At 35.5% G+C, this 72089-nt stretch overlaps 2 protein-coding genes and 1 pseudogene across 2 annotated transcripts; all 3 read right to left on the bottom strand.

Moving 5' to 3' along the window:
* Nucleotides 1-1709, bottom strand: part of LOC126959212 (olfactory receptor 4K1-like) — a 2140-nt pseudogene extending 431 nt beyond the window's left edge.
* Nucleotides 1710-16429: 14720 nt separating this feature from the next.
* Nucleotides 16430-50826, bottom strand: LOC126958215 (olfactory receptor 4K1). Its single transcript, XM_050796393.1, has 4 exons — nt 50618-50826; nt 22597-22679; nt 22043-22145; nt 16430-17539 (listed from the first exon to the last, which is right to left on the bottom strand). Exon 4 carries the CDS (start codon nt 17518-17520, stop codon nt 16585-16587), a length of 936 nt encoding a protein of 311 aa, XP_050652350.1. The 5' UTR covers nt 17521-17539; nt 22043-22145; nt 22597-22679; nt 50618-50826; the 3' UTR covers nt 16430-16584.
* Nucleotides 31502-32567, bottom strand: LOC126958213 (olfactory receptor 4K5). Its single transcript, XM_050796392.1, has one exon. It carries the CDS (start codon nt 32546-32548, stop codon nt 31577-31579), a length of 972 nt encoding a protein of 323 aa, XP_050652349.1. The 5' UTR covers nt 32549-32567; the 3' UTR covers nt 31502-31576.
* Nucleotides 50827-72089: the final 21263 nt, after the last annotated feature.

The following is a 72089-nucleotide window of genomic DNA, read 5'->3' as shown; positions in this document are numbered from 1 at the left end:
AGGCAGATTGACTGTGAATGCCAGGTGGCTGGCTGAGTGTGAGATGCCAATGGCCCAGGAAAACCCCACCAGAACAGTGCACACCCTCGGTTCATTATGGTCATGTAGTGCAGAGGTTTGCATATAGCAATGTATCTATCATAGGTCATGGCAACAAGAAGCACCATCTCACTACCCCCAAAAACATGCAAGAAAAAGATCTGTGACATGCATCCCTGGAAAGTGATGGTCTTGTGTTCATTGAGGAAGTCTGCAATCATCTTGGGAGTGGCAAATGTAGCCTGACACACATCAATGAAAGAGAGATTGCTAAGAAGAAAGTACATTGGGGAATGTAAATGAGAGTCTATAATTACTGTGATGATGATAAGGATGTTTCCCAACACAGCAGCTCCATAAAACACAGAGAAGATAAGGAAAAGGAAGACTTGGAGTCGCCAAGAGCTAGACAGTCCCAACAAAATGAATTCAGTAACCACTGACTTATTACTCCATCCATTAACTGAATCTGGGCTGCTGAAGTTATCTAGAGGGAAAAAAAGATAATTGAGATAGATTAAGAATAAGCTTTTTACCATTTTGCAAATCAAATAGATGCTTTGATTCTAATCAATATAAAAATGAAAAGGTGAGGCTATAAGACAATGAGTATTCACATGATTGTTAATAATTAATATTTTCCCTGGGCTCACTTAGATAATTATCTGAATTATTATTTACTTTTGCCTTTATGCTTTGCCAAGATAGATAGATGGATACAGAGAGAGAGAAATTTATCTAACAGATAAACCTATATAGAAAGAGAGAAGTCGAGAGATAGAAAGAGAGAAGTCGAGAGATAGAGAGAAGTCGAGAGACTTGCCATTGTATTCTAAAATGTTTTTGTAGAAATATGCAATACCTTAATAGAACTTTGAGAATCATACATACTGTACTTACACATTCAGATTATTAATAGTTGAAAATGAGGAGTCTAGCACCATTTACAGAATCTTGAAGGGACAGGCAATTTGGCCAGGTGTAAAGATATGGAAATCAGCCCAGTTACTTTGATAAATGACATCAAATAAAGGAATGGCATGAGGCCATATATTTGAGGTATCTGCAGCAATAAGAATAGATTGAAATTAATTTGTAACAAACTAGTGTGAGCAAGATACTGCATTTGCTTATCTGTATCAAAAAAATGTAAAGTATACAACAGTGAGTTAAATAATTATCAATGACAGATGTATCTTCCTAGAATCTCAGAAACATGCATCCTTTTTAATCAAAAGTGATTCTTTTAGTATCACAGTTGTACTCTTTACCTTTTCAATATGATTCCTCTTTTACAGAAGTTAAGTTTAATATTATTTAAAATGATTGGCTACCTTCTCTTCAAAGACGGGACTAAATACAATTTCAGATAGCCTAGTAGATTTTCTAATTAAATTTATATTTGAACTACTTACCTTCGCTGATGATTTTACAGCCCCTTCTTACTGTATTTGAGCTAATATCACAATAACAGAAGAGTTTTCCAAAGCCTATTGAATAGCATCTCTGATGTAATTAATTCGTTCAACAACTAATTACAGATTGTCTTTTCTGTACCACTCACTTTTATAGACTCTGGGGGCAAAGCAATGGGAGAAAAAAATAATAAAAACTGTCCCATCCTCATGTAACTTACATCCTAAAGGTGTGGGGGTGGGTGATGTTGGCATAGGCAATTAAAAATAAACAAGCAAAATATGTAGTTAATGACATCTGACATGATATACATATTTATGAATTAAGAGGGGAGAAGTTGAGAGACAGCAAAAAGAGAAAAAAAGATAGTTTGATAATGAAGATAACCACCTTTGTCAAAGGAATATATTTATTGAATAGTGCCATGGAGCAAATAAAGCAGAACAAAGGAATATGGACTATAACCAGGTGATCAGTAAAAGTCTCACTAGGCATGTTACATTTCAGAAAGACTAAAGAAAAATGAGGAGCAAGCCTTGAGGAAATCCACTTCAGACCAAGAAAATAGCAAGTATATGCAATACTTATTTGTGAAAAATAAGCATTCCCTTGGGAAACATCAGTGTAATTTTGCAAGTTTATTAGAAATTAATTAAATGAAAATTTAGTTTTTAACCTTATTATGGACTTGACATGCAAAATTGACTTTTTTGAATAATATTCTCCTCATAGGCTTAAGCATGTTTATAATTTTAGGGAACTATAAGTTTAGTCTTAAAATATAGATACACACTAACAACTAGCCTTTTTATTTTCTAGAATAATTATGGATATAAAATTGTTTTTGAAATTATCTATTGACATATGTATGCATATGTATATATGTCCATGTACAGAATTTGAAAATGATTTTATAATTTTGATATAAGTGCATGATGGTAATTTTATCTAATTTTATTCAAAATAAAATGGAAACAATCTGTTTTCTCAAAGAAGAGCCTAGCCAGATCCCAGAAGCTATGTGGAGTTCCCTGTGTGTCTACAATAATAGTCAATAGTTGAGACAGACACTCATGGCACGACTTTCAAATATTGAGGTCATTAAAAACATAAAAATTAGTAATTGATTTTTTGGCATTACTTCACAGAATCAGATGCCTTTTGAAGTATCTGATACTGTAGCTATATGTATACAAAGCCTGACAAAAATGTGGAAACTGGTAAGTATAGTTAGTCAAAATTGTCTAGTCTAAAACCATTTCAGTTTGTCTGCAACTTGGTTCTACAAGTACAGGCAGAATTTCTCTAAAATCATTCTAAAAATATTTTTCCGTAGTAAGAGATGATCATATTCCATATTAACAGTTGTGTGACTCGTCAGTCTTCTTGGAAAGGCAGAGTGTGAATTTCCTCAAGATGCCTTAATATAAGGACACACAGTTTGAGATCAGATGTGGGTTTAATTTCTGGCTTCACTACTAGTAAGTAGTGATAGCGTAGAACAAACACTGTGATAATGTTTGTTCATTCATTCCAACTTCTTGAGTACCTTTGGTGATTATGTACCAAAAACTCTGCAGGCCCAGAGAGATAATGATGATCCAAACAGATAGGATTAATGTCCTTGTGCAATTTACTGGAATTCTCTAGACTTTTGAGTACTTATTCGTGATAGTGTACGTTTCAAAGAGCTGTGTAAACTATAAAGTGATATTCTAATTGAAAATTATATAATATAGTTTTACTTTCTTACAAGTAAAGCCAATCTGAATGGAAAAATATTTGCTTCTGAGAATATTAACAATCTAAGAGACTTTTAAAGACCAAATAAGATTAAAATGAAATATTAGAATTAAGTCATTATTTTCTAGAATAAACCTATAATTTATTAAAACATTGGAATATAAATCTGACGAAAAGGAAAGTAAACACTGAAGAAAAACCACATAGAGTTCTTTACAATTCTCTATTCACCCATAGCTACTTCTAACCTTTAGCATTCTTCACCTCTAACTTATTTTTTTAAAAAAAGGAATTCAGTAAAGTAGAACTAGAATTATGTTACAAATGGATACCATTGTGAAATAGGGGAAGACATTCTTTGATGTTTCATTACTAACTCTACTTCAGATTTGAAATACAAAGTTAAATAATGCCCTGTCTTGGGCATCAGTTTATACTGGAAATAATCTTCTCTACTGGGGTTAACACCCCATTCTGAGTACCTGATTTGGAAATTAATTGCAGGTCTCTGCCTAAGGTAATGATAAATCAAACGTGAAATAAAACTTCCATTTAAAGGAGAAATGTGAAATTTGTGTGAATTACTTTCTGGACTCAGAAATTAATTTGACTGAGCAAGGAACTTTAACTAAAAGCATTCTGGTCAAACAGGAAGGAAGAAGCAAAGATTATAAGGCAAGAGATCAAACTGTAGAATCTTCTGTGGCTCAAACTCTAGATTGCACAGCTCAGATTAACAAATAGATACATTTAAAGGTCTTAGTGAGAGTGGTACAGATGTCAGACATGAAAAGAGCCAATCAAAGTTATAGAAGAGAAAAGATAGTTTGGTAATGAAGATAACCATATTTATGGGAAGAAATTGCCTTCTTACTATGTAGATAATTAAGTTGGATAAAGGCTTTTGGGTATGACGAGATTGATTTAGTTATCTTGCAGTGATATGTGACCAATAATTACTTTATTATCCTTACAAAGCTATAAAGTAGATACTATTACAATCCTCACTTTGTGTTAGAAGCAGCTACCTTTTAGTGCTAAAGTTAGCATCACAGGACACACTGGTAGTCTGAAGGTTTGAATACGCAAAGAACATATGCTTAACTGCTATATATTGCTTAATTAAGGATCTTATTACTGAAAACCTCTATCTAAGGATGTCTACCTGGTCATTAAAATAACTTATTATTATTTTAAGAGACAGAGTCTTGCTCTATCACTCAGGCTGTAGGGCAACTATGTGATCATGGCTCACTGCAGCCTGGACCCCAAGTGATCCTCCCAACTCTAAAATAACAAAGTTGTGCCCAATTATATTCTCTGCTCTTTCTGAACTATACATCAACATGCTCACTTTTATCTTGCTACTTCAGTCCCATGCTTGTGTTAGCAGTGCCAATAATAGCAATAATTCACTATTTTGTTTTATATTAGGCTTTCACACCCAAACCCCAAGTCCTCATGCTCAAAAACCCAGGTTGCCTTGACTGTAGGAATAACTGTAGCCCAGAATCCCTTTATCTCTCTGAATGGCAACATGTAGAGTTGCTCTTAAGCTTGATGTGATTAAATTCCACATACCAATTTTGAGATAAATCTCAGGAAAGTAACAACAGGGTGAAGAAGAGAAGCTTCCAAGACTTTTTAAAAAATAATTTTAAAAAGGGGATGACAGGAGCCTATCAGGAACTATTTAAAGATCATGACACTCCCCAAAGTCTCAGATAGCCAATCCCATGAATTGCGAAAGCCAATTAAAAAACGAACTTTGTTAAATGAATTCATCTTTTGGCTATGGGAGTTATTAACACTATTTTGGTTGCTTCTCCCCATATCAAGATGGTAAGAACTTTTAAATTGTTTGCCCATAATTGCAAATGAGAACATATGTCATTGAGAGAGAAATGTAGTGACCTCAAAGTTTGCAACAACTACATTTGCCCTCATTTAACGTTCTGCCTCTATCCATGTGCTTTCTTTGTCCTTGTGTAAAGTGACTGTGCCAGTACGCACTAGTACACATGCACAGGGCCTGAAGAAAATTAGATCCAAAGAAATATAAATCCAGCAATGGGTCTAAGAAAATTAGAATTTTGTTTTCTCTAATCTTGTACTTCTTCCTTCTCTTGAAAATTTTTATGCCAAACGTTTTCAAATTCCATACAACACAATATTTTGCCAAGATTATCCAATATTGTAATTGTCACTACACAGTACTTGACCATACAAGAGAATCAGAAAAGAATCTTAGACATAAGTGGGTAAAAATGCCCAGATATAAAAATAGCTTGCTTTGGGATATTGTGGAAACATATCCCATCAGAGCTGTAGAAGGACTTAGGAAATCTACAGAGAGGAGCAAGCGACAAAGACTAAAGTAAATGTTGTGACACAGAGTGAGTGCCCAGGAAATTTGATCAGCCTAATGGAGGAGAGGAGCCCAGTCATCAGCCCAGATGGATAGACCACGTTTCTTCTTCACATCTTCTCTTTAATTTTCACAGGCATTTCAATTCTTCTGTTTCCAAATCTAATCCTCCTTTAGTCTCCCTTTTCCCAGGTAATGGCATTTCTATTGCCCCACTGGTTTCAGCCAGAAACTTCACTCCTTCTGTTTTCTCACTCCCACATCCAGTCCTGTTGTGCCTTTCTCTAAAATATTCCCAATCCATCAAAGCTTTCTATTAAAATTTCCCTTGTTTAAACCTTCCCTATCTTTATGCTTCAATGTTTCAAAGGCCTTCTAATAATCTCCAACTCTCTACACTGATTTTTTTCCAGTCAATTTCTCCTGAATGCTCAGAGCAGTCTTTAAAAATAAGATAAATCTTTAAAAATAAGATAAATAAGTCAAACAACTTTAAAATGATAAACATGCAGTCATTCCTCTGTATACATGGGTTCTGTGTCTATGGATTCAATCAATCACGGATCAAAAGTATTCAGAAAAAAACAATTCCACAGATCTTCAAAATCACAACTGAAATTTGCAACACACCAAGTACTACATTGAATTCACTTAAATTAAGTGATATGTAGACATTGTATTAGATATTATAAGTAATTTAGAGATGATTTAAAAGTATACAGGAGAATGTACATAGGTTATATGCAAATGCTACACCACTTTATACCGGGGACTGAAGCATCCATGGGTTTTGGTATCTGCAGGGGTCTTGGAACCAATTCCCCGTAGACACCAAGGGACCATCATAGTCCCCATTGCTCTAGGAATGTAATCCAATCTCCATAATGAGCCCTTGCTATCCTGTATTTTACATATTAACCTTCAGCTTCATCTCTTCTCACTCATTGGTCATTCACTAAATTCCTGCTTTCATTTTCTGGAACACACATCCCTTTCCACTTCAGGGAGTTTCCATTTCTCTTTTGTCTGCCTGAATATTGTTTCCTTTGGCTCTTCTCATGTATATCCTTCTCACAGGAACTAAACAAAAGGTTATTCATCACACAGAGCACAGAGGGGCTTTTTCTAAGCGCCATTCCCCGCTCTTCACTCCTATTTCTTTTTTCATCTCACAACATTATTTACCACCTTCCTAACGCTCATTAAACTTTTAATTTGTTCTTTTGATTTTCTTACATGTTTTTGTTTCTCTCTCCTTCCTGCATCTCCACTCCAAGACTGTAGGGCCCGTGTGGGGAAAAACTGAGTCTCTTAGGATCACTATCGTCTCCCCAACACCTGGCCCAGAACCTAGCAAATAGTAGATGCCCACAGAATATTATTGATTCACTGAATAAATGAATGTACAAGTGGCCTTGAGGTGGTTACTTTTTACCTTTCAAATATACCATAAAACTCTTTTTTAAAAAAATGAGAATGTTATAATGGGGTCATACGTATGTTTTTATTGACACCGGCTTGTTTTACTCAACATAATGCCTTTGAGAGTCACCCAAGTTACTCTGTGAATCAATAGTTGGTTCCTTTATATTGATGAGTGGTATTCTGCACTGACTCTGGACTTGGCCATGTGTCTTGTTCTACCAAAAGGAATAATAGCGCAAGAGAGTTTTACATTGGGACTGCCATCTAGTGTTACTATTGGAATACTGAGGCCACCATGTAATTGAGCCTAAGCCAGTCTTCTGGAAGATAAGAAGCGATGATGTCCTGGTAAATGTTTAAGAGCTGGTTCTTGGGGTAAAGTGGGCAGAGAAGGCTCTGATTTGTAGTATTTTCCTGTGTCTGTGGTACAAATACTCCCACTATGGCAGATTTCAAGCCACTAAGTATATAATAACTACCTCACAAAACCCCTGATAATATAAAATAAGCTCTCATTCAGGTATAAGTCAGCTCCAGCTGATGACAGATGAGATGCCACGTGGAGAGAATTTGGGGGCCTGGCTGACAGTAAACTAGCTCATGTTGCTAACCTGGCAACTACCAGACATATGAGTGTGGTCAGGATAGATTGTCCAGCTCACCCAGACTCACCAGACATCCTAGTAGAGATCAGACATATTGGCCCAGACCAGAAAAGGTACTCAACCTGGTTTGTGAACAAATATAAAATGGTTCCTAGTTTAATTCAATAAATTTTGAGGTGGCTTAATATGGAGCAAAATCGAATGAATACAATTGGCTATCATGTCATTCCATATCACCTATAGGTATCTTGAATATTATAAATAAACAAATGATAAGCAGTTTCTGAAAAAAAATGAGTCTGCAAGACACCATGAAAAGTAGTAAAATTTTTGTTTTACTGAGATAAGTGGCTATGTTGTTGTCATATTGCTAGTGTACTTCTAGGTTCATGTGGAACTTGAATTATTTTTTTTTAAACAGTGAAAATACGGGTTGTAATACCAGGAGTAAAAATGAGCTGTTGACGCTAGCATCCCATCCTAGTTGATGTTACATTTTTTTTCTTTTCATTATACGTTGTTGTGACAATTGTTATAGAAGTTGAATTTACACACAAGTTGATCCTGTTAAAAACATTTACACATGTTTCCGTTAAACTGTAAAAAAAAAAAAAAAAAAAAAAAAAAAAAAAAAAAATAAAATAAAAAAAAAAAAAAAAAAAAAAAAAAAAAAAAAAAAAAAAAAAAAAAAAAAAAAAAAAAAATAAAAAAAAAAAAAAAAAAAAAAAAAAAAAAAAAAAAATAAAAAAAAAAAAAAGTTATGTTACATTTTTTTTTTCTTTTCATTATACGTATGTTACATTTTTCTTCTCTTTTCATTATAATTGTTATCAGAAATTGTTACATAGAACATTTTCACAGGGAAAGTTTCCTGTAAAAAAAACTGTGAAAAAAAAAAAAAAAAAAAAAAAAAAAAAAAAAAAAAAAAAAAAAAAACAAAAAAAACCGTGTGTTACATTTTTTTTCTTTTCATTATACGTTGTTTTTGGTGAAAATGTTATAGTTGGTTAGTTGTAGTAACAAACGACGGGACTGTCCACAGTTTTTACTTTTAGATTAACGTTGTTGTGACAATTGTTATAGAACATTTCACACAAGTTTCCTGTAATAAACTGTACGTTAATACTAGTGGTCAATGTCGAGAACCAGACCCAAAGCTGAAACCAAATATTTGAAACACAAAGATTTAGAGATGTTCTGCTCCTCTTCTTTTAAGAAAAGACAGAATTCATATCATCCTGGTGGTACAATAGGAACTGAGCTAATATTTTAAATTGAATTTTAATGCCAGATAATTTGCATAGAAATGAACCAAAATAAACCACTCAGAATTAGGTCCCTTCTTGTACAGTTGGACAGTAAAGAGATTTAACCATTATGGACCTATGTAACAATAAGGGGAAGAAAGCACAGAAAACAGCCTTGATCGTCATTCTCATGCCCTAAAACAAGATATTTGGATTTTCTTCTTTACATGGACTCTTAGGATATGTATATATGTACTGTATAAACTCATTTCCTACTTTGTAAAACCAAACCCATTACCATAAGTCTGAATTCCCTCAACTTTCTCTCTTAAGTATCTAACTTTCTCTCTTAAGTGTCTAACTTAAGAGATACAATATTCAACTTTATATAACTTTCTTAACACATCATTAAGAAAGTTATGTGTTAAGAAAATTATATAAACGCATCTCTTCTCATTTATACCCTAAATTCTTGAGATCAATTATTACATCATGTCATTTGTCCCGAGGTCATCATCTCCCATTCATTTCTCTTGAAGTTTTGTTTCGTTGTTTGTTTCATTCTCCACCCTTTTCCATTCTGGGCCCCTGTTGGCTCACTATCATGGCTGCATTATCTGGGCTTTTCTGCCTCTCGCCTTTACTGAGATTGGAGAATGAAAGGAACTGGCAGGAGATTAGAGGGAAGGAGAAAAAGGTCTAGATTTTACTTCTGTTTCTCCTCCCTGCCACTTCACTAGAATTCTTCTAGTAATCTACCCTTGAGTATTTATATCTTGTAGGTCCCTTTATGGCTCTAGCTCTCATCAGTTTCTAACCCTCTTCTTGTCTCTTCAGGCAAAGAGTAATGAAGTTTCCTGCTGGTTCTGGTGATAGGATGCCTCATTTAATCCTGCCAATATTTTTATAGATAGCTGATCCTCATATTATATTGAAAACCATTGCCAAATATGTTTGATGTTTCCTTCTGTGACCTTGACTAATACACTTCTTGACCCATTGTAATGGGTCCGCTTCCTGCTCAACACTTACAAAAATGTGACCCACCAAGCTATTTCACTAAATAAATGGCCTCTGGTTTTAGGGGAAATTTTGTCATTCTCCTGTGAGAAGGTGCTAAAAGTATTTTTTTTAATAACATGTTTTTTTCTTTATATTTTTCTATATATTCAATTACCTACTGAGTATCTCCACTTGTTTTTATATGCACACTTCAAATTCATTATGGGGAATATTCAACTTATCTTTCCCATATATGACAAATAATAAAGATATTTTTTTAAATGAATGAACTCCTGGAGTTGTGTATTGTCTTGCTAGCTCCTCAAGCAAGAAAATTTTGCACCAATTTTGTTTCTCCCTTACCTTCAAATGTAGTCAATTAACAGGAATTATCTATACAAACTTTAAATATTTCTGAGTCTGTTCAATTCTATTTTACTGTGATCCTCAACTAGCCCAACTTCATTACACACTGGATTGATGCAATAGGTGTCATCAACTTATCTCATTTTCTTTATGATTTTTTATTTCTAATACATTTTCTGTGATCAATCAAATTGCTTATTCTAAATAGATAACATTAAACCTCCTACAATACCTCAATCTTTCCATTGTACTTTTAGCAAAGTTGAGATTTCTTAGTAAGACTTACAACATCATTCTAAAATTAATTTCTCTACCCAGGCTTATTTCCCACTCTCTTTGTTATTAGTTTGAGTAATTCTAGCTAATGTAACAAAGTATCATAAAATTTTAGGTACTTAGCCACATGAAATGATATATCTGCTCATGTAACTGTGTTCAGTAGTGTTATGGTTGGTGACTGGTCACCTGTCAGTGATTGAGCAACCCAGGTTTCTTCCATCTCTATTTTTGAAAAGTTTTATTTTGGTTTTATTTGTCTCATAATAATTTTACATATTTATGGGGCACAGTGTGATGTTTCAATACAGGCATACATTCAGTAATGATAGAATCAGGGTATTTAGCATATTCATTATCTAAAACATTGATCATTCGTTTGTGGTACGGACTTTTAAAATCCTCTCCTCTTAATTATTTTGAAGTATGCAATATTAACTATAGTCACCCTGCAGCCAATAGAACCAATAAGCACTTGGGTGATGAAATAATTTGTGCAACCACTCCCATGATACAAGTTTACCTATGTAACAAACCTGCACATGTACCTCTGAACTTAAAATAAAAGTTTTAAGTAAAAGAAATGCTACTGGTTTTTTTAGGTTGATACTGTATCCTGCAACTTTACTGAATTTGTTTATCACTTCTTAGAGCTTTTTGGTTGAACTGTTATATAAAATCTATGTATAAAATCATGTCATCTGCAAATAGAAACAATTTGACTTCCTTCTTTCCAATTTAGATCCCTTTTATTTATTTCTCTTGCCTAATTTCTCTGGCTAGGACTTCAGTACTATGTTGAATAAAATTGATGAAAATTGACCTCTGTGTCTTGTTTCAGATCTTAGAGGAAAAGCTTTCAACTTTTCCCTGGTTAGCTGTGGTTTGTCATTTTTGGCCTTTATTGTGTTGAGGTACATTTTGTTGAGAGTTTTTATCAAAGAGCATTGTTGAATATTGTCAAATACTTTTTCTGTTTATCAAAGTGATAAATTAGTTTTTATCCTTGATCCTGGTTAATGTGATGTATCACATTTATTGCATTATGTAGGTTGTATTATCTAGAATGAATCTCATTTGATCATGGTGAATGATCTTTTTAATGTGCTGTTGAATTTGGTTTGCTAGTATTTTCTTAAGGATTTTTGCATCTATTTTTATCAGAGATATTGTCCTGTAGTTTCATTTTTTTGTTGTGTCTTTGACTGGTTTTTGTATCAGAGTTATGCCCGCATTGTAGAATGAGTTTGGATGAATTCTCTCATCTTCAATTATTTTGAAATAGTTTGAAAAGTATTGATAACGTCCTTTAAAATGTTTGGTAGATTTTCAGCAGTGAAGCCATCAGATCTGGAACTTTTCTTTGATGAGAGACTTTTTATTATAAATTCTATCTTGTTGCTCACTATTGGTTTCTTCAGAGTTTCTACTTTTTCATAATTCAATTTTGGCAGGTTGTATATGTATATGTTGGCATGTAGTTGTTCATAGTAGTCTCTTAGAATCCTTTGTATTGCTGTTACATCAGTTGTAATGTATACTTTTTTATCTCTGATTTTATTTGAACCTTCCCTCTATTTTTCTAAATTAATCTAACTAAAGGTTTGTTTCTGTTCAAAAGACTCACTATGGATTTCTGTATTGTTTTAGTAACTATTCCACTTATATCTGCTCTCATCTATTTCTTTTTTCTACTAATTTTGTGTTTGTTCTTTTTGTTCTAGTTCCTTGAGGTATGATGTTAGACTGTTTATTTGAGTTTTTTTGTCTCTTATGGTACAGGTGTTTATTGCTATAAACTTCCCTCTTGGAACTGCTTTTGCTGTATTCCATAGGTTTTCATATATTGTGTTTCCAATTTCATTTGTCTCATGAAGTGTTCGAATTTTCTTTTTAACTAATTCATCAATCCATTTGTTATACAGGAGTATGTCGTTAAATTTACATGTATTTAAATGGTTTCTAAAGGTTTTCCTGTTAGTGATTTCTAGTTTTATTCCATTGTGGTCAAAAGAGATACTTGATTTTGGTTTTTATAGATTTGCTGAGATTTGTTTTGTGGCCTAATATCTGATCTACCCTGAAGACACTTCCATGTGCTGATGAGAAGAATGCATACTCTTCAGCTGTTGAGTGGGATGTTCTGTGAATAGCTGTTATGTCCACATGATCTAGAGTGCGCTTTATATTTGTTGTTTTTTGCTGAATTTTTGTCTGGATGATTTGTCCTTTGCCAAAAGTGAGATGTTGAAGTCCTCTATTATTATTGCATTGGGGTCTATCTCTCTCTTTACATTTAATAATATTTGCTTTATACGTCTGGGTATTCTGGTTTGAGATTTATATATATTTGTAGTTGTTATATCCTCTTACTGAATCAACCCCTTCAACATTATTATATCATGACCATCTTTGTCTCTTTTTACAGTTTTTTAATTAAAGTCTATTTTATCTGATCTAAGTATAGCTACTCTTGCTCTCTTTTGATTTCCATTTGCACGGCATATAATTTTCTTTTCTTTATTTTTAGTCAATATGTGTCCTTACAGGTGAAGTGAGTCTCCTGTAAGCAATATATAGTTGTATGTTTTTAAAATGCATTTTGTCATCTTTTAATTACAGAATTTAATACATTTATATTGAAGGTTATTATTGATATGCACGGATTTACTATTGCCATTTTGTTCATTGTTTTCTAGTTATTTTATAGGTCTTTGTTTCTTTCTTCCTCTCTTGTGTTTACTCTTGTGGTTTCATGGTTTTATTCCATTCTCTTTTTCATTTGCATGTATGCTGTAACTTTTTATCTTTGTTGTTACGCTGGGTCTTTCATAACAAATCTTACAGTTCTAAAGATCTAAATTTCTTTGGATATTCTTGCCTCTTTGTATTTCCATATAAATTTTAGAATCAGCATGTCAATTTGCTCAAATGTATTATTAGAAATTTGATTGAGATTACATTAAATATATGGATCAATTTGGGAAAAATTAACCATTATCAAACAACATTGCTAAATGCACTAATTTTAATTGCTTAAAATATTTTCTACATATATACAGAAATGCATATATATATATATATATACACACACAGAGAGAAAAAGTTTTTCTAAAAATATATTTTTTCTAAGTGTATATTTTATTGCTATTTTGTCTCAAACTGTCTGGAATCTTCAGCACATTGACTAAAAATCGTGATAATAATATTTTCTGTCTCATTCTCAATCTTAAAGGAAATACATTTTAATTTTAATATGTAGTCTCCAGAATTGTGACATAATAAATTTCTTTTTGTTTAGCCACCCATGTTGTAGAAATTTGTTATGGTTGCCCTGGTAAACTAATACAATATCCAAACATTGAAATCCAAATCTATTCTTTCCATGTCTTTTTTACTTCAGGAGTAAGAAATCAGTTTTCTTTCTCATTTCTATAGGACATTTATCCACTATGACATTTTTCAAAACCTAGACTGTATTTTAATTATTTGTGTTTAATTTCTGCCATATTTGATACTAAGATTTTGATGGAAAGGATTAATTCATATTTGTATAATTCTGATAGTGTATTTTATACACAGTGTACATTTATTTCTTATTGAATATATTTAATTTGGTTTCTAAGTTGGTGCTAATAAATGATCACTGCTAAATTCTAAATTTAGAGTTGTACCTTTTAATAAGGGAAAACAGAGAGAGTGCTCCCATACATCATCAGTTTTGTTTACTTGGCAGGCAGAAGGAGCAAAAGGCTACCTGCACAGAATTCATACCCATCCAGGTGCCTGCAGAATTACCTTTTCAAAAGTAATAGCACTAAAGCTATTTGTATGTTTTATGCTTCACAAAGTGCCTTTATTTCTACTATATCCTCTTATGTCACATAGTTCCTGCAAAATAGCTATTTTTAACAACTTCTTTTTACATATAAGAATGAGAGCAGTGAAATGACCTCATTATTGAAGTATACAGTCAACACCTTTCACTTCCACTAGTGGCGAGGAGAAACTAATACTACCAAAAATATCATCACTGCTTTCATGTTTATTGTGTGTCCAAAATGTTTTTGGCACCATATTAAAAATATAACAAGTAGTCAAGTTTAGCAAGTCATTATGTTTGACAGTATACAAATAAGTTAACCAAAAATAATCTGAAGCTCAAAAAAGAAACAAAAACAGCTAAACAATATGATGATTTAACAGGTCTGTGTGTCTATATCTAAAATTTTGCTTCCACTAGGACTTAGCATGCAGAGTTAATATCTGTACACATAGCCACTAACATAACTCTTATAATTAAAATACGAATCTAGAGTGATGACAATCACAGGTTTGATATTTTCCATTAAGTAGTTCTTTTTTACATTGTTATTATAAAATACAATTAGTTTATCTATTACAAGGACTTTTCATAATGCAAATCTCAGGGAGAAGTACATAAGAAAACTTTTAGCTGGGAAATGAAACAATACTTAACAGATGCTTTTAATCACTAGTATTAGAGGTACATAAATTTTACTTTTCTCTCTTCTGTTTTCAAACAAATATGAAGGAATAGATTTCACTTTGGGTCTTCAGTAGCAAATGATTTGTGTCATTCTGTACATTTGTATGTTTTAGATACTTTTTCTTTGAACTTAAATATTCAACATCTGCCATATTTGCAAACAGTTTCAAAGATATTTGAAATTTTCTGTGAATAATGTGGAATTCATTATAGCCAATTTATGCTACTTTAAAAATAAGTAGGCTTGTGAAAAATGTATATATATACACATTTTATATATATACCCATATATATATATACACACACACACACATATATGTTGTTGATGGCACCAAATACCTAGAAAATTTTGTAGAAGCAAAAATTTATGTGAGATAATCTAAAAGAAAATAGAAAAAATATACGAATAAAATAGTAAATACGGAAAACTATAAATACTCAAATATATAATAACCAAATTATAAATTACTAAAATACTATATAAGATAAAGAAAAGCTAAAAATGTATAACAATAAGGTGAAATCCATGTTGTAAAATGTAATACTTTTTCTACTATGTCAATGTATGTTGTAATGTTGTGAATAAATTGGGTAAAGATATCAGAAATTCAATATGCCTATACATTTTGATTGTCAGATCTAAATACATCATGTATTCAATTGAAGAGAATCACAAGCTTAGTAACATGAATAACATTTTATGCACATTGGAATCTCTAAATTCCTTATAAAATATTTTAAAATATTACTAAATATTTTCAAGACAATTTGTACTTTAGAAGTATAAACAATGAAAAATAGTTAAACTAATTCAACAATTGTGGAAGACAGTGTGGCAATTCCTCAAGGATCTAGAACTAGAAATACCATTTGACCCAGCCATCCCATTACTGGATATATACCCAAAGGATTATAAATCATGCTGCTATAAAGACACATGCACAGGTATGTTTATTGTGGCACTATTCACAATAGCAAAGACTTGGAATCAACCCAAATGTCCATCAGTGACAGACTGGATTAAGAAAATGTGGCATATATACACCATGGAATACTATGCAGCCATAAAAAAGGATGAGTTCATGTCCTTTCTAGAGACATGGATGAAGCTGGAAACTATCATTCTCAGCAAACTATCACAAGGACAAAAAACCAAACACCGCATGTTCTCACTCACAGGTGGAAATCGAATAATCAGAACACTTGGACACAGGAAGGGGAACATCACACACTGGGGCCTGTTGTGGGGTGTGGGGAAGGGGGAGGGATTGCATTAGGAGATATACCTAATGTAAATGACTAGTTAATGGGTGCAGCACACCAACACGGCACATGTATACATATGTAACAAACCTGCACGTTGTGCATGTGTACCCTAGAACTTAAAGTAAAATTAAAAAAAGAAAAATAGTTAACATATTTAAATAGAAACAGAGACTGACTTGATGCAATTCTCTTGCATTTAAAACGAAAAGCCAATTCTGTAATTCAATAACCCATATCTCTGGCAAAGATGGTTGGCATGATACTGTGATACACTGAAGGGTCTTCATTCTAATTCAGGATTATGCTTCTTCATAGCAATCTCTAGTTTTTCCAGGAGTTCACATGACGGTTTCTCAGCCTCCACATGGCTGACTTAACATCTTCATTCCTCAGACAGTAGACAATGGGGTTCAACAAGGGAGTACAAACAGTGTAGAAGACAGAAAGAAATTTGTCCACAGAAAGTCTGCTAAAAGGCCATATATAGAAATAAATGCAAGGCCCAAAGAAAAGAATCACCACTGTGATGTGGGCAGTTAATGTAGAAAGAGCCTTGGATGACCCACTGGAGGACCTGCGTCGGACACTGATCAAAATGATCGTGTAGGAAATAATTAAAGCCAGAAAACAGCTCAATGATATCAGTCCACTATTTGTTAGGGTCATAATTTCCATTTCATATGTATCCATGCAAGCTAGCTCTATCACCAAGGGAAGGTCACAAAAGAAGCTATCCACCTCATTGGGACCACAGAATGGCAGGGCCACTGTAAAAGCCAAGTGGCTCACAGAATGAAGAATACCCACCGCCCAGGAAATAGACACAAAAATTATACATAGCCTCTGGTTCATAATTGTACCGTAGTGCAGGGGCTTACATATGGCTATAAATCTGTCATATGCCATAGCTACAAGCAACATCATCTCACTCCCAACAAAACTGTGAAGGAGGAATATCTGGGCCATGCAACCCTCAAAGGAGATAGTCTTGTGCTCAACAAAAAAGTCTACAAGCATCTTGGGGGTGGCAAAGTTAGACTGACAGATATCAATGAAAGAAAGGTTACTGAGCAAGAAGTACATAGGAGAGTTCAAACGGGAGTCAAAAGAAATAATGATAATAATTAAGACATTGCCTAGCACTGATGTCACATAGACTACAGAAAAGATGGCAAAAAAGAAAATTTGAAGTTCCCGGGAATTAGAGAGTCCCAACAGTACAAACTCAGACACCACCGATTCATTTGTGTGAGCCATGTATCCAATATGCGGTTACCTAAAAAAAGAAATCAGTAAAATATCACAACGATTGGCATTACAATACCTCTAGTTTATAAACAAAAGAAATATAGTCAATTTAATTAAGTTATTTATATTTATATATATACTCAATTGACTAGTATTTAACACCCATGACTCCTATGAAAGTTGAAAGAGTATGAAAAAGAGGATTAGATATGAATCCCTGTCCCTGTCATAATTAGAAAAAAAATACACATACTAAAAAAAACTAAAATATAAAACCAGAAACAGGAAAGTATAAGTGACAATACTTTAATAGCGTAAGTATTAATAAGATTAAAGAGATTATGCCAAAGTGGTAAAATAAGTTTTAGCTCGAATAACTTTTATTTTTGTGCTAAAACTTCTTAAAAGCTTGAAATTTGCTAGCCAAAAATGAAGGAAAAGTCTGTTATTTCAGGCAAAAGGAATAACAGGAATAAAGATACAAAGGTAAAAATATAAAGATGTACTTTATTCAGGAACCTGTGAGTTGAGCGGCCTGACTGGAGGAGAGGGCGTGCTAAGAAACAATAATTATTAAATTACCAATGGTAGGTCGGGAGCAAATCGTTAATGCAATTAGCCTTAAACACAAGACTAAGTGGAACTGAGAATCATAATGTTCTTGAAACTATTTTAAGAAACAATAAAAGCGGTTGGGCACGGTGGCTCACGCCTATCCTCCCAGCATTTTGGAAGGCTGAGTCGGGTGGATCACCTGAGGTCAGGAGTTTGAGACCACCCTGGCCAACAAGGTGAAACCCCGTCTCTACCAAAAATACAAAAAAAAAAAAAAAAAAAAGCTGGGTGTGGTAGTGGGTGCCTGTAATCCCAGCTAGTTGGGAGGCTAAGGCAGGAGAATTTCTTGAACCTGGGAGGCAGAGGTTGCGCCTCTGCACTCCAGCCTGGGCAATAAGAGAGAAACTCTGAAAAAAAAAAAAAAAAAAGAAAGAAAGAAAGAAAAATGGAAGAAGGAAGGAAGGAAGGAAGGGAAACAATAGAAGCAATTTGCCATAATAGAGAAGGAAAAGCCAATGGTGACCCTCTGAAAGTTTCTCTGAAGGTCAAAAACATTCCCTTTCAACCTTTTAACAAACAGTTAATCAAAGTTCACCTTCTGTCACATAAAGACCAGTCAACGATAAATGAAACAATAACTAAGAATGTGTTTTCAGTCTCTTTCTTCTGTCTTTTATCTCTTTCTACACATGCCTGACAAACTTGAATTTGTCAAAATCTGTAACACATTTCAGGAATGGTCCTTTAGGAAATATCTCATATGGTTCATTTCAAATGCATAAGAAGTTCTCAGAAAAAAAAAGCTAACTAGCACATAAATTGCCTCTTAAATGTGTTTGTTTGTTTGAGACAGAGTTTGGCTCTTGTTGCCCAGGCTGGAGTGCAGTGGCGCCATCTTGGCTCACCACAACCTCCACCTCCTGGGTTCAAGCAATTCTCCTGCCTCAGCCTCCTGAGTAGCTGGTATTACAGGCGCCTGCCACCACGCCCGGCTAATTTTGTATTTTCAGTAGAGACAGGTTTTCTCCATGTTGATCAGGCTGGTCTCGAACTCCCGACCTCAGGTGATCCTTCCGCCTCGGCCTCCCAAAGTGCTAGAATTACAGACATGAGCCATTAAACATTTTTTGACATTTTCTTAACACATGTGGCCACTTGGTCCCAGAGAAAACCCTACACAACCTTCCTGAAGTGGTTCAGTAAACATTTTTTAACTTAGCTCTGTGTATCCAACATTAAACAGCAGATACTTATTTGTCCTTATACTAATTGAAGCTCTGCACTCCTCCATATTCTTCAGTGGTTTGTTAGAACCAGGTTAATTAGATATGACCAAAATAATAAATATTATATATTTTAAAAGTTAAAATTGTATAGGTAACCATAAACCAATTTAAAAAGTATTTAAACTGTGCCTAAGCTTTCATTATGTCATTTTAACCTGGATGTTGAAGAACTATATCCTACACTTTCAGGGGCTTCCATGTTTACATATGGTTAAAATATGTAATTTTAAGAAGAATGCAGAAACCTAAGTTACTCAAGAATGTAAATGGATCAATGAGTCATGAACTGACCTAACTACAAGTTTCCATATGGGATCTCATTTCCATGTGGAAGATTTGGGGCAATGCTGGCATGTCTAATCATGTGTATACATGAGCAGGGGAAACAAGGTAGCAAAGAAACATTGAAAAAGAAAGATATTCCCATTCCTAAGAGTAAAAAAATTCCTAAAGAGCTATAGTTATGAATTTAAAAAGATAAAATTTGACACCATGAGGGACTGCTTATAGCATTCTATTCATTGTGGAAAGCCTATTAAATATGATTATTTAATAGAATAAAACATTATTTATTTTCATAGGTTATTAAGCAAAAGTTTTCCTTGACACAGAGCATGCAAATAAATTTAGATTCTACTACTATGGGTATGGAATATATACCAGCTCATTATACAATAATAATAATGAACCATTATAATTACAGTAAAAAAATACTCCATAATTGAAATGTCATTTGTGATAAGATTTACCACTTAAATGAACCGCACAGTATTTTGTACATACATCTATCACAGCAAATACTAGAAAATGTGCTTTATATAAAAAATAATAATAATAACATTTATAGCACTTTCTATGTTCTAAGCAGTCTCCTAAGCATGTGGCATGCATTTGTACTCCTTTAATGCTCAAAATAACCCTACAGAGTAGCTACTGTTCAAATATGCATTTTAAAATTGAGGGAACTAAGGCACAGAGAAGCTTAGGCTAAGTAAATTGCCCAAGTTTATACTACTAGTAAGTTGTATACTTGTAGTAATGACTCCTATAGTAGACTGGGAGATGCTTCTGCACAAACAAAGCTAAATCTTATGAGTGATAGAACAGAGTGGTGGGGCTCCAGAGTGGGACAGGCTTGGATTCAATCTCAGCTCCTAAAATTTCTAATGGAATGAACAGTTCCTTGACTTTTCTCAACTCCTTTTCTTTTTTCTTTTTTTTTTTTTTTTGTTATTATACTTTAAGTTCTAGGGTACATGAGCATAACGTGCAGGTTTGTTACATATGTATACTTGTGCCATGTTGGTGTGCTGCACCCATCAACTCGTCAGCACCCATCAACTCCTTTTCTAACATGTGAAATGGCGATGTCACTTGTTACATTTCAGAGTGGAGCATAACAGGCATTTACACGGGAGTGGGGATTGAAAGAGACGAAAGAGGGTGCTCAAGAGGACAAAGGGGGAGAAAGAGGGAGAAGAGAAGGAACAAGAGAAGGAAGAGGAGGAGGAGGAAAAAAAAAGAAGGAAAAGGAGAAGGAAGAAGAAAGAGAAGAAAACATGATTAACAAAAAATTGTTAAATAATGTTAGTGGTATTATTCCTTTTTCAAAAATCATCTTATCTTTGAAAAATATATCTTTTGAAAATATCCAAATTTCCCACAAATTATATCTTTTCAATATCTAACAAATGATAAGGTTTTTAGTCTTATTTTTCAAAATGTAAGAAACAACTAGAAATTCCTCTCCAAACTAACTTCCTACGATTTTTTTAATGCAAGTAGAACAGATCAGATTCAACATTATATCTCTTTTTCTTCTTAATAATTAAGGTAGTTACCCAATAGTATAGACAAGTAACATTTGCTACTTTCTAGCTGTGTGACTGAACCTAAAACATAGAACTGGATTATCTCTAAAGCTAGTTTCATTTCTAAAATTCTAAGTGCAGAGGCGGTTATGGAAACACATGGAGTTTATAAAAGTCCGAATTCCTTGGGCAGTCTGCAGAGCACCCAGAAGCTTCTTCATTATTGAATCAATCATTTTGTCATTGCCACTATACCTCAGAGACAGGAATGTTTTCAGATCCCAAAATACACCATAAGAAGATTTCCCTCTTCTTCATGTAAAACCAAGTTGGGTATGAAAGGGTTGCTGTTAGATTAATATCTATCTATACAACGTGTCAATAGAACTCTGAAATCATAAGCATGATATTTTTCTTGTCTTTATTTTCATGTATAATACTTGATTACCTATAAGCCTAGAAGCAAACAATAAAGGATATCCTACTGACCATTACTCTACTGTGTATACCTACACCTTTCTTCATTTGAGGCAAATTTTGATAGCCAATAAATATTTGTTAAACTAATGGCTACAGAGTCCCTGAACAGAAAGCATAAACGGGTCAGGGAAGGGAAAGATAATGGTTGTAACATATGTTCCTCTGACCATGAGATTTTGATCCTCTTCTTACCAGGGTTGCCCAAAAGCAGTACAGTGGAAGAATGATATAGACAGAGAAGTGGAGAACAGGAATGTTCTTCCAGAGGGAGTTTTCAATTTGAGACAACAATAACTTCCACTTTGCTATCTTCTAGTTGCTGATTTTGCATCTATAAGAGATCTTGTTCATTATTTCTCTAGTGCAGCAATATGTTCACAATGAATGTATAATACTTACACTTTGGAAAAGTTGTCCAAGTCTTTGACTTCTTCCTTATTTTCTCCAGTTTGGTGTCCTCTAGTTTGTTTCTGTTTCCCACTTTCTCCTATGAGTCTTCATACTGAAAATATTTATAATATAGTGTTAACTGGACGCATTTTAACTTGGTTCCTTACACTATGCCATATGGAAGCGAGCCTCTCAAGTCCTGTCCTGAGGTGGTGAGGGCTCTGATCGTCTTGCACTCAACCGAGCAATGACAATATCTTTAGGCAATACAATATAAAGCCTTTTAACCTCATTCTAGAAAATTGATTTCATTGGTGAAGCAAGAAATCACCCTTTAGACCTCTTAGGTCACTTTCCAGTGGGAGTAATTATTTTTCACAAAATAATTTTCCAGAAATGGAAAAGAAAAAAAAATTGTTTGTTTGTTTTGCCAGCTAGTGGATACATACGAAGCAAAAGATTACTTGATTTTAACTGAGTATCAGTCAGCAAAGGAAGTATTTAAGTATTCAACTCCTAACTTTCTGTTAATAAAACAATCACACAATCTTAAAAATGATCACCTTGCCTCAGAGTGTTTCCTCCAATCACAAGGAGCCCACTGCTTCATAAGACAGTTCAATCTATGCTCCACTGTTTCTACCATCTGTAATTTAAAGAGTAAATCTATTAGCACTTCAATATTATGTTTCTTCAAATATTTAAAGAGGCTCTCATTTATTCCCTATATAAATTTATTTGTTTCCCAAAATACATCAACAGTCTTTTTCAACTATATTTTATAGAATAAGTTTTAAAGATATCCACAGGTTCTGATGTAAGTTTCAAGTGGTGATCTTTAAGTATAGAAATTAAAGGTGAGAGTCCCTATTACTTAGTGTTTCTCTCTATCTTCCTATGTATCCTCTGTGTGTATACCCCTTAGTAAAACGTTCACATATATAAGCATCTGTGCAAAATGACACATATTGCAGCACTGACTGAAGGAGAGAGATACTGGAAAAAACCTAAGTACTTATATAGAGAGAGAGAGTGGAGAATTATAATATTTTAGTGTGATGAAATACATTCAATGATTTAAATTGTTAAATAATATTTTGTACATATATATATAAGGTTAAAAACATAATGTTGAGGGAAAAAAATTAAAGATTGTAAAATTATGTTCAAATTTTTATAAACCAAAAAAATGGACACACTTATGAATTAAATTTTAAAAATATCCAGACTACAAAGAAAAATTCTAAAATGCATAAAGTCTAATTTAACATCTTAAGCGAGAAATACAATGACAAACAGACAGTTAAGAGACTACCACAATAGTAAAATAATGGTGGATTTCAGCAGCAATGATTCAGGGAAGACTCAGTGTCAACAAGCATCTGTTTTTACCAGACAAGCATAATCTTGACTGTTTTTCATGCTGTCTGGCTTCTAATGCTCATTTTCTGAAGCTGCTTCTCTAAATGTACTACCAAACATGCAGATAATGCCAAATCCTCCTAATAATTGTGTTTTGCTCAGGATGATTAGAAATAGTTTCTTTTGATTGCATAAAATAATCATTATTAAAATAATCTACAAAGGTTACTAGGAGATAAATTGTGTAAGAGTAGACAGGAAATATTTGCAAGAGAAAAATAACCAGAAATAACTTTACTAAAAAAAATAACAAAAGCTCCAAGGTGAAATATTTTGGTCCATGCTCTCTGTCTCTCTCTCTCTCTCCCCATACACACACACACACACACAATGTGCAATATGTATAAAATGTATATATTAAATTATATATATTTATATATAAAGAATAAATGGAACAGAATAGTATCCAGAAATTAACCAAATATATATAAATTATAATTTGTAATAATAGTTATTTATAATAATTTAAAGAAATATAGATTACTATATAAATGAAATTCATAGGAAAAGGTAAATTTCTATCTGCATAGATATAGTTATAAAAGCAAAATAAATTTTAATTGGATCAAAGATTAAGTTTGAAACATTAGAAAAAAAGCACGTGAAGATTTTTTAATAATCTTGGAGTTGGTAAGGCCTCTAAATCATGACATTAAAGAAGCCATAAATATATGGATATGTAATGGATAGAATTGACTGACTTAATCATTTTTAGATTTGATATATCAAAAACCCCACAATGAACATTAATAAAAATCGCAAACTATAAAATATGTGCAACACGTATGACCGAGACTAATTCCTTGTAAATCAAAATACTATTAGAAATGAAAATAAAGAAATATCAACAACTAAGTAGAAAAATGAGCACATACACAGGGAGTTCAAAAGAACAGACATACTTTACAACTCTATGACAATAATAAGACCTCTTTACCTTATAGATTGAAAAAAATGTCAACATAATTTGAAGTAATTTGGGGGAAAAATATGTTAAATCATTGTCAATGAAAGTTTCATTAGAAACATACATTTTATACTTAGTGAATATATTTAAAGCAGAAAACAAGTCACATTTTCAATTAAGAGACAAAAAATGCCCAATTAAAAATAAAAACCCTATTTCTTATTTAGAGAAATAAACAAATAGGAATTTAAAATAAACAAATGGGAATTTTGAAAAAAACAAGCTTTTCGTTGTCAGTTAAATTGGCAAAGATGACAAAGAAAAGACACGCATTAGATACACACAGGAAAAAGACAAGCATAATTGAAGTCACAGAAGAAGAGAGCACAAAGCTAGAGCAATAGCTAAAGAGATTCTGGCTAACAGCTTACCATAACTGAAGTATACTTCTAGCCATAGAACCAAGATGTTCAATAAACCACTAGTAATAAATAAATAAATAAATAAATAAATAAATAAATAATAAGCAAGCAAGATCATAGTAAATCCTAGAATTGCTGGGGCAGGAAGCACAAAATCCGTAAGTGAATCAATGGGAATGTTGGGGAGAAAGTCCAATCTATTCCTTGCCTCTTCTTTGTTATCTATATGTGAGTATTTTAGCTACTGGTAATGCAAAATTACAAATTCACTGTCGTTTCAATGAATGTTTTACATTTTGGAGTTCACCATCTCAACAAATTTGAGTGTAATCTCAACAACAGTCTCTTATCTGAGGCTTATATATGCCATTCCAATGTTGTTTATGCCTGGAAGCTTCTCAGAAAAACAGATCTCATGATATGTCTCTACTGTCACACCTCTTCACTGTAAGTTCAATAAATTCCACCTTCTTCACTGTAAATACTTTTGTCTCTAATTCCAGAGACAATCTTTGTGGAATCCTATATCCATATATCGAACACTCTGTGTGCCCTGGAATTGTGTCTGGGGAGAAGGAATACAGGTAAGGAAGGAAAATTCATATCAGGAGTAGGAATGAATTCCAATAAAGACAAGTCACTACCCGCCCTTCAGAGGAAGGGGTGTGACACAGTTGATTTGACACCAAATGCATGTGGTCTCTCTGAGGAATGGCACCATAACAAGGCTGCAGCATGACTCCCTTCTGCCAACAGACCAAGCATTCAGGAGCTGTAGTAGTGGTATGAGACTAACCTTGATAAAAGAGAGTCCATGTTTTTGGTCCCTGATGGGCATTGCTGTGAAGTACAAAAATCTACACACTTAGAGCCCACTCACATAGGTTCATCCTCATTCTTCCCTCCCAGACTACTTTCCTCCAATTTTCAATTTTGATCTTCAAGACCCCTAACAAGCTAGCAAAGCCATTTTTCAAAGCCCACGAATTCATGTTTATTTTTACTTATGACCAATTATCCATCTAAAGCTGATAACTAAGTGTGATGTTTATGGCTCTGGCCAATGAGAGAATTCTTCCTCATAAGTGTCCGTGAAGGTCATCTGAGTGAATTGTAATGCAGCAGCAGTCCATTTTTTGGCTTGCACCAAGACATAGAATGAAGTCATCCATAGAAACTCTCCCATGAGGCCATAACATTGAGCTTAAGAAAATATATTAATGCCAGAGAAATACTTGATAAAGGATTTAGACTACCTGTTCATACCAATTACTAGTGCCTTTATACCTTCAGCGTGGTCCTACACATGCCATTTCCAATGTGTGATGGCTTGCTGCTGTGGCAGCTAGAAATTATGACTTAATAAATCTGATAACAGTTCATGATGAGCAGTGCTCACATAGGCAGTCACTTGGAAATCAATGGTCAGGTACTTAGTCCCTAATAAGACCCAATAGCATACTAAGATCTATGTTTTAAACAATAAGCAGTTGTCTTCTGCAGAGAGTTTTTTTCTGGAATCCTAAAAGTTAGTAATTGCTGTTTATCTAATTGACTTTTGTAAATAATCTACACAATCTCCTTATTTATCATGGATATCTCCATTTCATTAGATTCCTGGTTGACATAGCCTGAATGGCAGGGCAGTTTGCACTGAAGACCAGAATTAGTACAGGGACTCACTGAAAACTGGAGATGCTATGAATCAACCTAAAATTGATATAAAGTAGTATTTATGAAGCAGTTTTTATGCTGCCTATAACATTCAATGATCTTGCAAGAACTGTGCCTCTTTCTCAGTGGTAAAGAATATAAAGCAAAATAACGTGTATTTTATGTAATGGGAGGATACTCTAGCCTTCCCTAGTGTATTGGACTCAAAACCTAAGTGATTTGGCAGAATTCTGAAAATAACTAAGGGTATTGCTAACCTTCTTGTATGTCATTTCCTACCCGCAGGTCTAATCAGAGCATGCCTTCAATGTGTGACTAATATGATGTTCTATAGATTATCATGACCATTAAGTTCCCTAAGGACTATATTATGACAGAGAGTAAACGAGTTTTAAAAAGCTGAACAAACTCTAAATGTTCAGAAAGTTATGGAGTAACAAATGTGAATTTTTAAGGGTGAGAACTCCATCACAAGATGAAGTTGAGTGGTTTTCTGCAACTTGTTGTGAACATGTTAGTAGTTGTATGATATCCTTCATGTACTCAGGATGAAGTTAAATCTATTGGAATTTCAATATATTGCAAATACAACATATAATGTGGCAAGGATCTTCTCCATGGAAAAGTATTTATGATGAAACATAAATTAGTTTAAAATGTAAAACACCTATGGTGAAATACTGGATCGTGGCTCTGCTGACAGATCCATTCCACCCACACCCCATCTTTATGTTCCTCTAAAGACCACCCTGAAGTGCCTTTGCACTCACCTACTCTGTTTTTTCCTGGAGGGCTCTGTTACTCTGTGTTCCTGGAAAGTGTACCTCTGATACTTTCCTCCTTGTCCTGTGATTAACTTGACTTACACTATCGCCAGTTGTCTAGACTTAGTCAATGGAACTAAAGCTTCTTCATCTTTTATCCTGTTGGCATTTTGAGGTACTCCCTCCACTAGCCATGACACTCTCTCTCTGTAAAGTCTGGAGTATCACATCAGCTCCTTCGAACACTTCTGAGCTGGGCATTGTCTGAAGGACTGTTCCTTGTCAGAAGGACTGCTCGTCAACTTAGTTCATAAGCATAGCAGAAGCAGCTCAAATTGTGAGATCTCAGGAAACAAATAAAAGTCTGCCCTGGGTTTGGTAGCATCCCTTCTTACTTTTTAAAATATCCAGATTATCAAAAGCAATTTAGGAATATATTCATCTACCATAGACAAATCCCCTAATATGGTAGAGTTTGGCTTAGCCAGGGAGAAATATGTTAATTAACTCATGGTGTGAGTTATCGTGAAGAGGGATCCATATAATACAGAGCCTGTGCAGACTAAAAAGTTTTTTTTTTCTTTTATTTATTCTAAGAGAAATACCTAAAAATTAAAAGACTGAAGAGTTTGGTGACTTGATCAAAAGCTAAGTAATCTGTTCAAGGTCACAAAATAGTAATATAATCAATGTTCAAATCCCAGTTTTTGACAGCCAACTCAAGACACTTTACACTTTTTCAATTGACTAGAGTTATTTCCACATTTACTGAAATGTTCACTTCTGCCATTTTATACAGTTAAAGGTATTTCTCTGTCAATTTGTACAACAGTGCAGGGAAAGTCTATAGGATCTGTAAACCAGAAAGAAAAAACAAAGAATTTTTAATACTATCCTGTTACTTTGAAATGTGTGTATTAAATAGTTGATTACCAAGTTATATTAATAGTTGCTTTATTTTTTATATTTTAAACAAAATTTAAGGTGGGATTCTACAGCACATAATATCACAATCCTAACCGAAATGTAATGCTATGTGCCTTTAATAGTTTCCCTTAACTAAGAATTAATTAAATTACAAATTCATTGCTATTAGCATTAGCAATGTCTCTGTTTTTATTGGAACTAGAGTAATTTGAAAATTTTGTGGAAATATGCTGCAATAAACATACATGTACATGTGTCTTTAGAATAGAATGATTTACATTCCTTTGGGTATATAACCAGTAATGGGTTTGCTGGGTCAAATGTTATTTCTGGTTCTAGATCCTTGAGGAATAGCCACACTGTCCTCCATAATAGTTGAACTAATTTACACTCCCACCAACAGTGTAAAAGCATTCCTATTTCTCCACAGTTTCACCAGCATCTAATGCAAATCAAAACCACAATGAGATACCATGTCACACCAGTCAGGATGGCGATTATTAAAAAGACGAGAAATAAATTTTAAACAGTGAGTTTACCAAATGATAGCATTCACTTTATAAATGCTATCTTTTTGTTTTGTTTTGTTTTGTTTTGCTCTTGTTGCCCAGGCTGGAGTGCAATGTTGCGATCTCGGCTCACTGCGAAGTCTGCCTCCCAGGTTCAAGCGATTCTCCTGCCTCAGCCTCCTGAGTAGCTGGGACTAAAGGCATGCGCCACCACACCCGGCTAGTTTTGTATTTTTAGTAGAGACGGGGTTACTCTATGTTAGTCAGACTGGTCTCGAACTCCCGACCTCAGGTTATCCACCCACCTCGGCCTCCCAAAGTCCTGGGATTACAGGTGTGAGCCACCGTGCCCAACCCCACCATTTTTTATATTTTGAAGCATGTCATAGATGAATTTCACTTTATTGCATAAATAGATGAAGCTACTGACATTTTTTATTCAACTAGTTCCTGATTTCTGTCATTATCATATTTGACGAGATGCTTTTGAATGCTTCTGATTTTTTGATATCTTCAAAATACTTTAAAATATCTGTATCTGACAAAGTCTAGTCAGGAGACAGAACCGACATGAGTAATTTGAACAAAGAATACTTAATATAAAGAATTAGCAACTGGTAAAAGGAATTAGCTACTACAAGGAGAATAAAAAATAACTCTAAAAAAATACCCTAAGGGAGAATTGACATCTTTTATAATACTGTTTTTCTATTTATTAATATAGTGTCTATCTTCACTTATTTAAGTTTTATTTACTAATACACTCTTCATTACCACCTTTTGTTAAGTTTTATAATTTTCTCTAAATGCACATCTTTAAATTTGTACATAAGCTTAGAATATTTGTTGTTTTGCAAGTTATGTTTTTTATGTAAATATTTGTAATTTTTTGTTAACATGTTTTTTCTTTTTCAACATTTATTTGTAAATGATGTCAATTCTCTACAAGTTAATAAATGTGTTGATATACAATGAATATAATAAATATCTTTGTATGTTAATTAACACATGAATCCAATGCAATTACAACAAAATCCTGAAATAATATTTTAAGAAATCTGACAAACTGATTGTAAAATATTTACAGAACATAAAAGGGATAAAACTAACAAAGACACTGTGAAAAATAAGATGAAAGAACTTAATCTATCAGACATCAAGATTTATTTTAAAACTATAGTAAATTAAAACAGCGTAATATGGGTTCAGGGCTAAGCACATACATTAACGAAACAGAACAGAGTTTAGTAACAAATCCATACATACACTGAAGCTGAAAATATAAGAGAGGTAGTATTGCAAATTGAGGGAAATGATGAACTATTAAATAAATGATATCAAGTCTGATTTCTACATATCTACAAATATATAAAAATAGATTTCTATCTCCCAACATTTACAAAATGAATTACAAAGGGATGAAATTCTTAAGTATAAAAAGCAAAATATGTTTTAATTTACAGAAGAAAATCTAAATAATGTCATATGATCTTGACAGAGAGAAAGATTTCTTAAATCAGACACAGACACACAAAAAAAAGATATCAAAAATGATTCACAAATGCAATCACATTAAATTTTTAAAAAATTATTACAAAAGGCCATTTGAATAGCTGATACATTTTACAACACTCTTGAAATGAAAAAATAAAATAGAGTGATGGGGACCAGATCACTGGTTGCCAGGGGTTAAGATCACAGGGAAGACAACACAGGAAAGTTTCTTGGAAGTGATGGAAGAAGACTATGTCCTTATTGTGGTTTGTAGTAGTCGTGGCTACATGAATCTATTTATGTAATAATATTTCATAATACTATAGAGCAATAGTAAAAACAAAAAAAAAGAATACATGTAAAAACTGGTTAAATCTGAATCTGAATAGTCTTTACTTTACTTTGGAAAAAAAAAAAAAAAACCCTAGGCCTAAAGGGGAGAAACCAAGGAAGAAATAAATGTGGAAGCGTGATGCCCTGCCCAAGGATGAGTTTCAGAACACTTTGGAGAGAATATGAGTGAGGCCCCCTGGATGGAGAGAGGTTCTCTGGGTTGCGCTAGACCAGAGCTAGTTCACAGAGGGTGACTGAAAATGGGGCTCAGAGAATTTAAGGCCAAGGCTGGCAATAAAACTTGCTGGAGGATGAGTACCACTGGGTGCCTGAACATAAGCCACTGGCAGCTGCACTATAGGAACAAGAGAAGTGGCACAAATAAAAATCTTGGTGTTAAAATAGTTCAGCTTTCTAGATTCTCCTCTCTTTTCTACAACTCATAATCTAAAAGGAAATTGGAATTATCTAGCCAATCAGAGAAAGCCCTTTAAATGAAAGGTTTAAAATGGAAGCTTCTGAGTATATTTCATTCCATATTTTAAAGCATTGCTAGCTATTTGAAAACTATGGGATAGGCATAATTCATATGGGGAGAGGAGTCTCATAACCTAATTATCTCCATTTAAACTTAAGCACTTATGTTAAATCATAGATTGGCTATTCCCTAAAGCTGGCAAAATTCAGTTTCAGATTTTTAAATACTATTCATCCATATAGACATTTTAGGCATGTCATTAAGAAAACTTATAAAACCTGACAAATGTTTGAATGTATGTCTACCAAAGAATTAGGTTCTCGTTGCTTTTTTTCATCATATTTACATTTACCCGTAACAAAAGCAGTAAATGCATACATATTATCCATCTAGTACCCATATTTTTTTTCTGGAACCAGTAATCTAAACAGTGATTTTTCCATGTTTTTGATATTTAACTCTCGCTTGATACCTAGAAAAAGACTTGTTAATATTCATTAAATATTCTGTATAGTATCTTCTCCACTACTTTCCCCACAATTGAGATACACCCCAAAAAAGGACTAAAATATTAAACAGGGTATTGACCTGAGGAATTTGAAGGAATTTTGTCTTAATGAAGGGAAGTTCTCACTACTAGTGACATTTCAGAAATTATCCTTGGCCTCAGGTAATAGTTCACAATTTTCCTTATGGCAGCCTTCATATCCCTATTCCTTAGTGTATAAATAATGGGGTTTAATATGGGGGTGAAAACAGTGTAAAATATGTCAAGTAATTTATCCACAGGATAGATGGTAAAGGGCCATACATAGATGAAGATGCAAGGTCCAAAGAATAATATTACTACTGCAATATGGGAAGCCAGCGTAGAAAATGCCTTTGCCATTGCAGCTGAAGACTTGAGCAAAACTGTGACAAGAATAATGATGTAGGAGCTGACCAAGAGAGAGAAAGTGCTTAGAGAAAGAACTCCACTATTGACCACAATTAGTATTTCAATGATGTTGGAGTCCAAGCAGGCAAGTTTGGTCACCCGAGGAAGATCACAAAAAAAGCTGTCTACTACATTAGGTCCACAGAAAGGCAAGTTCACAGTAAATGATAACTGGCTTAATGTGTGCACCAAGCCCACAGCCCAGGATATCGTTACCAAGACAGTGCATGTCCTTCGGCTCATAATGATCACATAGTATAAGGGTTTGCATATGGCTACATACCTGTCATAGGCCATCGAAACAAGTAGCACCATCTCCCCTCCAGTAAAAAGGTGAATGAAGAAAATTTGGGCTATGCAGCCACTGAAGGATATGGTCTTGTGTTCACTCAGAAAATCTGCAATCATCTTAGGGGTAGCAAAAGAAGCCTGACAAATGTCAATAAAGGAAAGGTTTCCCAAGAGAAAGTACATAGGGGAGTGCAAGCTGGTATCAAAAGTCACTGTGAGGATAATGAGAAGATTTCCCAGCACAATGACCATATACAACACAGAGAAGAAAACAAAATAGAAAAGCTGGAGTTTTTGAGAACTACAGAGTCCCAACAGTACAAACTCAGACACCACTGAAGAATTGGCCTTATCCATGGTTCCAGGCTGCAGACTTGTTCTGAAACAACTCTAAAGGAGGATAAATAGAAAGGAATCAGAACTTGAATTAAGAATACTTTTAAGGTGAGGGATTCTGAGATCTCAGATATAATGTACATTTGCTGAATGCAAAAATTTTAAAGAGGCCATAGCAGTATGTCTGGATAGGTGGATAATAGGAAAGAACTTATGTAAATGTCCAAATAATGCTTAATAATTTAATCAATAGAATTAGAACCCCTTGAGTTTTTGGATAGTCCTTGTCTGTTATATAGTAGGAAATGAGCTTACCCAGAAGCTGACTCATGACAACAAGACTAGAGGAGTGACCTAGAGTCCAGCTCCACGGGCCTTATAGGTTGACAAAAAGTGTTTACATCTACTTGTCTTGTGGTCATCTTACATCATCAATTATACAACATTCTTCTTAACTTTTGAAGAGATATTCGTAACTTGATTATTATTACATGATGTAAAGTCACACAGATTAACTTTTGGCTAATTATTTTGTCTGGACTTTAATTCCACACCTTAAAAAAGATGGGAGTTGTAAAAATACCTACTTTACAGAAAACTTTAGAGTTTAAGCAGGATAAGTCATGACAGTCTACTATCAAAGTAATTGCATTGCAACATAGGATCTCAATACGTTGAACACCGCTATATTAATAGAAATTTACCTTCGTGCTGCTGCAGGAGTCGTTTCCAATTTAGGCAATTCCTACTAAACAGATACTATTGAATGTATATTATACTGGCCTATAGTTCCAACTGAGTTTATCAATTAGTCATCCAATAATTTCTTAAAACACGTATTATGACTGACCTGAATTATCTAAATCCCATTTTCTGTTGATTATCCAAGAGCAGAACCTAAATTTTTCATTTTCTTTGCCTATCAGAATTTGATTTCAGCCCACTTACGTTCTCCCTGCTAGAGTTCTCCATGATCTTCTTAAAACATGTTTACAATTAATGCCAGAAAATTAAGTGTTTTTTTAAAAAAAAAATTTTTTTGGATAGAGAAGTAAAAATGATTATAAACCTCTCATGCTCTTGAAAATATCTAAAAATTTGCATCTTATGTTTTTCACCCTGTAAAACCCTACTATATAAATCTAGTCCAGTTGAACTGGAATAGCTTTAAAGAAGTGCTGTTTTAGGAAACCATATTAGTTCTGACAATTAACTGTTGACAACAGTCATAGTAAGAGACCTGAGAGAGTGATGATCTAATTCTGGTCCCATGTGAGAACATGAGCATTTTTTCTGCTAATTTATTTCAGACAAGAAGCCAGAGTCTTTACTTTGTCTCTAGGCTACAGACCTAGCCTCTCATTTAGATGAATGCAGTTGCAGTCCACACAGGGAAGCCCCACAGTAAACAATCATATTGTGTCCTCTATTGGAAGGATGTTCAGAGAAGCATTCCACTGGGCCACATTTTGGATATACGTTATTTTAAACTCTGGAACTATGACAAAAAAAGGACTCATTATAATTGTTTAAAGCTTTAGTAACAACAAATCAGTGTCTATAATATACAAAAAGGCAATAATTAAGAGGATTCTGAAACATAATGTAATCACTTTATCCCATGTGTGACTCATTTTGTTCCTCCATTTGTGAAATAAATGTGTCCTTGCTCAAGTTCATGTATTTATTACATAAAATGATCAACTCTACCTAATGAAAAAGTTTATTGTATGAATGTAATGTATTAAGCTAAAAATTGAGGCAGATTTAAATATAGTGAATGATGAATCATAATTTTAAAATTTACAAATGAAGGACAAAAAGAGCTTGCGTTTGTTCCGACACTGCTAGATAACATCTACTGTGTATACATGTTTTATCAAGTGATCTTTACAATAGACCTTTGGAAAAGGGGTTATTAAACTGCAGAAGAGAAAAACAAAGATTATACATGTTTAGTAATCTGGGGTCAGACAGCTAGTAAGGGTCAGAACATCTCAGTGAGGATTTGAAATCAGATAATATAAATAATATTTAATATTTACTATGCACCAAAGTGTCAGGCACTGTTCTGCGCTCTTAATATATAGTAATTGAATCTTCCCATAATGCTACATGGTAAATGCGCTTACTAATTCTGTCTTACAATAAGAAGTCAGAGATACAAAGATGATAAGCAGTTTCCCTGAAGTTCCATAGCTGGAGAGTCATTAAACTAGAATTTGAACCCTGGTATTTGACTCCAAGGCCAGCTATTGCCACACTACGACATACTGTTTCAGATCTGAATACAAAATCGATGCCATTGACACTGTGCTACAACTGGGAATTCCCTCAATATATGTTCATGATTCTAATCTTTTCACCTACTATGAGCCATTGGTCAGTCGGTTGAGCTAGAGTTTCCCAACTTTGGCATTATTGACATTTGGGGTTGAATTACTGTGTTGAAACAGACTGTCATGTGACTATTGTAGGGTATTCAGGAGCATCTCTGCCATCACCCATCAGATGCCAGTTACACTTTCCCCCCAGTTATGACAACCAAAAATGTCTCCAAACATTACAAAATGTCCAGCTGAGGAGGTGAAAAATGACTCCCAGTTGAGAACCACTGTGCCACTGGGTTAAGCTGTCTTTGGCTTGCATTTTTAGTTTCTTCCTGTTTCATTTCACTTTTCATTTAATCTTTTCATCTACTGACAACTGTTCAGATTCACTTATCAAAGAAATAAGAAAAAAAAACTCTCCTAAACTCTTCTATTCTCTTTGTTTTTTCCTTAATTTTTCTTTTTTTAAGAAAAGAAATTTTGTGTAGGAGTGTCTACGTTTCCGTCCAAATCTTTTTTACTACTCAGACTTTTAACATGCTTAACTATACCTTTTGTTGCCATGGTCAGGAAAACTAGTTTATCAAATGGCCGCAAAGACTGGGTAATGATAGCTAACTCTTAAACAGAACGCCTCTTCATTTTCCTTTCAGAATTTTTAATATTAGCTTTCTTTATTCATGCTACTGCCCCTTAAAAGTAGATTCCAAGAGGTCCTAGCCTCTGGCATTCTAATTTTTTTTCTTTTTCCTTCTATATTTCTTGAACTCTTGTCTCTTTATGTCCTTATTAATCTCTTTCTCTTCCTTGTTATCTCCCTTTCTTCAGCATTCCATTCATCTCCCTAGCATCAGTCATCACCTCTGTATTATGACCGCTAATTTTGCGGTACTGTTTCCCCCTGCCCCCCACATTCCAATATTCCAATCTGTTTCTGATACTTTTTGAATGTGACTGTGCACAGCCATCTCAAACCTTGGCTCTCACAATTTCCCAACTCAACTCTTTTCCTTCAAACTTTTCTGAATTAACTGTAAAGGAAAACCTACCTTTCTCCTGGACCTCACTCTTTCACTTGAAACATCTCATCATTCCTTAAGCTTATATATAAATCTAATGTCCTTAGCATGAGAGCCAAGAATATATAACCTGTTTTTACCTATGCCATACCCTGCTCTTTAGCAAAAATAAATAAATAAATAATTTTTAAAAACAGGCTACTCAATATTTATTAAGCTGATAAACAATTCCTTATCCATTTTTTCATGTCCTTCACAGATGTCTATTCCAACACAGATGTTACCACCTCTAAAAGCCTTCCTAGAGGCTTAAGTCAAAATGTCTATGTTCTAATGTTTCTGTAGCACTTTGATTGCATATGCGTTATATCTTCTCCCAAGGTGTACTGAATTATGTTGGCTTGGCATACATTTTGAATACAAATTCCACTTTCTCATACCAGCAGCAGGGCTCAGTTACCCTTGACACAGTTTCCAGTTCTACACTATATTCAAATGGTTCAAACTGGTGGCCAGAGATTAAAAACTAGAGGCATCTTTCCCACCTGGCAGACTGGGCTTCCTGCTTTCCTGTCACTTTCTTTAAATGGACCATTCAGTCATTTTCCGGTGAACTTAAAGTAACCCATACCCTTTTCCCTCAGGTATACTGCTAGATGACAGACTTTCTCACCCTCCCTCTGCCTGACTCTTCATTCCTGCCCCACATGACCCTGGGATGAAGGACTGCCCTCCCAACTTATTGCACTCTCCCTGCCTGATCACTAAATAAAAATCCTTGAATGTTTTTGCTATTTTAGTGATGTATTGAATTTGCACCATCCACCTGAAGAACCAGGGGCTGGTCCAGGCTGGGTTTTCCCTGGAATGCTTGCGAGAACACAAGATCAGGCACCCAGCCTCCAGAGTGCTGGTCTGGTAGACATCAACTAGACATAGGTCAGACAAAAGCTGCAGGGGCATCTGCCAATATAAAGTTTCCTGTGTGAGGAACTCCCTGGTCCTGACAATTAGGCATTAAGCCTTTCACCAGGTAAAAGAAATGTCTGATAAACACACACTAGAAACACCCACAACAAGTTCATTTTCATTTCTCATTGGGACAGGATTGCTAGCCACTCTGGTATGGAGCCCCTGTTTAGCTGGGGACTCTCAAAACATAAGGTAAGACTCCCAGTGTGGAAGAGAAATATTATTATGATGGCTAACTCTATTATTTCTCTTCCACACTGAAACTTCTTGAATTCTTGTGCTTCTTATGAATCATTCACAGGATTTGGTAGAGAGGTGTGCCAAAAGTACATTGTCGATAAACATGTTATAGTATTAATGCCAATATATTTCACCCTATATTTGTCATTCACTGAATAGTTTTACCTTCTTACTTTCCCGTGCATAGAATCCTTCCCAGTAAATGGCCTAGAACTCTGCAAACCATAAACCACCCACATAAACTCCATCTTTACGTGGAGCAAAAACATTTCATCTACTTGGTAATACAATATCCTAATTAAGTAATAAAAAACAGTACCAACAATCAACAAGCTAATGCAAAAATAATGACACAACTGGTTTGAGTTGAAGCATAGAGAAAATAGTTTGTCTGTTACATTGGAAGTAAACCATACATTACCAATTTTTTTAAGTTATAGAAATAATGAGATGCTTTAAGAAAAATAAATTTGCATTTTACTTCTGTAGGGTTAAATAAATCGTGTTATATACCTTAAGTGCAAATAAAAATAAATTATTGATTATGCTATAACTACAGACCTATAACATGAGTTTAGTATTTAACATTCTCATGATATTTTTGTGTAGTTTTACTCTATAAAGCAATATATAGCCTTGATTTTCATGCCTATTTAATTTCTTTAGGTAATAGGTAAGAGTGTCATGATGAATTTTCCTAGGTGCAGTCAGAGTTTTTCATAATTTTCTCAAGTGTCTCCCCAAGTATACTTCATCTATTTACATAATTTCTCACAAGTCATCCCTGGCACACTAAGATACAGACACATGGACATCCTCATCTTTTTTAAATTAATCATTTATTTTTTCCATAAGTTATCGGGGTGCGGGTGGTTAGTGCCTTTTTCTTTTGTCAAATTGTAAGAGTACCATGAATTTATCTAAGTGACCAATTGCAGCTTTTAAGATTCAGTATTAAATTAGCCAAGGTTCATCTTCCAATGGGAATTAATATGTTTCAACAGATATTCTCAATTGAACAAGGCAAATAACATCCCACATTGCTGAAAACTACAATGAGGAGGATAAGGCCATAGGAGAAAAAGTGAGAGTCATTCAGCCCTTGGGCACTATGTGGAGTGAAGTATCTTCTGCTAATTCTATACAAATGAACCTGCTACTCCAGAGAAAATGTGTGGGAAAGTACATTCTTTTGCCTAAGTGAGAAATACTTTGACTTAGGAATGGAAGAGCATACTGGGTCCTTGCATGTGTAATATGGAACAAAGGGTAATTAATTAGAACTTAAAGGATATGGGTTCCTATTCTCAATTCTAACAATAACAAAGAATATGTTATTGGACAAATCACTGTAAATCTCTTAGCCTTAGTTTACCCTTCTACAAAATGATTTGTAATATTTCAAGGACACTAAAAGTAAAGAGAACTATTAAATGATTTATTGGCATATTTATTTAATTTCATACAAGCAGTATCATCCTTCATGTATTATTTGACAATTTAATATTTTTCCATTCAATAATTGATATTAAACAGTTATCAATAGTGACACACATAGTTTCAGTTTATACATTTTACTTCTGTAGGATCTCCATTAAATACAGTATACTGCATGTTTGTCATTTTTGGTGAATAGACATCTGGATAGTTTCTAGTTCTTGCTATTATGAACAACATTAAAATGAGCACTTGCATCAGAGGGAGGGCGGAGCAAGATGGCCGAATAGGAGCAGCTCCAGTCTCCAACTCCCAGCGCGAGCGACACAGAAGACCGGTGATTTCTGCATTTTCAACTGAGGTACTGGGTTCATCTCACTGGGGAGTGCCGGACGATCGGAGCTGGTCAGCTGCTGCAGCCCGACCAGCGAGAGCTGAAGCAGGGCGAGGCATTGCCTCACCTGGGAAGCGCAAGGGGGAAGGGAGTCCCTTTTCCTAGCCAGGGGAACTGAGACACACAACACCTGGAAAATCGGGTAACTCCCACCCCAATACTGCGCTTTAGGAAACAGGCACACCAGGAGATCATATCCCACACCTGGCCGGGAGGGTCCCACACCCACGGAGCCTCCCTCGTTGCTAGCGCAGCAGTCTGTGATCTACCGGCAAGGCAGCAGCGAGGCTGGGGGAGGGGCGCCCGCCATTGCTGAGGCTTAAGTAGGTAAACAAAGCTGCTGGGAAGCTCGAACTGGGTGGAGCTCACAGCAGCTCAAGGAAACCTGCCTGTCTCTGTAGACTCCACCTCTGGGGACAGGGCACAGTAAACTAAGACACACAGACACCTCTGCACAGACGCAAACGACTCTGTCTGACAGCTTTGAAGAGAGCAGTGGATCTCCCAACACGGAGGTTGAGATCTGAGAAGGGACAGACTCCCTGCTCAAGCGGGTCCCTGACCCCTGAGTAGCCTAACTGGGAGACATCCCCCACTAGGGGCAGTCTGACACCCCACACCTCACAGGGAGGAGTACACCCCTGAGAGGAAGCTTCCAAAGCAAGAATCAGACAGGTACACTCGCTGTTCAGAAATATTCTATCTTCTGCAGCCTCTGCTGCTGATACCCAGGCAAACAGGGTCTGGAGTGGACCTCAAGCAATCTCCAACAGACCTACAGCTGAGGGTCCTGACTGTTAGAAGGAAAACTATCAAACAGGAAGGACACCTACACCAAAACCCCATCAGTACATCACCATCATCAAAGACCAGAGGCAGATAAAACCACAAAGATGGGGAAAAAGCAGGGCAGAAAAGCTGGAAATTCAAAAAATAAGAGCGCATCTCCCCCGGCAAAGGAGCGCAGCTCATCGCCAGCAACGGATCAAAGCTGGATGGAGAATGACTTTGACGAGATGAGAGAAGAAGGCTTCAGTCCATCAAATTTCTCAGAGCTAAAGGAGGAATTACGTACCCAGCGCAAAGAAACTAAAAATCTTGAAAAAAAAGTGGAAGAATTGATGGCTAGAGTAATTAATGCAGAGAAGGTCCTAAACGAAATGAAAGAGATGAAAACCATGACACGAGAAATACGTGACAAATGCACAAGCTTCAGTAACCGACTCGATCAACTGGAAGAAAGAGTATCAGCGATTGAGGATCAAATGAATGAAATGAAGCGAGAAGAGAAACCAAAAGAAAAAAGAAGAAAAAGAAACGAACAAAGCCTGCAAGAAGTATGGGATTACGTAAAAAGACCAAATCTACGTCTGATTGGGGTGCCTGAAAGTGAGGGGGAAAATGGAACCAAGTTGGAAAACACTCTACAGGATATCATCCAGGAGAACTTCCCCAACCTAGTAGGGCAGGCCAACATTCAAATCCAGGAAATACAGAGAACGCCACAAAGATACTCCTCGAGAAGAGCAACTCCAAGACACATAATTGCCAGATTCACCAAAGTTGAAATGAAGGAAAAAATCTTAAGGGCAGCCAGAGAGAAAGGTCGGGTTACCCACAAAGGGAAGCCCATCAGACTAACAGCAGATCTCTCAGCAGAAACTCTACAAGCCAGAAGAGAGTGGGGGCCAATATTCAACATTCTTAAAGAAAAGAATTTTAAACCCAGAATTTCATATCCAGCCAAACTAAGTTTCATAAGTGAAGGAGAAATAAAATCCTTTACAGATAAGCAAATGCTTAGAGATTTTGTCACCACTAGGCCTGCCTTACAAGAGATCCTGAAGGAAGCACTAAACATGGAAAGGAACAACCGGTACCAGCCACTGCAAAAACATGCCAAAATGTAAAGACCATTGAGGCTAGGAAGAAACTGCATCAACTAATGAGCAAAATAACCAGTTAATATCATAATGGCAGGATCAAGTTCACACATAACAATATTAACCTTAAATGTAAATGGACTAAATGCTCCAATTAAAAGACACAGACTGGCAAACTGGATAAAGAGTCAAGACCCATCAGTCTGCTGTATTCAGGAGACCCATCTCACACGCAGAGACATACATAGGCTCAAAATAAAGGGATGGAGGAAGATTTACCAAGCAAATGGAGAACAAAAAAAAGCAGGGGTTGCAATACTAGTCTCTGATAAAACAGACTTTAAACCATCAAAGATCAAAGAGAGACAAAGAAGGCCATTACATAATGGTAAAGGGATCAATTCAACAGGAAGAGCTAACTATCCTAAATATATATGCACCCAATACAGGAGCACCCAGATTCATCAAGCAAGTCCTTAGAGACTTACAAAGAGACTTAGACTCCCATACAATAATAATGGGAGACTTCAACACTCCACTGTCAACATTAGACAGATCAACGAGACAGAAAGTTAACAAGGATATCCAGGAATTGAACTCATCTCTGCAGCAAGCAGACCTAATAGACATCTATAGAACTCTCCACCCCAAATCAACAGAATATACATTCTTCTCAGCACCACATCATACTTACTCCAAAATTGACCACGTAATTGGAAGTAAAGCACTCCTCAGCAAATGTACAAGAACAGAAATTATAACAAACTGTCTCTCAGACCACAGTGCAATCAAACTAGAACTCAGGACTAAGAAACTCACTCAAAACCGCTCAACTACATGGAAACTGAACAACCTGCTCCTGAATGACTACTGGGTACATAACGAAATGAAGGCAGAAATAAAGATGTTCTTTGAAACCAATGAGAACAAAGATACAACATACCAGAATCTCTGGGACACATTTAAAGCAGTGTGTAGAGGGAAATTTATAGCACTAAATGCCCACATGAGAAAGCAGGAAAGATGTAAAATTGACACTCTAACATCACAATTAAAAGAACTAGAGAAGCAAGAGCAAACACATTCAAAAGCTAGCAGAAGGCAAGAAATAACTAAGATCAGAGCAGAACTGAAGGAGATAGAAACACAAAAAACCCTCCAAAAAATCAATGAATCCAGGAGTTGGTTTTTTGAAAAGATCAACAAAATTGACAGACCACTAGCCAGACTAATAAAGAAGAAAAGAGAGAAGAATCAAATCGACGCAATTAAAAATGATCAAGGGGATATCACCACCGACCCCACAGAAATAAAAACTACCATCAGAGAATACTATAAACACCTCTACGCAATAAACTGGAAAATCTAGAAGAAATGGATAATTTCCTGGACACTTACACTCTTCCAAGACTAAACCAGGAAGAAGTTGAATCCCTGAATAGACCAATAGCAGGCTCTGAAATTGAGGCAACAATTAATAGCCTACCAACCAAAAAAAGTCCAGGACCAGATGGATTCACAGCTGAATTCTACCAGAGGTACAAAGAGGAGTTGGTACCATTCCTTCTGAAACTATTCCAATCAATAGAAAAAGAGGGAATCCTCCCTAACTCATTTTATGAGGCCAACATCATCCTGATACCAAAGCCTGGCAGAGACACAACAAAAAAAGAGAATTTTAGACCAATATCCCTGATGAACATCGATGCAAAAATCCTCAATAAAATACTGGCAAACCGGATTCAGCAACACATCAAAAAGCTTATCCACCATGATCAAGTGGGCTTCATCCCTGGGATGCAAGGCTGGTTCAACATTCGCAAATCAATAAACATAATCCAGCATATAAACAGAACCAAAGACAAGAACCACATGATTATCTCAATTGATGCAGAAAAGGCTTTTGACAAAATTCAACAGCCCTTCATGCTAAAAACGCTCAATAAATTCGGTATTGATGGAACGTACCTCAAAATAATAAGAGCTATTTATGACAAACCCACAGCCAATATCATACTGAATGGGCAAAAACTGGAAAAATTCCCTTTGAAAACTGGCACAAGACAGGGATGCCCTCTCTCACCACTCCTATTCAACATAGTGTTGGAAGTTCTGGCTAGGGCAATCAGGCAAGAGAAAGAAATCAAGGGTATTCAGTTAGGAAAAGAAGAAGTCAAATTGTCCCTGTTTGCAGATGACATGATTGTATATTTAGAAAACCCCATTGTCTCAGCCCAAAATCTCCTTAAGCTGATAAGCAACTTCAGCAAAGTCTCAGGATACAAAATTAATGTGCAAAAATCACAAGCATTCTTATACACCAGTAACAGACAAACAGAGAGCCAAATCAGGAATGAACTTCCATTCACAATTGCTTCAAAGAGAATCAAATACCTAGGAATCCAACTTACAAGGGATGTAAAGGACCTCTTCAAGGAGAACTACAAACCACTGCTCAGTGAAATCAAAGAGGACACAAACAAATGGAAGAACATACCATGCTCATGGATAGGAAGAATCAATATCGTGAAAATGGCCATACTGCCCAAGGTAATTTATAGATTCAATGCCATCCCCTTCAAGCTACCAATGAGTTTCTTCACAGAATTGGAAAAAACTGCTTTAAAGTTCATATGGAACCAAAAAAGAGCCCGCATCTCCAAGACAATCCTAAGTCAAAAGAACAAAGCTGGAGGCATCACGCTACCTGACTTCAAACTATACTACAAGGCTACAGTAACCAAAACAGCATGGTACTGGTACCAAAACAGAGATATAGACCAATGGAACAGAACAGAGTCCTCAGAAATAATACCACACATCTACAGCCATTTGATCTTTGACAAACCTGAGAGAAACAAGAAATGGGGAAAGGATTCCCTATTTAATAAATGGTGCTGGGAAAATTGGCTAGCCATAAGTAGAAAGCTGAAACTGGATCCTTTCCTTACTCCTTATACGAAAATTAATTCAAGATGGATTAGAGACTTAAATGTTAGACCTAATACCATAAAAATCCTAGAGGAAAACCTAGGTAGTACCATTCAGGACATAGGCATGGGCAAAGATTTCATGTCTAAAACACCAAAAGCAACGGCAGCAAAAGCCAAAATTGACAAATGGGATCTCATTAAACTAAAGAGCTTCTGCACAGCAAAAGACACTACCATCAGAGTGAACAGGCAACCTACAGAATGGGAGAAAATTTTTGCAATCTACTCATCTGACAAAGGGCTAATATCCAGAACCTACAAAGAACTCAAACAAATTTACGAGAAAAAAACAAACAACCCCATCAAAAAGTGGGCAAAGGACATGAACAGACATTTCTCAAAAGAAGACATTCATACAGCCAACAGACACATGAAAAAATGCTCATCATCACTGGCCATCAGAGAAATGCAAATCAAAACCACCATGAGATACCATCTCACACCAGTTAGAATGGCAATCATTAAAAAGTCAGGAAACAACAGGTGCTGGAGAGGATGTGGAGAAATAGGAACACTTTTACACTGTTGGTGGGATTGTAAACTAGTTCAACCATTATGGAAAACAGTATGGCGATTCCTCAAGGATCTAGAACTAGATGTACCATATGACCCAGCCATCCCATTACTGGGTATATACCCAAAGGATTATAAATTATGCTGCTATAAAGACACATGCACACGTATGTTTATTGCAGCACTATTCACAATAGCAAAGACTTGGAATCAACCCAAATGTCCATCAGTGACAGATTGGATTAAGAAAATGTGGCACATATACACCATGGAATACTATGCAGCCATAAAAAAGGATGAGTTTGAGTCCTTTGTAGGGACTTGGATGCAGCTGGAATCCATCATTCTTAGCAAACTATCACAAGAACAGAAAACCAAACACCGCATGTTCTCACTCATAGGTGGGAACTGAACAATGAGATCACTCGGACTCAGGAAGGGGAACATCACACACCGGGGCCTATCATTGGGAGGGGGGAGGGGGGAGGGATTGCATTGGGAGTTATGCCTGATGTAAATGACGAGTTGATGGGTGCAGCACAGCAACATGGCACAAGTATACATATATAACAAACCTGCACGTTATGCACATGTACCCTACAACTTAAAGTATAATAATAATAAATAAATTAAAAAAAATAAATAAATAAAAAAATAAAATGAGCACTTGCATAAATAAATATGTGCTAGAGGTTCTCCAGAATGTACACTTGGAGAGTAATTGCTAAATTGTACAAAATTCAAATCTTCAGCATTGCTATTAGATATTTCCAAATTATTCTACAAAGCTACAAATTTGTGCTTCCTTTCAGTTATCAGTTTATTGTCTCTCAGGTTTGAATGTAGCCTTCAATATGGGCTAGGTGTTGAACAATGGAATTTCTTTAAGTATTTCTCCCTTTAAAGTGAGAACAATGTTTAGCTTTCTCAGAGAAAGATGCTAGAAGCACATTGCAGGAGGAAGAAACCCTCTTACCAGTTCAGGCCTCTGCTGGGGTCAGCAACACAGGTGTGAGGAAAACCAATGGAGACTGCCCCAGTCACAGGCCCGAAACTTGATCTCTCTACAACCTCACAGCCATGGTCTTGTGATAACCTTTCACGAGACTTTTCACACAGAAACCAGGGTCCCCCCGCCAACAATTTGGAAGAGTTCCTACCCATACCAGCACCTAGATTTCCTTTGCGCATCCAGTCCACTGGTTTCTGATCACCTCTTCCCCAGCTTGCATAAGAGGTGGGCTATTAGTTGCCCAGCAGTTGGGAGACCAGCTCTGACCTAGCCAAATCAGTGAGCTTTTTTACTCACCAATGAGATGAACCATTCATTTCCCAATGAAACTTAACCTCTGTTAAGATTGTGGTTCCTTGGGTACTTTCTCTTTGCTATAGGGCACCACCTAGAGTTTCCTTATATCTTATAGTTACTTTTCCATTATAGTTCATTCTTTATACCAAACTACTTAATCTGTTGTATGGTTTCTGTCTCCTGACTGTACACAGACTGCTACGTATTTCTACAAACAGTGAATGAAGATTTTAATGAAATCTTTAATGATGGTCATAAAGTTTCTCTCTTGTTCCTTGTAATTCTGCACCTTATACATTTTGAGGCTGACATTAGGATTATGCAAGTTTAGGAAGATAGTATAATCCTGGAAAACATTTCCTTTAGCAATATAGTCTCACTTAAATTATGTCTGATATGTTCAATATAATTAGTCATTAGGGAAATGTAAATTTAAAATACAATTAGCTGCAACTCCACACTTGTGAGGAAGCTAAAATTAAAATGAAAAATAACAAGTTTAGCAAACATGTAGAGGAAGTGAAATTTTCATGGGAATATAGGAACATAAAATAATGTAAGCACTTAAAAAAGGGTCTATCAGTTTCTTTTAAAAAGTTAAACATACACCTACAACATGATTCAGACATTCCAATTTATTATTTGCCTAAAAATGGAAAAATAAAATATATATCCATACAAAGACTTATATACAAATAAGCAACCATGTTGGTAATAGGCAAAACTGAGGCACAATACAAATGTCTATCGACAATGAATTAATCAATAAACGGTGGTATTCCCATACAATGAACTACTTCTAAGCAATAAAAAGGGAACATAATATTGATACATGTATAAAAATAGATAAATTCAAATAAATATACTGAGTGAAAGTAGGAAAAACAGTAGAACAAGTAGTGGATTGGGGAGGGGTGGCAGAAAACTTTTGGGACCATGGATACATTCATTATTTTGATTGTAGAGACAGTTTTATGGGCATACGTCAAAACATCAAATTGTGCACTTTACTACATTCAATTTATTGCCTATCAATTATACCTTAGTAAAGCCGTCTTAAAAAAACATGACTACATGTGACTCAATCATCTTATTCCTAGCTATCTACTCACAAGAAATGAAAACGTAGGTTCACACAAAACCTTATATAGAGATGTCTGTAGCAACTTCATTATTAATTTCCAAACCACCCATACATTCTTCATCAACAAACGGAATAAACCATAAGCAACATTGATAAATTTCACATACATTTTGCTAAAGCGCCAGCAGGAAACCAGATTCCAAAAAGCTACACACTACAGGATTATATGAATATCTGAAAAAAAGCAAAACTACAGAGAAAAAAAGAAATCTGTGGTTTCCAGGGGTGTAGGAGGTGGTGAGAAGTTGTCTATATGGGAATAGCAATGGGAAAATTTTGGTGATGGAACTATTCTGTGTGGAACTGTAGTGGTGGACGTAGAACTCTATGCATTTGTCAAAATGCATAGAAATACACAAAACTAAAAGTGAATTTAACCCTAAAAGTTTTTTACAGGTAATCACAAATGTAGAAACAGCTGTACTCTTCTTCAACCCGGCAAAAGTACAAACGGTAATTAAAATAATAACTAAGCCTGTAACTGAGAATGAAGTGTTAGGGCAATTGACAAAATATATTTTTAAAGCTTCATTAGAAACTAAGGTAACACAAAATAAAACAATGGTTTTATTTACATTTATTTTCTCATTAAATTAGCAGATTAAAATTTTATGCTCAATGATACAAAATATGATGAATTATATGAAATATGTCTTCATTAAATTCATTAGGAATTTTTAGTATTTAAGAAAATATGATATGACATATAAAATACATGAGTATATTTACAATATGATATGTAAGCAACTACAGTTGACTGAGTGTGTGCTGGAGAGAGCAGGCATCCTTGACCTGTTTCCCACTCTCAGCTGCTGTTGCCTGAGCAGGGCCATGGCCTCCACAGTCCTTGAAACCCCACCCCCCTGGGTCACTGCCTGTGAGCTGCTGCTGCCACCAGTCATCTCATTTTCCCCACACCCACTATAACAAAGAAGGAGAAATTCTTCAACCCAAATCAGGCTGAGTGGAAGTTCCTCTACATCCTGACCAGTGAAGAACATTTGGGGCAAATCACCAAGTGCCAGAGGGGCCCTGAGGTGGCGTTTTCTTAGAATCGCCTGTTCCCATTCTGGGTCATGGCTTAGTAAATGTTCTGGGAAATGAGACTTTCCATCTCACAGTGATTGTCCATAGAAGAGAAGGCTACAGATGAATGTTAGTGACACGTGTGTTGGTGGCAGCAGCAGAGGCACACTGACCTGTCACCCAGCAGGAGACTGCTTCCTGGACCACTAGTGAGAGAGAGGAAAGGAGGTTTACTCCTGCTCTTCTACCTAGTCTTGTGTGGGTTCCTAGCTGTATTCTTTTTGTTCACAATGTGGGCTATGCTTCAGACGCTGAAAGATAAGGTTCCAAAATACCAGCTTCCTAGTTCAGGACTTAAATTTTCTCCAGAACCAGTGACGGCATTAAAATATGCATTCAGTATGTCTGATTCAGCTTCCTAGAATAGGTATTTTGTAGATTTAATACTTTTCTAAAGCTGTATTAGATGAACAGAAGAATCTCACAATCCATCCTGATGAAGTTCTTTTTGAAAGAAGAGACTAGTTTATAATGCATGTAAATTTCCTGCTACCTTAGTTTAAGCATGCAGTGGTATGGAGCATCCTGATATTTGTGCTTTCAAAGGAAACCCTTGTATTCTTGTAAAAATTAGCAGAGTAATTAGATTAAATCCTCAAGTGGAACCAAGGCTAATGAGTTTAAAAGAAGAACACCAGACAAGTCTGATAACCTCTCACCATGGATTTATAGACTTAAAATATTTAGCACATTGTGGAAAAAAATATGCATGTGTCATATCTATAGCAGTTGTTCTGTCTAAGTAATCTTTGATCATAATGGCTGATACTAGGAAAGAAGCAACACTACAGTGCAGGATTGATGAATCACCCAACGTATAAAACCAAGGTGTTTAAAAGCATAGTGAATGCATAACATGAATAGGATAGCTCCACAGGATAAATGTTGTGTTGTTTGTTTTTATTTTGTGCCAAATGGACTGGACAGTATATAATAGAGTGAAATCACCTTGAAGGAAGTTGGGGTGGTACCTAACACTGGATGTCTTAGTTCATACTGGCTGTTATAACAAAATGCCACAAACTGAGTGGCTTATAAACAATAGGAATTCAGTTCTAGAGGCTAAGAAGTTCAAGATAAAGAAATTGGTAAATTAAGTGGCCTGTACTGACTTCCTAGATCATAGACAGCAGTTGCTCTAACTTCACGTGTCAAAAAGAAGGAATTCTCTGAGGCCACTAATGACGTTCATGAGAGCTCCATCCAAAAGACCTAATGACTTACCAAAGGTTTTACTTCCTCATACCATTAACTTGGTGGTAAGAATTTCAATACATGAATAGGACATAAAATGTTCAGACTATAGCACTACAGGGGGTGGGGGACATAAAAATTCAGCCCACAGCTCTGGGGCAGCATCATAATGTACTTTTAGATTACAGTGTTCATTGTTCTGAAGTAACTGCTTTTGCTTCTTGTTCTATTTTTATGTGGTTTTATTGCCAAGTGTCTAAAGCTTTATATGCTATGTTATGTAACTGTTTTATGGACTTAAAACTAGTTAACTGTCATATTTCGATGTTAACACCATTTTGGTGACAAAATGATAAGAATAAATGGTACCTTGGTAACATCAAGTGATTTTATATAGCTTCATAAAAGGTGATCTCTTGCATCTCTCAAGTTTTGTATGTGAGGAGGAAAAAATAAAATAAAAGTAGATTTGAAAAGTGTTATCTTAAATTCTTATAAAGTTAATTTTACATGCTTAATTAGTCTATGGATCTTTTTAATACAGAGCGTAAACTTTTTGATGTAAAATGTATGAAGAAAAGAATGTTAATGGAATGTTTTTACTGCTAAAGGTAAATCTCACAAATTACTTAGTATATCTTAACCATAAAAGAAACAGCATTTTTAGTTTAGCAAGTATGAATATGCACGTAAATTTTTATCAAACAATTTCCTATTTTATCAAAATATTTTAAATTGTGCAATCATTTGTGAAACACTCTGTATTGATTTTAGTTAGCAAATATAAGAAAATTAACTACAAAACTATAGCAAGTATGACTGAAGAATGCATAATTGTGTATAGGCTTCTTTACAAGTATTTAACAAAGAACATGCATTTATAATTTCAAGCAAACAAATTAACTGTTAAAAACATTGACGGTTAGAAGAAAAAGACAAAGTCTGTGTCTCAAGTTCCCACTTGTCTACTCAATTCAACAAATCTAGTCTTATGAGAGAGAGCTGGGAAGACAGCCTGGAAGTTACATACTGGGTCTTCAGTTTATGAATTGCTGATTTTACCTCTTTGTTTCTCAATGTGTAAATAAGGGGGTTTAATATAGGTGTGAAAACTGTAGAGAATACAGACAGAATGTTATCCACTGGTAAGTTGCTGAAAGGCCAGGCATAGATGAAGATACAGGGCCCAAAGAACAGGGTCACCACAGTAATGTGGGCAGTCAGAGTGCTGCGAGCCTTGGCCATACCTGATGAGGAATGTCGCCGCACAGTAATCAGAATGACCGTGTAGGAGATCAGCAAAAGAAAAAATGACGTTGCCCCCATAAGACCACTGTCCAAAAGCATCAACACTTCAGGGATATAAGTATCTGTACAGGCAAGTTTGATGACCAAAGTAAGGTCGCAATAATAACTGTCCACTATGTTTGGGCCACAGAAGGGCAAATTTACAGTGAAAGCTAACTGGCTCAGGGAGTGCATAACCCCAATGACCCAAGATCCTACCACTAGGCCTGTACATGTGCACAAGTCCATGATGGTTGCATAATGGAGAGGTTTGCAAATGGCTACATACCTGTCATAGGCCATGGCTACAAGGAGCACCATCTCACCACCAGCAAAGACATGGAGCAAGAATATCTGGGCCATGCAGCCCTCAAAGGAGATAGTCTTGGGTTCATGAAGGAAATCATGGATCATCTTAGGGGTTGCATAAGAGGCAAGAAAAATATCAAAAACAGAAAGGTTACTGAGCATGATGTACATGGGTGTATGCAGGGCAGGTTCCGAAATCACTGTAAAAACAATGAGAAGATTGCCCAGTATAATGGCAATGTACAACAAGTTAAAAAACACAAAGAAGAGATACTGGAGCTCCCAGGAACTGCAGAGTCCCAGCAAAACAAACTCCGGCACCCTAGAATAATTTCCCTTGTCCATGGTCTCAGCCTACAAGAGAAGTACCTACAAAGAGAAACATCAATGGGTTATTATCAAGATCTAGAAAAGTAGACTACAATCCAAAAGTGTTCTTCTCCACATTAATTTAAAATGCTCTAGAGTTATCCCACTAGGAAATGTCTTATCTGTAATTTTGACGTATATATATTCTTCTCTCAATTATCCTTATTAATGAAGAATGGCTATGAGGTACAACCATAGTAAGTCAACAACTCCATTTTATAAATTTGTGCGTTAAATCTGAGGCTAAGCAAATAACATATATATACCACAAAAACCTCAATTAAGAAGAGATGCTAATATATCCAGATTATTTGTTCCACCTTCCTTTGCCCTGCTTCTTTTTATATCCACTCAGAATTATCTACAAGCAGCTTCAATTCATAGAGAATCCCCACAAGGCCACATTTACAAGGAAAATACCTATCTTTTCCCCCATATTTTTTACTCTGGTTTTCTCTCCTGTTGCCTCTGTCTTTACTCTATAAGCAACACCTGCAACCTGCAGTGATTTTATGGATTAAACCACGAAAACTGCTTAATCCATATTATCTCTGAAGTTATGTGAACTGTTTGGGTTTGAGGTAAATTCCCTTGCAGTTAACCTTATACTGTATGAGAATATGTAAACTGAAATGTACATATGTCAGTACAGAATATCAGTAGATAAGGTGATAATAGCCATAAAATGAAGATTTGAAAAATGCCAGAAATCCTCATAGAGAATGGCACCATATCCTCTACTGAATGCCATTTTTGTCTAGATGTTGCACTGGGCAGGGTTGAACTGAGGTAAGTATAGAATGATATTAGTATGCTTCTGTAGAGTCTCCTCTATTCAATATTTCAGAAAAAGAACCCACAGAACTAAAAGAAACCTCAAATATTACAGACACAGATCTTTAAGTCATTTTCTATCATACCCAAAGTCAAATTTTATGCTCTAGACTAAAATTGATATAATTATTTTGTGGTAGAGTCAAAGGACTTTGCACAAAACTCTAAGTCCAAGTATCATAAGCCATTGCTCCACCTTTCATTCTCCAGTTAAAGGTCTTATTGCTATTTTCCAAAAAGAAAATCTCAAGCAATTGGATCAAGCAAGTTGTTGATATAAATTTTTTTTTTAATAAACGCATACCTCATTCAATTATCTACAGATTTTGAGAAAGTTGAAACAGGTTTTGGCTTCTTTCAGATCAAATGTTCTTGTAGGGGAGCCGCACCAAATGTGCACATACTTTTGAGTTAAGGTGTTATAACTATAATAAATATTGACTTAGGTAAACCTCCTCTTCTCAACACTCTATTTCACCCGTTTCCCGTTTTATCATTTACGTATTTCATTTAGGACTTGGGATTGAACAAGGACCATGGGAGTATGAATGTGTCCCATGATGATTCCTTACCATTAAATATTTGTTGGCTTATTGAATAGGGAAAAAGGCTCAAGTCCAGACAGCCAAATCACTTTCAGCTTTCTTTCAACTCCCAGAGCTCTTTCCCTTATCTCACTACCAATTACATGCACTATGTCTCTAATAGATTTAGGAAGAGTTTTATATGGAGAAATTTCTGTAACACTACAGGAAGAATTGAGTTGAATTGAATCTTCAGTGATATTCCACACATCAGTGGGAAGAAACTCAGCAAAGAACAGCTGATGCACTGCAATATGAATGTTAAATGAATTCCTGTTGTAATTTTAAACGTTAAAAATTATTGATAGGATATCCCATACAAACATATTTGTATTCTTAGCATACACTCCACTTAATTATGGTGTGTTATATGGGAATATTATAACTTTGGTCTGATGTGCTAACACTTTACTGAGGATTTTTTCATATAGGTTTCCAATTACAGTAGTTTTAAGTTGTTGGGCGATCCACTTCCTATTTTGGTAGTAAGACAATGATAGGCTCACAAAATTAGTGGGGTTGCTCAGAAAAGTGTTTCTATATCCTAGCATTATCTGTCCTTTGACAGGTTTGGGAAAGGTTGTACATAAACATGAATGTAGCTTGTGAGTTTTATAGGATGATACTTTTGACTTCTTTTAATGTATTCCATGATGATTAGAGCTTTAATTTTCTCCTCCTCAGAAAATTTGACAACATACGATTTCTGAAAAAATTAAAAATTCATGTCAATGAATGTTGTCTTCTGCTTTTACATTATTTAAGTTGCTTAATTTCCTAAACATATAAATTTAGGAGCATTTTTCTAATCTATAATGATTAATTGTACAGTCTCTTTTTAACTTTAATTTTCATCAGTACGATCTTTTCTCTTTTTTTCTTGTTGTTCTTTTATTTTTGCTTTTCCAAGAGCCATATATTTGGTTTCACAAGGAACTGCACTAGATTATTTGTTTTATAATTTCAAGAACGTCCGATATTCTTTAATTGACAAGAAAAAATCTATATATTTTTATTTTACAACGTGATGTTTTTGATGTTTTAATGTTTGTGTACACTGCATAATGACTAAATCAAGCTATTTATCATGGGCATTACCTCACATACTTTAGCATTTGTTTTTTGTGATGAGTACCACTTAAAATCTACTTTCTTAGAAATTTTCAAATATACAACATACTGTCATTAACTGTAGTCACCATGAAGTATAATGGATCTCTTGAACATAGTCCTTCTGTCTAGATAAAATTTTATGTTCTTTGACCAACATCTCCCCAATTGTCCCACCCCCAATCCTCTGGTGACTACCATTTTACTTCATGCTACTCTGAGTTCAAATTTTACAGTTCATATATAAGTGAAATCATGCAATGTTTGTCATTTTGTGCCTGCTTTATTTTACTTAACATAATGCCCTCCAGTTTCATCCATGTTTTTTCAAAAGACAATATTTTCTTCTTTTTTAAGGATGAATAGTATTTCATTGTATGAGAAAGGTCTTCAAAAGTTTCATGGAAAATAAATATAAAATGACTATGGATGTATTTCAAAATTTGCACTAAAATAAATTCAAACTAACTTTTTATAACATTTCTGAACAGGATCTAGTTTGAGGCACTAAGAAGGATAAGATATCAATTTGAAAAGAAGTCATATGAGAGCAACAAGAATTCTGCTAAAACTGAAGCAAGAACACACATCAAATTTATGGTGAAGCTGAAATGGAAGAATGGTGAAATAATTGAAACTTTACTAAAAACTTAGAGGTACAACACCCCAAAGAAATCATTTACAAATGGATAACTTGTTTTAAGAAAGAATTAGATGGTGTTGAAGATGATGCACACAATGGCAGACCATCCACATCAATTTGTGAGCAAAAAATTCATCTTGCTCATGCCCCAATTGAAGAGGACTGATGAGAACTAACAATAGTCAACACTTGTAGACATCTCAACTAGTTCAGCTTACACAATTCCGATTGAAAAATTAAAGTTGAGCAATCGTATTGTCCAATGGGTGTCAAAACCACTGTGCCCAGATCAACTGCAGATGAGAGCAGAGCTTTCAATGGTAATTTTAAACTGGTATATATCAGTAGGTTCTTGCATTACTGTAAAGCAATACCTGAGACTGGGTAATTAATTTTAAAAGAGGTTTAATTGGCTCATGGTTCTACAGGCTGTACAAACATAGCATAAGCAACTGCTCCGTTTCTAGTAAGAACTTCAGGAAGCTTACAATCATGGCAAAAGGTAAAGGGGAAGCAGGCACATCACACTGTGAGAACAGAAGCAAGGGGAGCAGGAGGATGCCACACGTTTTTAAACAACCAGTTCTCATGGGAACCAACTAATTACCAAAGGGATGGTGCTAAAGCCATGCATAAGGGATCTGCCCCCATGATCTAAACACCTCCCACCAAGACCACCTCCAACACTGGGGATTACATTTCAACATGAGATGTGGAGGGAAAAAATATGTAAACCATATCATTCTACCCCTGGCCCTCCAAATCTCATGTCTTTTTCACATCACAAAATAATCATCTCCTACTAACAGTCCCCCAAAGTCTTAACTCGTTCAAACATCAAATCCAAAGTCTTAAGTATCATCTAAGACTCATCTCCTTTCACCTATGAGCCTCTAAAATCAAAACAAGTTATTTACTCCCAAGCTCTAATAATAGTACAAGCATTAGGTAAACATTGCTATTCTGAAAGATAAAAATTGGCCAAAAGGAAAGGGTAATAGGTCCCATACAAATCTGAAAACCAGCAGGACAGTCATTAAATATGAAAGCTCCAAAATAATCTCCTTTGACTCTATTTCCCACATCCAGAACATATTGATGCAAAGGGTGGACTTTTAAGGCCTTGAGAAACTCTGCCTATATAGCTTTGCAGGGTGCAGACCCCATGGCTGCTCTCACAAGTTGGAGTTAAGTGCCTGTGGCTTTTCCAGGCACAGTGTGCAAGCTGCAGGTGAATCAACCATTCTGGGGTCTAGAGGGCAGTGTCCCCCCCTCCCACAGCTCCACTAGGCAGTGTCCCAGTGGGGACTCTGTGTGGGGACTCCAACCCCACAGTGTCCCTCATCATTTCCCCAGTAGAGGTTCCCTGTGAATTCTCCTTCCTTGTGGCAAGTATATGAGGAAGGCTGGGTATAGAGGCTTCCTTATATATTCCATGAAACACAGGTAGAAGCTGCCAAGCCTTTTTCACCCTTGCCACAGTACCCTTCTGTGTACATGCAGGATTGACACCACATGGAAGCCACCAAGGATTATGGCTTGCACCCTATGAAGCAGCAGCCTAAGCTGAACCTGGGGCCCATTTAACTGTGGTTGGAGCTGAAGCAGCCAGAATGTGGGAGCAGTGTCTTGAGGCTGAGCAGAGCAGCGCCATCTTGGGCCTGGCCCCTGAAATCGTTCTTTCCTCCTAAGCCTCTGGCCCTATGATAGGAGGGGCTGTCTCCAAGATCTCTGAAATAAATACATTTGGGGCCTTTTTCCCATTGTCTTGAGTATTGGCACTTGGCTGCCTTTCAGTCTTGCTAGTCTCTCTAGCAAGTGATTGCTCCACAGCCTGCTTGGATTGGATTCTTTCTCTGCCACATGTCCAGGCTCAAAATATCTCAGAATTTTACACTCTACTTCCCTTTTAAATACATCTAAATTTAAGTTATTTCTTTTTTCTCATATCTGACCATAGGCTATTATAAGCAACCAGGCCACATCTTGAATGTTTTGCTGCTTAGAAATTTCTTCCATTAGATACCCTAAATAATCACTCTTAAGTTAAAACTTCCACAGATACCTAGAACATGAACACAATGCAGACAAGTTCTTTGCTATGGTGTAACATGAGTGACATTTACTCCAGTTCCCAAAAACTCTCATTTCTATCTGAGACCTGATCAGTGTGGTCTTCACTGTCCGTATTTCTATTAGTATCTTGGTCACAACCATTTAACCAGTCTCTAAGAAGTTCCAAACTTTCCCTCATCTTCCTATCTTCTTCAGAGCCCTCCAAACTTTTTCAACCTTTGCCCATTTCCAGTTCCAAAGCTACTTCCACATTTTCAAGTATCCTTATAGCAACATCCCACTCCTCATTATCAATTTTGTGTTATGTCATTCTTGAATTGCTATAAAGAAATACCTGAGACTGGGTAATTTATAAAGAGAAGGGGCTTAATTGATCACAGTTCCTTAACTGGCAGGAAGAATGGTGCCAGCATCTGCTTCTGATGAGGGCCTCAGGAAGCTTACAATCATGACAGAGGACAAGTGGGGAGAAAGTGCATCACATGATAAAAACAGGAGCAAGAAAGAGAAAGAGGAGTCCCAGACCCTTAAACATCCAGATCTCACATGAACTAACTGAGCTAAAACTCACTTATCATCAAGGGGATGCTGCTTAGACATTCATGAAGGACCAACCCCCCGATTCAATCACCTCCAGCCAAGCCCTACCTCCAACACTGGAAATCACATTTAGACATGAGATTTGGAGGGGACAAACATCCAAACTATATCAAGTGGGATCAATATCTGAAGTATTTCTTTGAAGAATTGTAACAGAACATGAAACATGGCTTTACCAGTATGATCCTGAAGACACAGCACAATCAAAGGAATAACTACCAAGTGATAGGATTGGTACAAAGTTGAGCAGTCAAAAACAAAGTTCATGGCAACAGTATTTTGGGATTCTCAAGGCATTTTGTTTGTTTACTTTCTGGGGGGCCAAAGAATGGTAGCATCTGTTTTTTATAAGATTGTTTTGAGAAAGCCAAACTTTGGCAGTAAAATGCACAGGAAAGCCTCAACAGAGAGTCTTTCTTCACCATGCCAATCCTCTTGCTCATTCTTCTCATGAAACAAGAGCAATTTTGTGAGGGTTTTGATGGGAAATTATTAGACATACACCTTACAGTCCTGATTTGGCTCCTTCTATTTTTTGTTTTCCAATCTTAAAAAAAAATTCTGTAAAGGGTACCCATTTTTCTTGAGCTAATGAAGAAAGACTGCAATGGCATTGTTAAATTCCCAGGACATTCAGTTATTTAGGGAAAAACTGAATGGCTGGTATCACTGCTTACAAAACTGTCTTGAACTTGATGGAGCTTATCTTGAGAAATAAAGTTATTTTTAAAAAATTTTTATCTTTTAACTCCATTTTTTTCATAAACTTTTTGAAGTACCCTCATATATATGCCACATTTTCTTTCCCCTTCATCCATTCATGAACATTTGATTGATTCCATCTCTTGGCTGTTGTGAATAATGATGCAGTAAACACGGAAGTACAGATATCTCTTCAACGTACTGATTTCAATTCCTTTGGATATATACCCAGTAATGGAATTACTGGGTCATATGGCAGTCCTATTTTTAATTCTTTAGGAACCTCTATACTGTTTTCCATAATGAATGTCCTAATTTACATTCCCACTAACAGGGTACAAGAGTTCCCTTTACTTTCTTGCCAACACTTGTTATCTTTCATCATTTCGATATACCTCTTCCAAGAGTTGTGAGTTAATATCTCATTACAGTTATTTGCATTTCCTTGATAATTAGTGATGTTGAGTATTTTTTCACATATCTGTTGACCAGTTGTATGTCTTTTTTTTTTTCTTTTGGAGAAATGTATATTAAGGTCCTTTGCCCACTTTATAACTGAGTTATTCATTTTAGTGGTATTGAGTTGTTTGAGTTCTTTGTATGTATTGGATATAAACATTGTATCCCATGTGTGGTTTGCAAATATGTTCTCCCATTCCATAGGTTGATTTTCATTTTATTGGTTGTTTCTTTATACAAGGAAAAGATTCTGTAGAAGCCTTTTAGTCTTATGTAATCCAATTTGTCTATTTATGCTTTTTATCTTTTTTTGGTCTGTGCTTTAGTATCCAAAAAATCATTGGCCCAACTAACAGCATAGAAAATTGTTCCTATGTTTTCATCTAGTAATTTTACAATTAAGTCTCATGTATAAGTGTTCAGCGATTTTCAGTTGAGTTTTTAAATATGGGGTGAGATAAGGGTCTAATTTTATTCTTCTGCCTGTGGATTTCCAGTTTCCCAAAACCATTTATTGAAGAGACTGTACTTTCAACATTATGTGCTCTGGGCACCTTTGTCAAAAATGAATTGACCATAAATGCATGGATTCATTTCGGAGCTTTCCATTCAGTTTTGTTGGCCTATATGTCTGTTTCTATACCAATACCGTGCTTTTTTGGTTACTATAACTTTGTAGTAGATTTTTACATAAGGTAGTGTGATGCTTCCAGTTTTGTTCTGTTTTCTCAAGATTTATTTGGATTTTCAGGGGTTTTTGTGGTTCCATACAAATTTTATGATTTTTTTCTATTTCTGTGCAAAATGTCATAGAATTTTAAGAACTTCTGTTTTAAAAGTAGAACTACAATGAAATATAATTTCTCATCTATTACATTGACAAAAATCTAAAATTTCAATGTACTCTCTTGAGAAGGCTATGAGGTACTCTCATATATTGCAAGTGAGAATGCAAAACAAAAAAAGGAAGTGTATTTAGCAATGTGTAGAAAATACGTGTGCAACTGACCCTTGTACTTAGCAATTTTACTTGAAACAATAGGAAAAAAGAAAAGACTAGACATATGTTGATAACTATAAAAGCTGGGTATAAATGCACAGATGGGAGCATGTGAGTACATTCTCATCTTCTGTATAATTTTTAAACGTCCAAATTAGGAAGTTTAAAAAATAACTTTTATTCTTAACTATAATTATGCCTTCCATCACGGCTTACTTGTCCTTTTACAAGCTTCTTGTGTTCAATGCCTGGTTAATTTGAAATCACTTTATAACAGCACATAACTGCATTTCTTCATTGAATGGTCATGGAACTCTAGTTTACATATACTAAACTAGGAGCTCTAAATTCATTGAGGTACAAGATAGCAGGTCCTAACTTTATAAAACTTATATTCTAAGGCAGAAAGCACATACCTTGACAAGTAATTAAAGTAAAATTATATTTGTTTTTTTCATAGGGGAAGCAGAGAGTGGTATTGTGTCCGGAATTGGTGGGTTCTTGGTCCCACTGACTTCAAGAATGAAGCCGCGTACCCTTGTGGTGAGTGTTACAGTTCTTAAAGATGCTGTGTCTGGAGTTTGTTCCTTCTGATGTTCGGACATATTTGGAGTTTCTTCCTTCTGGTGGGTTCGTGGTCTCGCTGGCTTCAGGAGTGAAGCTGCAGACCTTCACGGTGAGTGTTACAGTTCTTAAGGCAGCCCATTTGGAGTTGTCTCCATCAGGGGTGTGCATAATTTACAGAAAGGCAAGACCTAATTTTGAAATGAAAGAGTAAGGAATTCAATCAAGTCTTTCCTAACAAAAGTAATGATAAACTGGAAAAAAAGTGATTGGAAACAACTATTTCAGAATCCTGGATATTGACGGTTAAGAACTGAATGTTTATGTCCCCCAACCCCCGCTAACAATCCATATGTTGAAATCCTAACCTCCAATGAGATGGTATTAGGAAGGGCAGACTTTTGGAGATAAATCAGGTCATGAGGGTGGACCCCTCATGGATGGGATCAGTGCCTTTGTAAAAAATACTTTAGAGAGATTTGTAGTTCTCTTTCTGCCATGTAAGGGTATAAGGAGAAGTTGATGGCCTGCAGCCTGAAAGAGGACACTCACCAGAACCCAACCAGACTGGCAGTCTGATCTCAGGCTTCCAGCCTGCAAAACTATGAGAAACAAATTTCTGTTGCTTATAAACCACCTAGTCTATGGTACTTTGTGATGGCTGCCCAAACTGACATTAAGACAAAAAGAAAGAGAAACCTGTATTTGTGAAAACCTAATGAATATCACATAAGAACAGTAGAAGTATATGGTATTTTAGCCTACAGCTTCTTGCATTATCACTACCCCAACAAACTCCTTCAGCATAATAGTTCCAGCAGAGTGGGGGAAGTGGTGGAAGTCAGCCGCTTTTCTGCCAGAGGTGGCTGATACAATTTAGAGCTGGAAACAGAAAATCACATGCCTAAAATAATAATGACCTTGGTGTCAAAATGTCATGAAATTCAGCATTGGAGTTAGTCTAATATTGATATATTGGATAAAACAAGCAGGAAACTGGCACACTTTGGATGTATGTCTCCACCCAAATCTCATATTGAAATGTAATCCTCAGTGTTAGAGGTGAGGCGTGGCGGGAGGTGATTCGATCATGGAGGTGAATTTCTCATTAATGGCTTAGCACCATTCCTCTTGGTACTGTCCTCATAATAGTGAGTGAGTTTTCATGAGATCTGGTTATTTAAAAATGTGTGGCACCTCCCTTCTTTCTCTCTTGCTCCTGCTTTTGCCATGTGACATGCAAGCTCCCTTTCAGCCTTCTGCCATGATTGTAAGTTTCCTGAGGCCTCTCAGGAAGCTTGGCAGATGCTAGCATCATGCTGTCTGTACAGCCTGCAGAATCTTGAGACAATTAAACCTCTTTTCTTTATAAATTACACAGTATCAGGTATTTCTTTATAGCAATGCAAGAACGAACTAATACATCACCTCTACACATAAAAAAAGAAATTAGCTGGGCATGGTGGTGTATGCCTACAGTTCTGGCTACTTGGGAGACTGAGGTGGTGTGGGGAAAAGAAAGAGAGATCAGACTGTTACTGTGTCTATATAGAAAGAAGTAGACATAAGAGACTCCATTTTGTTCTGTATTTGAGATGTTGTTAATCTGTGACCCTACCCCCAACCTTGCCCTTGCAAGAGACATGTGCTGTGGTGACTCAAGGTTTAATGGATTTTGGGCTGTGCAGGATGTGCTTTGTTAAACAAGTACCTGAAGGCAGTATGCTTGTGAAAAGTCATCACCATTCTCTTAATCTCAAGTACCCAGGGACACGCACACTGCCAAAGGCTGCAGGGACCTCTGCCTAGGAAAGCTAGGTATTGTCCAAGGTTTCTCCCCATGTGATAGTCTGAAATATGGCCTCATGGGAAGGGAAAGACCTGATCGTCCCCCAGCCTGATACCCATGAAGGGTCTGTGCTGAGGAGGACTAGCATAAGAGGAAAGAAGGTCTCTTGGCGGTTGTTGGCAGCTGAGATAGAGAAAAGCATCTGTCTCCTGCCCGTCCCTGGGCAATGGAACATCTCGGTGTAAAACCCAATTGTATGTTCTGTTTACTGAGAAAGGAGAAAACCGCCTTAGGGCTGAAGGTGGGACGTGCTAGCGGCAATGCTGCTCTTTATGCACTAGAAAGGTTTATGGAGATGTTTGCATATGCATATCAAGGCACAGCACTTTTCCTTAAACTTATTCATGTCACAGAGATCTTTATTCATATGTCTTACTGCTGACCTTCTCCCTAAGATGATCCTATTATCCTGCCACTTCCCTTTTTCTAAGATGGTAAAGATAATGATCAATAAATACTGAGGGAACTCAGAGACCAGTGCTGGCGTGGGTCCTCTGTATGCTGAGCGCTGGTTCCCTGGGCCCACTCTTTCTTTCTCTATACTTTGTCTCTGTGTCTCATTTCTTTTCTCAAGTCTCTCATTCCACCTAATGAGAAACGCCCACAGCTGTGGAGGGGCAGGCCACTCCTTCAGATGGGAGGATTGTTTGAGCCCAGGAGGTAAGGCTGCAATGAGCCATGATCATTCCACTACACTCCAGTCTGAGCAACAAAGTAAGACTCTGTCTCAAAAATAAAATAAAATAATAGTGGGGGGCTAGGTGCAGTGGCTCATGCCTGTAATCCCAGAAGTTTGGGAAGCTGAGGAGGGTGGATCACTTGAGGCCAGTAGTTCGATAACCAGCCTGACCAACATGGTGAACCCCATCTCTACTAAGAATACAAAAAACTAGCTGGGCATGGTGGTGTGCACCTGTAATCCCAGCTACTCAGTAGGCTAAGGCATACAAATCACTTGAACCCAGGAGGCGAAAGTTGCAGTGAGCCAAGATCCCACCACTGCACTCAGCCTGGGTGACAGAGGGAGACTCTGTCTCAAAATAATAATAAGAAGAATAACAATAATAATAGTGGGGGACTTTAATACCCCACTGAAATCACTAAATAGATCACTGAAGCAGAGAATCAACAAAGAAACTCTAGCCTTAAACTGAACAATACACCAAATGGACCTAATAGATATCTACAGAACATTTTACTCAACAACTGCAGAATATACATTTCTCTTATCTGCACACAGAATACCCTTCAAAATCAACCATATACTCAGGCATAATGCAAGTCTCAATAAATTTTTAAAAATTGAGATTATATCCAGTACCTTCTGGACCACACTGGAATAAAATTAGAAATTAATACCAAAAGTACTCCAAAACTACGCCGGTACATGGAAACTAAAAACGTGCTCATGAACAACTTTTGGGTAAACAATGAAATTATGACAGAAATTATAAAAATTCTTTAAAATAAATGAAATACAAACACAATATACTAAAGTCTCCGGGATACAGCAAAGGCAGCACTAGAAGGAAATTTTACAGTGTTAAATGCTTACATCAAAAAGATGGAAAGATCTCAAGTTAACAATACAATGTTGCACCTCAAGGAAATAGAAAAACAAGAACAAACCAAACCCAAAGTTAGTAGAAGAAAAGATATACCTGAAATCCAAGCAGAAATAAGTGAAATTGAGACAAAACACAATACAATGTAATCAATGATTACAATGTAAAACAAAAAATTGTTTATTTGAAAGAATAAACAAAATTGACAGACCACTAACTAGACTAAGCAAAAAAAGAGAAAATTCAAATAGTACAATCAGAAATGATAAAAATGACATTACAACTGACACCAAAGACATACAAAAAATAGTAAGAGACTACTATGAACACCTCTATGCACACAAACTAGAAACCTAGAAGAAAGGAATTAATGCATATAAACATACACTCTTATTCCACATAGCACTGGCAGTCCTCTCAAGAGCTATCAGGGAAGAAAAAGAAATAAAGGCATTCAAATTGGAAAAGAGGAAGTTAAATTATCTCTGTTTGCTGACGACATGATTGTATACTTAGAAAACCCTAAAGACTCCTCTAGAAGATTCCTAGACTTGATAAGCAACTTCAGTAGAGTCTCAGGATACAAAATCAATGTACAAAAACTAGTACCATTTCTATACACCTATAATCTTCAAGCTGAGAACCAAATTAACAACTCAATTACATTTACAATGGCCACATGCAAAAATAAAATGCCTAGAAATATACTTAATCAAGGTGGTGAAATATCTCTACAAAGAGAACTACAAAACACTGATGAAAGAAATTGAAGATGACACAAAAAAATGAAAAAACATTCCATGCTCATGAATTAGAAGAATAACTATCATTAAAATGACCTCATTACCCAAAGCAATCTACATATTCAATGCAATTCCTATCAAACTACAATGTCATTCTTCACAGAATCAGAAAAAAAAGTCCTAAAGTTCATATGGAACCACAAAAAAAAAAAATCCCAACGAGCCAAAGCAATCCTAAGCAAAAAGCTCTAATATGGAGGTATTACATTGTCTGACTTCAGATTGTACTATGAGACTGTAATAACTACAGAAGGATGGTACTGATACAAAAATAGGCAATAGAACAGAATAGAGAACCCAAAAACAAAGTCACATACCTGTAACCAGTTGTTCTTTAGTAAAGTCAACAAAAACAAGCAATGTTCTGAGAAAGGACACTCTATTCAATAAATATTCAATAAATGGTGCTTGGAAAACTGGCTAGCCATATGTGAAAGAACAAAACTAGACCCCTACCTCTCACCATATACAAAAATTACCCCAAGATGGGTTAAAGACCTAAATGTAAGACCTGAAACTATAAAATTATTAGAAGAAAACCTGGAAAAACTCTTTTGGACATTGGTCTAAGCAAAGAGTTTGTGATGAAGACCCCAAAAGCAATTGCAATAAAGACAAAAATAGGAAAATGGGACTTAAACAAACTAGAAAGCTTCTGCACAGCAAAACAAATAATCAACAGAATAGACAGACAACCTACAGAATGGGAAAAAGATATTTACAAATTATGCCTCTAACCAGAGATTTATATCTAGAATCTACCAGGAACTCAAGCACCTCAACAAGAAAAAAGCAAACAACCTTATCAAAAACTGGGCAAAAGGCAGGAATAAACAATTCTCAAAGAAGAAACACAAGTAGCCAACAAACACATGAAAAAATGCCCAACATGACTAATTATCAGAGAAATGCAAATCAAAGCCACTAGAGATACCGTCTTACACTAGTCAGAATGGCTTTCATTAAAAGTCATAAAACAGATGCTGGTGTGGATGCAGAGAAAAGGGAATGCTCATACACTGTTGGTGTGAATGTAATTTCAATCTCTGTGGAGCACAATATGGAGATATCTCAAAGAAATAAAAATAAAACTACCATTCAACACCGCAATCCAACTACCAGCTGTCTACCCAAAAGAAAAGAAATCATTATATCAAAAATATATTTGCATTCATATGTTTACTGAAGCACTGTTTACAACAACAAAGTCATAGAACCAGCCTAAGTGTCTACCAACAGCTGATGGGATAAAGAAAATGTGATATATATACACCATGGATTACTACATAGCCATAAAAAAAGAATAAAATGTCATTTGCAGTAACATGGATGAAGCTGGAGGCCATTATCCTAAGTAAATTAACACAGAAGCATGAAAAATATTGCATGTTCTCACTTTTAAGTTAGCGCTAAAGAAGGGGTACACATGGACATAAAGATGGGGAAAACAGACTCAGAAGGGGGTAGGTTTGAAAATTACTCACTGGGTACAATATCCAATATTCAGGTGATGGGTACACTAGAAGCCCAAACCCCACCATTACACATGTAATACCTATGTAACAAACAAGCACAGGTACCTGAATCTATAATAAAAATATTTTTAAAATTAGAAAAAAAATAAAAAGAAGAGAGATATGACTGGATCAGAAAACAATAATTAAAGGAAATAATAATAACAATAATTCACCAAATAGAGAATGAAAATAAAGAAATATAATTCATAAATAAACAATAGAGATTCTAAAGAGAAAAAATAAAATATGTGAAATGAAAATTCACTAGAGGAATTTGATACCAAATTTTAGGTGCCATAAGAATCAGCAAACCTGAAGATGGATCAATAGAAATTATCAAATCTGAAAAAAAAAAAAAAAGAAAAAAAGTATGAAGAATAATAAACAGAGTTTCACAGACTGGCAGGACACAGTAAAATTATAGCAAACTGACCAAAATGGAAGTCCCAGAAGGACCAAAGAGAAAGGCACAGAAAAACATGTGATACCTGAAAAACATACCTCAAGACCTCCCAAAATTGATGAACATTAATTTACAGATCCCAAAACCTTAACAAACTTTAAAGAAGATAAACACAAAAAGATCCATACCTATTATAGACTATCATCCTCAAACTGTTGAAAGACAAAGAGAAAACTGTGAAGTCAGTAACAGAAAGGCAACACATCAGGATAAAGAAACCTCATTAAAATTAACAAGTGACTTTTCACTGGAAAATAATGGAGGTTAAAAAACAGTAAGATAGGCCGGGCACAGTGGCTCAAGCCTGTAATCCCAGCCCTTTGGGAGGCCGAGACGGGCGGATCACGAGGTCAGGAGATCGAGACCATCCTGGCTAACACAGTGAAACCCCGTCTCTACTAAAAAATACAAAAAACAAAACAAAACAAAACAAAACTAGCCAGGCGAGGTGGCAGGCGCCTATAGTCCCAGCTACTCGGGAGGCTGACGCAGGAGAATGGCGTAAATTCGGGAGGCGGAGCTTGCAGTCAGCTGAGATTCGGCCACTGCACTCCAGCCTGGGCGACAGAGCCAGACTCCGTCTCAAAAAAACAAACAAACAAAAAAAAACAGTAAGATAGCATATTGAAATTACTGAAAGAAAAATATTAGCAATGAAAAAAATCCTTCAAAAATAAAGGTGAAATAAAGATAGTCCTGGATTCAAACAAAGAGAATGATAATCAATTACTAGATCTTCTCTACAAGGAATACTAAAGGAAATTCTTCAAGCTGAAATAAAAAGACACCAGGGAGTAACCTCATTCGACATAAATAATTAAAGAACATGAGTAAAGCTAACTATGTAGGTAAATATTAAATCCTATATAAACAGGCTTTTTTCTTTTCTTCTATAACCTGATTTGAAAATCAATTGCATAAAATAATTATAAAGCTTTATTTTCTACTTATAAATATGAAATGTAATGTATGTGACAATATCAGCACAAAGAAGTGGGAGGAAATGAAGATATACTGAAGCAAAGTTTCTATATTTTACTGGAACTAAATTAGTATTAATCTGAAGTAAATTGTGATAAATCAGCATGCAGATTGTGATCCCTAGAGCCACCACAAAACAACTCAAAAAATTATAGTTAAAAACCAAGAAAGAAATTAGAATTGTCACTAGAAAATATCAGCTAGATTGTTCATTAGAAAATATCAACTAGATAGACTTTAGATTTCATATCTAGTTTTTCTTTCAGCCACTACCTTACTAACCTATAAGCAATTTCAGGTGCACCACCAGCTTCAGAAGCAGCCGCCTTCCATAGGGTTCTCCAGTGATTCTTATTATTGTGTAATATCTAATCCTTATAATCAATTCCTTATTACATGTCACTCTTAGTGATTCAGCTTTCCTAATCAAATCTTAACAGATACGTGTACTACATTAAAAAACAAAATTGTCTAAAAACTCTCCTTCTAGCATCTTCACAGGGTTTTGACATTAAGCTTAAGCTACGTCCATGAAGACAGCTGGAGAAAATGTCGTTATATTCTGCTGTTACATTTATGATTTTTCTCATTCTCTTCCTTTATTCCTGTTTAGTTATTTTTTTTCTAATTTCATATATAGAACACTAAGCTTACTGTGTTTTCTCTTATGTTTTAACTTGCACATTTATGAATAGACATTTTCTTCACAAGTGTTGATATTAAGTCTATTTGTATTACTCAGTTCAAAATGTTAGTTTTAAATTTTATTTTTCCATAAGTTATTGGGGCGCAGGTGGTATTTGGTTACATGACTAAGTTATTCAGTAGAGATTTGTGAAAGCCTGATGCACCTATCACCTGAGCAACATGCACTGCCCCATAACTTTTTTTCTTTGTTTTTTTGAGACGGAGTCTCACTCTGCCGCCAGGCTGGAGTACAGTGGCATGATCTCGGCTCACTGCAACCTCTAACTCCCTGGTTCAAGCAATTCTCCTGCCTCAGCCTCCTGAGTAGCTGGGATTACAGGCACATACCACCATGCCCAACTAACTTTTGTATTTTTAGTAGAGACGGGGTTTCACAATGTTGGCTAGGATGATCTCGATCTCCTGACTTCGTGGTCTGCCCACCTCGGCCTCCCAAAGTGCTGGGATTACAGGAGTGACATATTTTTTTGAATTATCTTTTTGACTAATGCATAAAGCATTTTTTTTTATTTTCCAAAGGTATAGGGTTTATTTTGGGGGACAGTGGGTGGGTAAGGAAGGACTATTTATCATTTTATTATTTTTATCGCATTGTGATTAGATGTCTTCTGTAATTATCGATTTTCTGGTATTTATCAAGACATTATGGCCTACATGTTAATGTGTTTTTGTAAATGTTACATGAGTTTTAAGTGAAACAGACACACAGAAAGACTAATCTCAACCTTATTTGAGCTACTTCACAATATATTCATAATTTGTTCTTTTCCTTTAAGATAAGAAGTCATTTCATTTTTTGTAGCATAATTGCTTTATGAGTGCAGAATTTTTTCTCCATGTGTGAAATGTGAGGTGAGGAGGGCAGATCCAAAAGGTATCCAGGATACAAATAGGGATTCAAATTTATTTTATTAAAAAAGCAATTGAGCTGCAAGAGAGGTATCTTTCTTTTAAAAATTGGAAAAGTTAAATAAATATGTTGATGATTCAATTACATGTTACTCTTGAAGAACAATTTTATTTAGGTACATTTTAATATACTTAAAGGAAATTTAGAAATGTTAATGTTTTAAAAATCTCTTGAGTGCAATGGAATCCTATTTAATTACTTTAGAGAGACTACTAATATAAATATCAGAAGGGTTATTAATACCTCCCTTCAAAAATTAAAACATCAGTTCCAAACTTCTAATTGTATGGTATGCTAGGGTGAGCGAAGAAAAATACAGTCATCATTTCAATTTAAGATAGTCAAGAAAATAAAGGAATAGCCAATGAATTTACAGCAAAATTGACTTTGAAACATTTATGTTTCAAAGAAACTTGCTAACATGCTGAAATTCAGAGAATAGGGTCTTCAAGACTTCCTGAGGAATATAGTAGAGAACAAGCTTCAGCCAACAAAAATGGTTACAGATATCAACTATAGGCTGCAGCCTTGAGCAACAGCAGTACTGTCATTCCCAAAAGAGATACAGCAAGATATCAAGATATTTTGGATGAAAAAATATAACATCATCTGTCATTTGTCTTGCAAAAAGTATCAAACTACATATGATTATGCCACTGGATAGGCATTTTGCAGAAAATACAGGGACAGAAGTACATGTTGAACGGTACCATGAGCATGCAATCAGCATATTTCAGACTCTGGGAGACCCTACATGGTAAATAACTCAGGCTTTTCAAAAGATAAATTATACACAAATGGAAGAGAGAGTGATAGTGAGACTTGTGGGCTACAAGAAAAGGAAACAAAGTTGATGAGGCTAAGTTTGAGTGTGTATGGATGTATATTTGAGTGTGTGTATATATATATATTTTTTTTTTCATGAAACTGAAAAGAAATGCAAAGAATGTATTAAGTCAGGGTAATGGTTAATTTTGGAAGGAGAGAGTTGTCATGGAGATGAACAAATATGAGGACTTCAGGAGTGGCTGACAAAGTTCTATTTTGTGACTTGAGATGTGATTATAATGGTGTTTGCCTTATAATATTTCATTAAGCTAAACATGTTTGTGTATTTTTCTTTACCTTGCTTTTATACTACAATAAAAGGGTTATAATTTAAAACAATTGAAGTAATGTATATTGATTGATTGATGGAGTCTCCCTCCAATCCACCCTTTATTAGCATGTTTTCTGTTGCATAAGAATCTTGAAATCTATAAATTGATTTTTAAGCCAAGTTTCTCTATGCAAAGTAGATTCCACCAATTAGATGCACCAAATGAGCTTTAGAAAGCGCAAGTGAGGCAGAGACATCTACTGATATAATTGCTGCTGGTGAGCAAGATGATGATGAGATGTGAGGGAAAGCAACTGTGGCAGCCATAACTGTGTCCAGTGACTATTCACCACCTTCAAGAGTGTTGAGGGTGATGGAGTGGCAATGACACCAAGGCTTTTTGCCTTTTGCCCTTACGTCACATTACTGGGGTAATGTGCTCTGGAACACAATAGCTCCAGTAGCAGCCTCCAATGCATGTTCCTGTAAGTCTTTGAATTATTCAGAAGCATTTAATACATTGTATTAATTCTGCTTAATTTACCCAATGGTTTCTATTTTCTTAACTGTAGGACAATCAATATAAGTATACTCAAACAAGAAGAAAAAATTTAGATATAAATATATTATCATATAAAATCAAATTACTAATTAAATTTCTATTTCTAGTCTCAAACTAAAAAAAAAAAAACTCTCCTTTAAATTTTCTTTAACAGGTGGGGAGTGAGCAAAAGGAGAAAAATCTAGCTTTTGTTAACGGCTTCAGATTCCTAGTACAGTTAAAACGTAAAGAAAAATAGATAGGCGAATTAACAATGGTCTTGCATTGAGTAGTCATAAAAAAGCTAACGGGGAAAAAAACCTGGAGCCTCCAGTCCGAGAACATTTTTTAATTTAAAAAATAGGTATAAATCTCCTTATATTGGCAGTGTAAATTATCAGAGTAAAAAATAAAAATGAAAGTATAATATCTTAGTACATACCAGATATTGGAATTTATTTGTTTGTTTTACAAAAATCAGACAGAAAAAATAAACATGTCAATTGAGTTATATTAGCAACAATACAGACAGAATACATCAATCAATGATCCCAGTCACATTTTCAATCTCATTTGAGTGTTGGTCCTACATACTCCGGAATAATTTGTGCATATTTACCTCATAGGTGTAACCAAGAGCACTAAAAATAATTCCAAACAACAAAGCGTAACAGAAACTTATAAACTGAAAAACTATCAAGTTGCTTAGTGGATTTCATTGGCATCTGAGAGCACATGCATGAAGTTCACATGAATTAGATTTCCCTGGCTGTTTTCTTCTCACCGTTTTTCAATTGGCACACACATCCGAAAATCATGGAAAATAATATCAGGGAAATAATAGGGGGATAAGAGGATTACTCCAACTCTCTCAACAATTTACTTTAACTGAGTTGTTTAAAAACTCACGTGTAGAGAAGAGATTCACTGGTAGTTTTTTAAATTTGAAAATACTTTCCTAAAGAGTCTGGATATGCACAAATAATAGAATTTTACCAAGAACTTCTATATAGTAACATAATCCAGTGATCACATTATCCTAAGCCCTTATCAATGCAGAAAAATACTTCACATAAGACAATTCATATAATATGAAACTTTATCTATCTACTAATCTATCCATCTGCCTATCTCTTCACTTTAATAATATGAGTCAAACATCATTCTTATTCTGACAACAATTGTAATGTAAATTCATCCTAAAATCAATAAACCAATTTAATATTTATTCATTGTAAGGAAGTAATAGCATAATGATTAAACAACAACTTGATACTTCTCTTGATTAATGACAATTGTGAATTGACAGAAAAACAAGTTTCCAGAAGCTTTAACTAATGTACGAACCAATGTAATTTTCTAGTGGAAGTTACTTTCAATTTTTCAAATTAATACTGACACACATATACAGACATGAACATTTACACACACATATACAGACATGAATATTTAAAACATATAAATAAAAATTTACCTTTTAAATTAAACAAGTCAATTGTTAGCTCAAGAGACTATCACATCCCATAAACAAAGATATCCAGAGGTTATCACACAGAATGTTATAATAACTAACATTTTTTGACAACTATATGCTTTATATTATTTACTTCTTTTATGCCTCAAATAACTCTGTGGTGTAGAGACCACTATTACCTCCTTTAACGGATGTAGAAACTGAAGCTAAGAGGCATTAAGTATTTAGCTTAAGTTTACACCACTAGCAGTAGAAGTAGTATTAAACACTGGTTTTAAAAAAAAAAAGAAAGAAAGAAAGAAACCAGAGTCTAAGACTTTTAAAACTACACATTAGATACTTCAGAGCCTTTTAAAGCAGGGGTGTCCAATCTTTTGGCTTCTCTGGGCCACATTGGAAGAATTGTCTTGGACCATACATAAAATACACTGACACTAAGGATAGCTGATGAACTTTAAAAAAAAAATCACAAGAAAATCTCATAATGTTTTAAGAAAGGTTACAAATTTATGTTGGGCTGAATTTAAAGCCATCTCCGGGGCCACATGCAACCTGCAGGCCATGGGGTTGGACAAGCTAGGCCTAAACCTTATACAGTTCG

Source organism: Macaca thibetana, chromosome 7 (genome assembly GCF_024542745.1).
Source record: "Macaca thibetana thibetana isolate TM-01 chromosome 7, ASM2454274v1, whole genome shotgun sequence".
NCBI classification, from domain to species: Eukaryota; Metazoa; Chordata; class Mammalia; order Primates; family Cercopithecidae; genus Macaca; species Macaca thibetana.
The sequence above is the reverse complement of the archived record's forward strand: the minus strand, read 5'-3'. Positions and strand labels throughout refer to the sequence as shown.

Excerpts from the sequence above, each read along its gene's own strand:
- LOC126958215 (XM_050796393.1), bottom strand. The coding sequence starts at position 17,520 with ATGGCTCACACAAATGAATCGGTGGTGTCTGAGTTTGTACTGTTGGGA.
- LOC126958213 (XM_050796392.1), bottom strand. The coding sequence starts at position 32,548 with ATGGATAAGGCCAATTCTTCAGTGGTGTCTGAGTTTGTACTGTTGGGA.